This window comes from Lytechinus pictus, chromosome 3 (genome assembly GCF_037042905.1).
Source record: "Lytechinus pictus isolate F3 Inbred chromosome 3, Lp3.0, whole genome shotgun sequence".
Classification (NCBI taxonomy): domain Eukaryota; kingdom Metazoa; phylum Echinodermata; class Echinoidea; order Temnopleuroida; family Toxopneustidae; genus Lytechinus; species Lytechinus pictus.
Genome location: NC_087247.1, coordinates 42,934,266 through 42,996,383, shown reverse-complemented (window position 1 = coordinate 42,996,383; position 62,118 = coordinate 42,934,266). Strand labels below are relative to the sequence as shown.

At 34.5% G+C, this 62,118-nt stretch overlaps 1 protein-coding gene across 1 annotated transcript; it reads left to right on the top strand.

Annotated features, from left to right (window-relative positions):
- The first annotated feature begins 1,530 nt into the window (after positions 1-1,530).
- On the top strand, positions 1,531-34,461 carry LOC129257190 (crossover junction endonuclease MUS81-like). The gene is made up of 18 exons (XM_054895466.2): positions 1,531-1,746; positions 6,814-6,943; positions 7,270-7,406; positions 7,879-7,971; positions 9,169-9,249; positions 9,764-9,852; positions 10,873-11,082; positions 12,084-12,181; positions 12,560-12,727; positions 13,293-13,419; positions 17,069-17,221; positions 17,887-18,127; positions 18,749-18,865; positions 19,364-19,459; positions 21,066-21,191; positions 22,113-22,216; positions 31,821-31,904; positions 32,838-34,461. Exons 1-18 carry the CDS (start codon positions 1,612-1,614, stop codon positions 32,902-32,904), a joined length of 2,256 nt encoding a protein of 751 aa, XP_054751441.2. The 5' UTR covers positions 1,531-1,611; the 3' UTR covers positions 32,905-34,461.
- The last annotated feature ends 27,657 nt before the right edge of the window (positions 34,462-62,118 follow it).

The following is a 62,118-nucleotide window of genomic DNA, read 5'->3' as shown; positions in this document are numbered from 1 at the left end:
GATATATATCTAAATGTATATAAGTATGAAATTAAAATATATAAAATGGTACTCGAGAATGGTGGTCAATTTTTCCTGGATCTTTGACTGGTGTAGGCTTATTTTAGTGTGTCGTCTGTTTATTAGAAAGTGTCTTGTGTGATACATTGTTGTATTAAGCGGGGCTGAATAAATTTGTGGTTTAAGCAACATCCGTGCTGCCTTGTATATATATATATGTATACAAGATTGGCAACTTGTGATAGTAGAATGCCATAATTTTAATTTCCATGATTTTCTGGGCATTTTACTATTACCAATTGTTATATCAAATTAACTACATTTGTATGCATGCTGTTATAATTTCATGAGTTAATTCAAAGCAATATAATGACACATTATGCAATTTATTTACACAAGACTACGAGATAGCCCGCGAAATAGTTTCAATATAGCGTACGACTTTGAGAATGAACTGAACTTGAAGTACTACATGAGTTAAAAATATTCTCCATTCTTCATTCATATATAATGTATATATATATATATATATATATATAGAGAGAGAGAGAGAGAGAGAGAGAGAGAGGGGGAGATATATATATATATATATATATATATATATATATATATATATATATATATATTATACAATATTCGCAACTGGTAATAGTAGAATGCCATAATTTTGATTTCCATGATTTTCTGGGCATTTTACTAGTACCAATTGTAATATCAAATTAAGATTTGGATTTTTATTCACTCTAATAGATCCCATCTCTGAGTATGAGAGTACAACATATTAATAAATATAAATAGCATACAAAAGATAGGCCTATAAAACAAAATGTATAACTACATTTGTATGCATACTGTTATAATTTCATGAGTTAATTCATAGCAATATAATGACACATTATGCAATTTATTTACACAAGAATACGAGATAGCCCGCGAAATAGTTTCACTAGCGTACGACTTTGAGATGAACTGAACTTGAAGTACTACATGAGTTAAAAAATATTCTTCATTCTTTGGTTTGTGACAATTTTCAAACATAATCAATTGAGCATGCTTAGCTCCGATAAATTTATTTAGATCATTCGAATACTCTTTGTCCATTTTAATTTTTTTTTATTAGTTTTTATCAATGAAACTACTATGAAATATCCAATAGGCTCCTATGTAACTTTCGCTCATATGTACTATATTGACGCCATCAAATCACAACTGAAAGTTACTCAACGGTGTCCTCGGCGGATAACACTACACACAAAACTGTAAATTGTAAAAACTGTAAAATATAAATATGAATGAACGCCTAATACCAAAACACCAACAACAACCTTTCAACCTACTTTGAGGTTTTATCATACTGAAATAGTCATGTTGAGTTATCTTAAAGAAAAAAAATCGAATGTTTCAACAGTACAGTAGGATATCGCAGACAAGATTAAGTCAACTTTTTTCAACTTTGCCATAATAATTAACACTTTGATTGTTGGCATCAACGGAAAGACAAGACAAGAGAAATGCATATGCGCTATGCGCATTTGCCGAATTTTTCCTTTTTAATTTGTTCCTCTAGTTTCTCTGATTTGCGCGCGCCGCGAAAAAACAAAAACAACCAACATGAACTCACCACCAAAATTGAAGAGAAAGAAGAAGGTGAAAGTTTGCCCCAATCCTCTTTTTGTACAGTGGCTGACTGATTGGCGAGACGCAGCAGCAGAAAAGGGAATAAAAACTCAATATGCTTATGGAAAGGTAAGATTAACAAATACGTGTCGGCAGGTCGCGGGCACAGTCCCACACACTGATGACAGTGTTTGGTTTAGTCTAGACCAAAAGCTTCGGTCTCTGTTAATGTTGTTATGTTGGTTGTTCAGCAGGGGCCGATTGCACGAAAGGGTCTTTCCAAGGACCGTCTTTCGTGTCGCCCATCTTTTATGATGCGCTATAAGCGGGGTGTTTCTGAAATTTATGATAAACAAATAAAATTCGTAAGCTTGCTTTTAAATCAAATTTTATACAATTTCATGAGATATCACATCATTTTATAAACAAATATTTTGTTTATTTTAATGGAAAAATAAAATATATTTCCAGATAATTTATTTGAAATGCGTTTCTCATGGCGTATCATAAAAGATGGGCGACACGAAAGACGGTCCTTGGAAAGACCCTTTCGTGCAATCGGCCCCTGAACTCCGTTGGCTTCACTCACCAAATACAGAGACCGAAGTTCTAGCGCGATCTGTACAGGGGACTCAATGGCCATATGTTTATGTACTTAAGATTGGATAAAACAGGGAAGTGAATTTACGCGACAGCTGAGGTAAGTCACTGTTTTTGTTCCTTTTAACTTGATTTTTCTCCGTTTTTTGGCAATTAATGCCAAGAGGGAATATTAATTTGCATTTTGGTCGCGTTAATTTTCAAAAACTTTATTCATTAAAGACAAGAATTGAAGAGCCCAGACGGGGGGATTTTGCATTGCAAGTCCCCTAATGGTGGCTGCACGCTAGCGAGCCGTCTGTGTATGAGGAGAAATTAAAAAAAAAAATGTTAAAAAACTCCTCGAAACAGACGGCTGCCAGCTGTCTAGGTTTAGTCAAGCCAGGATGCGCGCAGCCAGGATAAAAAAAAAGGACTCGTCTCGGCTTAACTTAAGTTACCCAGCCCAGCCCAGGGAACTCCGGCCTAGCCTTGAGGACTCCATGCCATGTCTGATATTTGTTAATATTTTGACATATACTTCTTCAGACATGGAGCCTTGAACCGCCTGCCATAAATTAAGAGACACATCTAAACAAAGATGGAATTCCCTAGCCCCGACTCCCGAGGGCCTAACGTCCACGCCACTCCTAGTACCAATGAGGTCCAACATTACATGTATGGACCTCATAGGCGACATCAGTAGTATTTTTGGTTAGAAATCTCTGAGAACAGGATATTTATACATTATATCACAAGTACAAGCTATATTCCTTTCTCTTATTTAAATTATAATTTTATAGTGTAAATGCATCGTTAGCAACAACAAAAAATGAAAGAAATGAAGGGGAACTTACATTTTCACGGCTTTTTCCTGATTTTCTGGGCAGCTGCTCTTCTCTTCTGACTCGCGATCGAAGCTGATATGAAGATCACGTGATTCGCGTTCTCGTCAGCTGATCGGTTGGTTATTCTTTTCGTCAGACGTTAATAATATATATTTTATAATGCTAGCATTCATCGCTAATTTAGGTGAAAGAGATTGAAGTTAAACAGCGCCAGGTCGGAATCATAATTATTTTGGAAGAGTGTATTTATACACTCGATCTCATACCTGACGTAGACGGCGCTATTCAACAAATGCACAATCTTCAATATAAAAAATAAAACAGAAAGAACGCCTTGAACACAGGCCAAAATGCCTAACGATTTCTCCGCGGCATTAACAACTATCGTAAAGGGCGCTCCATTTATCAATAAAGATGGATGCTAAGCTGTCTATGGCGACAAAATTTGCCGCAAATATTTACGAAGAATTGTGAGAAATGGTCTGAAAATGCAACAAAAGAACCGGTGAGTACCGATTAAACATTATTAAAGTTGTAAATAGATTATACATACCTTGTAGATTTAGTTTTTAAGGTGATATTAGTGCTTAGTTCTAAGCTAGGGAGGCCCAAACGCGCGTGAGTGGAGTCCCAGTTTATTTGCACGGGTAAGTATTGGGGTGTCGCCTAGAGTGGTCCACGCGTCCATGCGCGGTGAGTCGCAACCTACTGACCTAGTCCTAGCAGCTTAAAAATTCATTTCTTACTAAAACTTTTACTAACAAGTAACATACTCACCAAAGTTTGTATCCCACATGAAAATAGTCACATGCGCCTGGGAATCCAGCGAGGTTATAATATGACTTCTGATAACTGACTTAAACTAAGACTTTTAAGAGATGGAAAATTACGTCACTACTGACACACTTCCGGGATGCCGGATGGCGACTCAACAGCGCACCTTAACCTTTGTTGAGTCACCACCCCAGATATTTTGGGGCGTCCCGGGTTGCTGCCCGGCGACCCCTCACCTCTAACTTTCACCAAAACATACCCACCTTTAATCACGCAGTCAGACCGCAGGTCCCTATGCTAATGAGCAAAAAGGCCAGATTCATCCAAATCATCTCGTGGCTGAATCCTCCTCCTTGCAAAATCTCGTGATTCGTGAGATTTTCTTTCTCTAAGAATTTACCTGTTTTAACCTCAAGTTAAATGAAATATTATTGCACCATCAGATAGAGTAAAAGTTACTCTTTCATATTGGTCATTTATTTTGTATACAATATTTTGTTAAATAAGTAAATTTCTGGCCTGAAAATGTGCCTCAAAACTGAATTTATTTTCCTCTGTTTTCTTTTGCAAATTGTGCAAAACTGTTTATTTTGAGCCTCAATGATATCTATATCACCATAAAGCTGAACTTCTGTACTTTCTCACAATGCCACTCTTGATATGCGGCACCTTTTAATCGGGTCAAGATCACACTTTTCCCACCAAGGTACAAGACGAGATTTCTGAAATTTTGTACTTGCATGAAATCTAGAGTTCTGATTGGCTGGATAAGTTTCACAGAACAACAGGCGCGAGGTATTTGAGGAGATTACCACATGGGAAGTGTGACCTTCCCACGAACCCAGGCACTGGAACCGTTGGAATTTGCCATTGTGTGGTCTTTTTGACCAATCAGAGTGCAGTATTCTTGTTTTCAAGCTGCTTTATGTACTTGGCAAATGAAAAGTGTGATCTTGACCTGATTAAACCAATTCTTATTTTGAAACCTATATCATTTCAAAGCATACATATTCAGCTTTATCATGATATAACAATCATTTGGGCTCAAACAAAAATAAAGTGTGAAAATAGCAGCTTTTGTCAGGTGAAAATATTTATTTTGTAGCATATTTTAGATCAAAATTTTAACCTATATTACAAAATCTTTGAATAAATCCAAACACATGACCTGAAAGAATGATTCATCTTCTTTACAATGGTACCAAATTCATGAAATTCGATGCACAATTAGAGCAGCAATGACCGAATGAAAAGAGGTGTTTTGGTCCGCATCAAGCTCATTAAATATGCAAAACATCTCAAGTCATGAATATCACTTGGATGAAACAAGCCACTTTCTTGGGACCTGCAGTCTGACTGCACGCGCCAGTTCACCGTTGAGTCGCCACTTTTGGGAGCTAGGTTCTACAGTGAGTCGCCGACCCCTTCTAATTTTTTAAATCGTACACCCCCATCTTTACAAACGTTACCAGATTGATCAGCACATTCTCAACATCAATTATATAATAAGATTACCAACTTATGTCGTCAGAAAGGGTAAAAATGCAAGAGAAGAGGGGAGAGGTCCCGTTTGTCGCCCGAGCTCCAAGCACAGCCAGCGACGAGGTACGTACTTTGCACGTTCACTCTATCGCCCCTAACTCTTGTTTACGTGCCGAGTTTGAGTTGATCTTGGCAACGGCGGAAGAATATATTTTTACCGATTCACTGTTACCATAATAAAGCCACAGCGGCACTGATATCTTTGCGAGATACAAATCAAAGCTGCGAGAGAGAGGTGATCGGCGACTCACTGCGCATGGACGTTAGGCCTAGGAAATCCATCTTTTGACTTTTAAGATAAAATCACGTATTATATTTATTTTATTTATTTTTACACCTTTATACGCCTAATGCGTATGAAGGTTTCCAAAATTGGTTAATGAAAAAGCGAAAAATTGAAGGTTCCTTACCAGACCGATCTCGTGTAGATCCCTCGATCTGTTTGTCAACAAAGCAAATAGTATACAATAGGTCTGACCCTTGAATCGCTTCGTTATGACGTAGCGATGTTACAAAATGCCGTTTTGAAGAACAATTTTTAGATAAAAATTATTATTCAACAAATACTAAAATTTAATACGTGATTATGAATAATTATAATCACGTATTAAATTTTAGTATTTGTTAAATAATTTTTTTTCTTCTATCCACTGTTTCTATAATAGTCCACATGGTGTACCGTAAACCACATCAGCGAATGTACATGCCACCATGCAAACCTTCAAACAACATAGAATTTTGTTCATCAGTCAAATTCAAGTTTTCTCAAAGAATTAATTGAAAGGATATTATTAAGTTCTCTATCATTTTGTAAGTTATGACAATGAATGTCTAATATAATTATTGTACATGTACGCTATCAAGCTTATTTCCACTCATTCAATGAACAAGGTTATGATATAACCTTGTTCTCTGTTATATCTCCATGTGTGGCAAAATAAGGGTGGCAATATTTGGTTTATTTTCTCTTTTTCTTTGGGACAAATGCTTGATTTTTTTACACTGACAGTTTCCATTACATCTATTCATCATACAACTTGGCTCTTAAGTAAATTTGATTCTTTAAATTATTTTTTTCTTAATTAAAAATAGTGATTGAAAAATGAAAATTTTCTTGCCATATTACTTTCCACCAATAGAGGGCGTACACAAAAAATATGCCCAAAATTCAAGTTTTTGAGCGCTCTGGTGAATACAAAAATTATTCCCAAGTTACTAATGAAAAATAAATTGCAACTGTATGGAAATTAATAATTTTTGTCACAAAAGTGATACTAGTATATTAATGATTTTTAACGTGTGTGCTCTGTACAGCATTGGCATACCATAGTCCTACCTGTAGATTTCCCACTGGCAGGGTGGTTGCAGTGAACAAGTGCTTATTTCATTATTTGATCTTGATAGCAAGGATAAGCCATAGGATAATAATAATTTTGATAATTGAATGTTACAGGCATTGGTTGCACTGAAGAAGTACCCTCTTCCATTTGAATCTGGCAAAGCTGCAAAGATCCTGGACAACTTTGGAGACAAAATATGTGGCATGCTAGATAAGAAGTTAGAAGAGCACTATGCTAAACAAGGTATTCATATGATTTGTTGTGAAATTATACTTAAAAAGGGTAGGCCCTTTTCATATTAAATGTTGTTTAGACCACATTTCTAGATAAACTTTTCATGTCATGAAACGGACTAAAGTCATCTTTCTATTAATTAATTTTATGTTTGGGTACAGAGATTTAATTTTTATGCCTCTTTTCACCTTATGTACTTGAGGCCAATCAGCAAGGCATTCATGGCACAAAGCTCTGCTATCATGTTCCTGTTTTTTCCCATATATTTATGTAGATCTTAAATTGATAATAAGTAGGTAGTATTTGGTTTTTTATGTGCATTTTCCCTTATCTAGCTGAAAGTCCCCCAGCAGTAGTTGATATAGACAATGATGACAGTGATGAAATCGTAGATATACAGTCCAGTTCTGCAGCTGAGTATACTAACATCTTACAAGATAAAGCTGTAAATGAAGGAACGAGAAAAAAGAAGGTTTGTTAGTTACACTCAGAAGTAATTTTTGAATGAATCTTAAACAAGAATGAACCCTAAATTTGTATACTATAAATCAAATGCAGATTAATTTTAGATGTATTTTATTACAAGCTTGACCATAACATACAAGAAAGCAGAAATAATATTATTTGATACCCCAAATTGCTAAATGTTAGGAGATCAGAAATTTCAATTAGTTTTTCAACTAGTCATTCTTCAAATGTTTCAAAAATTAATTTTTATTGTTTAGGTGCTGTTGTCACAAGAACTTTTATGGTCACTATTTTTTTTTCTCTGTTGGAAAGCGTAAAATGAAGATTTTCTTTTATCAAAACCTGTTTATGTAGTGCTCAATATAGCATTGTGCTAATATTTTTTTAAACTAGTATTTACAGCTTCATAATTTTTTACTTGATATGTTCTACATTATGATATTGAAATTCAAGTACACTTTTGTTATGTTATACAGTCATCTCCTAGAAGTGCTACAAAGCGAGAATACATTCCTCTTCATAGATCTGGTCCTTACAGCTTGATTCTCACTCTCTATAGGAACCATACAGTAAGAACCATCATCAATTTATAATGTTTGACCCTTTCATACTAAAAATTGTTATGATCCCTCTAAAAAGGCTTTGGGAATAACAGCATTCAATAGTCAATGGATAATATTGTCAATTGATATAGCCCAGCCTAACTAACGATTAGAACAATTGATTGTATCATTACTGTTTACACAAAGTGTCCCAAGATTTACTTTGATGAAAATTTACACCAAACTACATTTTTATATAAACTGGACCATCGAATGTCACCAAAAAAATCAGTCTCTCTCAATTACTTAAGTCATTGTTATGGCATTGAAATTATTTGATCACATAGGTTTTAGCCCTCTAACATTATCCTCCGCCTTTATGTCTTTCCTCCAAAATCTTCTTCAAACATTTTGTGAAACAGTGACAATATATGACATTATGATTGTGGCGTAACTGCTACTAAGTGCTAAAGTATTCTCATAAATACTGTTGGGAAGGGATATGGATTGGTTTCATAACCAGGGTGATCATTGAATAATGCATGATTTTGCAAAAGACTGGGATCAGAAGTTCTAATATAGCCAGATCAAATATTATTCATTTCAAATAAGTTTTTTAATTTTAATTATCTTACAGAGTGGCTTTATATTCTATAGGTCAATACCAAGGGAGAAAAAGCACAAAACTTGATATAATATAAAGCCCTTCCATACCTTAGTTAACATATCTTGCATCATTTTAGAAGGACCTTTATTAGTAAGTACTCTTTATTAAGAAAGAAATTTGCATCAGAAAATAAATTCCACATCATTGTCAGAAATAAAATAAAATTATTTACTGTAATTCCAAACATGCCTTATTGGGAGATTTTCTCCACATTTTGACCACCTTGTTCAAAATGTTGCTGTTTATATATTAAGTTTAGTCTTTTGTAAATATTTACAAACATTACTAATTTTAGTTGTAATAATTACATTAAATAGTTAACAAAAAAAAATTCAACATTGAATACTTTCAATTTGGTGTGCTTTTTATGTCTTTGTAAGTAATAATATCTTAATGACAATGAAACCATCGTGATATTGCAAATTACTTCTAATGTTAGTTTTGTTTGAATGGAAAGCACAAATTTTAAGAAATATTCTGAATAATAGTATATGAAAGGATTATATAAAACTACAGTCATATAGATGTTACTATTTTACTTCTTTAATTAATTACAGAGACCAGGAAGTAAGGGATACATGCACAAAACTGAATTACAAGATGCTGCTCAACCATTGTGTGACAAGGCTATGAAGATAGTGAGTTCAAACACTTTGTCAATGGAAAGAAGGAAAGGAAAAAAATAAGAATTCTAAAGAATTGTTGGGAATGATTTATTAAAGATGTATTTCTTGAGTTTTATTAGGGAGTCGATCACAATTTGCTAACCTAGGAATCATGAGAGGAAAACAAAGAATAAAAAGGTAGAAGCTTAATCAGCGGAGACAGTGAAAGCACTGTTTCAAGAAAAGACATTCTTCATCTCAGCCTTGGGTAGTTCTGGCCATGGTGAGTAGGATTATGATCTGCCAAGTTGTAATTGAAAGTTTGTATCTCTTGACATGTACAGTATGTTACACCCACCAGAAACAAGACAGAGTTGTTCTCTTTATACCTCAAAAGGTAACAAGAGTTTATAAACTCCTCTCAACACATTACTTATTTTGCTCTGTATACCCTCTCATGATCTATCCATCAAGTTATTTTACAATTATATCTCAATATTTGAACTTCTTGTCATTTTATACAATTTATGTTGTTTATATCTTCTAGCCTGATCCTGGTTCCCATTATACTGCATGGTCATCTATGAGTACTCTAATCAATAAGGGATATGTCTACAAGGAAGGTAGTCCAGCAAGGTTAGTTCAGCTTTCAATTATTTAACTTCTAGTAGTTATAGGTTTAAGATAAATTCCAGTTGTAACAAATTTAAATTTAACAATTTTGTTTAGATACCACCAAGTCTTTGTAATTAAATGTTAACATTATGCATCAAATAGTTTTGTGAAATAGATAAGTAAAATGAGCTTGGCAGTTGGATATCAGACAGGTGTTTTCCGAGGCTATTGAAAATGTACATGCCCATATGTGCTTGAAGCTGAGACACAAATCCATCATTTCAGCAAATATAGAACAAACTCTGATAAAAAATGGGAAATTAATGAATTGAATTGAATTTATTTGGCTACTTTAAAAATCAACATCAAAATCTTTAACAATCACAAAGATGTACAAATAATGAACCAGGACCTCTAAAAGTAACTTATGCTTGTGAAGGTCCAATAGCAACACATTAACATTAATAATTTATAACCATATAAAGGAAAACATTCACAAAGAACATTTATTCTCAGGGATATATTGCTCGCTCAGCTCAACAATGAAATGTAACTTACTGCATATTCAAATTTCAAAAATCAATCAAACCACAGAGAATAGAAGGATCAACTTGATATGTAAGAGTCTAATTCATGAAAATAATCAGTATGAGATTAGTGATGGAGAATTTAGGAGATAATGAAGTAGTGTTGATTACATAATTGGAATTTTAAACAAGATATTTAGATGCAAGAATGTATTATATGAATGAATGCATCTGAAAAGGAAAGGAATGACAAGAAAAACTAGTTGAAAATTAAAGGGAAATTGACGACAACATGAGCATCAAGAATGTAAGCAGCCCTAAACGAAATACATAGCTGAAACTGAATAATTAAGCTTAATACCTGAACTATAAATCAAACCCAATGTCACATTAACAGCCTTAGAATATGAAGGGAGAAAGAATCCTCTGAATGCTCATTTGCCCAACCCAACCATAAAGAGAAAAGAGAAATTTGCATTCTGTTTACCATTGGCATTTCTTTTCTTACCACAAGGTACATAATTACAGAGTCTGGATGTGACCTTGCACATAAGATAGAAGCAGTTGATATTCAGCAACCTACCACAGTATCACCATCAGTCCCGGGAAGGTTGCCTTCAACAGCACAGCAACCTGCAACAGATCATCTACCAAGGATACCACCCTTAGATAACACCACAGCAGTAGATCATGAAGATCATATATCAATATTAGCATCAAGGAGGTATATGAAAGATATCCTATTAGTTTTTTGTGCTTGTGACTTGTACTTCAGGTTAAGCATTTAATTTCCATGATAGTATGAGAAATACCATTAACAACTGATATTTAGATTAGATATAGGTGAAAGACTTTCCATACATCCCCTCCACTAATAATAACATTTCCATAAACAAAAACCCACTCTTTAGGTCTCTTTGTCTTCTACTTAATTTTGATGTAAGTCTAGTCTGTTTCCTAACTCACTGAGCTAGCAGGATTTGCTGAAAGCAAATAGTTTCACAGTGATTATAAATCGATATTATGACTAGTCTAGTCCTCAAGGCTATAGACTTTAGTGGATTTTTTTATTTTTCTGACTAATAACCGAATTATACACACTCAATAATTTGACTTAATAAAGCCATATTTTGGTATTTATCCTACTTTTTCCTAAATCTCTTAGAATAGATGTATGTCAGATATGACTTTATAAACTTTTTCCATGTATTTTTTTTTCAATTTTAGTAGAGGGGACATATGGAAGTCTTGATATCACAAGTTGGTAGATTTACCTATATGACATTTTTCCTAGAGATATCAGAGGACCATTTTATGAATGTTGTCAGCACTGACACATAATCTTTTTCTAATAGTTATCATAATAACAGTCTAATGCCTTAGCTTCTCAGCCATTTGTTTGATGAGATAATTTCTCAGATGACAAATATTGATGAAATACCCCTCCCCCCTCCCCTGGAGGACTAGGCTTTCAAGATTGTCAGCTTGTATTCATGTGATTTAAAGCTGCAATGTGCTATTTTGATGAACCATTTACTTCATAATCTATTTATGGTATCACCCATGATTTGGATGGGATTTTAGTTTATAAGTTTTTTTCATTTTACTGTTACAGAATTAACAAGTACAATCTTTGATATCATTTCTGATTTGAAATACTAGACTAAATGTTGATGTCTTGCAATCAACCACTAATCTCGGTGATTAATTTTTTTTTTAATGTAGTATTTGCAGGTCAGTACTTAATGTTCCGAACTACTGCTACGTCGATGACCAAGGGAGAGAAGTTACATTGAAGGACGAAGCAGCTGTCACCGTTAATGGTATTGTAAAAAATGTCTTACAAAATAATTGAGATGTTATTGTATATTGCAATCATATTTTGTATATTGTTATTCTGGATACCATTGATTCAGACCTTAGGCTGCAATTTTCTGTTTTTGATAAACCATTTAATCCATAATATATTGTATCTATCATGATTTGGGTAGGATTTTATTTTATTTTTTTTTCATTTTGCCTTTATAAAGTAATTTTTAATTACATTAAGTAATTTTTTTTTTAATTAAGCATTACATATTTTCTGCTGTGAAAAAAAGAGAGTTTAGTTTTTGTTTTGTGTTTTAGTCCAGAAAATTGCTATTAAAGCTGCAGACTAGTATGAATACTCTAGTTTCCTTTAATATTGTTCTACTTTTTAGATGATGGAGTTGGTTTCTTGATAAAATGCTCAGAAACATCATTGCAATCCAGCTCACTACGCTACAGTATTGACAGGGAGAGGACTGCAGTGCATGGTTTATGTTATGCGTTTCTTCACAATGATGATGCCTCTGAAGTTTGTCCAGCCTCTAAGAGCTCACTTTCTGGTGAGAAATGTAGAAAATACATGTAGTAATATTACATCCATGAATAATATGATTCATCCAGTAATCTTAAAAAATTACTCAGTTATGAATCTTATATGGGAAATGGTAAAAATTGCAAAGAAGAAACTTACAACCCTACGTGTTCGCGATGTTTCACCAACTGCTGTTGACTTCATCAGGCAAATGAACTCCAGACATGTTGTTCCAAACATCTCACCATCATCCCTTGGTTCCCCAAGGGCGTGTAGTAATGATATATAATGTATGAAGTTGGTTTAGAATTAAAAAAAAGAAAATTACCCTCTTATATAATGTTAGCTTGTCTATTAATATTGATTGATTTTGTGTAACAGTACCCAAAGAAACAGTTAATTTCATCTCAATCTTATATTTTCTAACAGTCGTGCCTAGATCCTCATGTTTGAATAATTTACATAATATTGCATAGAATGTATAATATTCAGTCCCTGCAACCACCACCTTCTAGCAAAAGTAAACAAAGATCTCTTGCAATGGTTCTTTCCGAAGCTTTTATCTCCTTTTAATTTGTTCTTCACCATCTTAGTAAATGAAGAACTTGACAGAGTTGCTGAAATATCTAAGAAGGCATCCCTCAGTCATTCAGAATCAGGATCATCTTATGCTCCTTCTTCTTACCCATCCTCATTCAGGACACATCAAAGCAGCTTCAGGTAAGCTACCTTTCTTATCATCCCAATAATCCATAAGCAAAGATGCCTGTTTGCATTCAACGGCCTTATCTGAGATCAACTGAGCTGCCACAGGTATACTGTACCACCAAAAAACTTAAAGCCAACGTTAAGTGCCGAGGCCTCATAACTGAACTGTCCCTACAAATCGCAAACGTGTGACAAGGGGTAAACCAATCTCTTCACTATAATTGATGAAAACTAAATATCTCTACTAAAAAAAATCATCTTTCTAATTCTCCAATGGTCGATGTGAATAAACCTTGTACATAAAAACTGTGCAAAGGTGCCAAAATTTCAAAATTTTTCCGTAGTTCTGATCACTATTGTTATCTAAACCTATTATAACTTGTACCAGATGAATGCAGGTAAATTACTTTGCATTTACCCACTACCGAGCACTGATCTCTACTCCAAATGCAGAAAACAGTGCTCCCTGTGTCCCATGTAGGGGTGAAAACCTCCAAACCACATTAATGGAGAAAAAATGGAAGGACAGCCCCTAACTGCCAAGTGTAGCTTTGAAAACGGCAATAGCATGTCTAAGACAAAAACAGTCCAATAGAATATAATATCACCAACATTGACCAACACTCCTCCAAAATTCTAAAACATTGATTTGACCAATATTTCCCATTTTGGGGACAGCCACCGACAAAGCTGTGTAACTAGGGTGAAGGGGTGGTGGTGACTTTTACATCATCTTCTTGCAAATCCACAATCACTTATGATTCTCAGTTCCCATGCATAGCGCTCATTAAGCACAGAATTGTGATTGACAAGCTTCCAGAAAAAATACATTTCGAGTTCCCTTTGAAGCTGCTTGCCTTAATCGTCCTCATGAATGATGGGATGACATATTTTGCTTGTTTTTGCAAATAGAGGTCTTGGATGTTGAAGCCATGATTGCCATGAAGGTGTTCCCTTCAAACTTCTCTACAATATTTGACATCTTGACCAGTTTCTGATCTGATGTGTTGCCTCCTGATGGCATGATGCATATGAAATAATTTCACATGGTTCCACCCTCATTTTATAACATATAACATTTTACAATCATTTTTCATTACATTGTTGAGATATAAATGGACAAAAATATGAATAATAACAATAGTCAGAAGATCAAATACATTCTTTTGATAAATTGTAGACATTATTTGTTCGCTTTTTCAGAATAATCAAAGATAATCAGGTATTCTTAACAAAAAATAAGGAGAGACCAATATCTAATTTAAAAGTTTGAAATTGAGATCACAATAAATCCCTCCCACTGGCCACAATATGAGTAGCTTGTTCCATTTTTGTCTCACCTGCATAGCAGTGTGAGACTATAGGCGCCGCTTTTCCGACGGCGACGGCGTCAACATCAAATATTAACCCAAGGTTAAGTTTTTGAAATGACAGCACAACTTGGAAATTATATGGACCTAGTTCATGAAACTTGGACATAAGGTTAATCAAGTATCACTGAACATCCTGCATGAGTTTCACGTCACATGACCAAGGTCAAAGGTCATTTAGGGTCAATGAACTTTGGCCGAATTGGGGGTATCTGTTGAATTACCATCATAACTTTGAAAGTTTATGGATCTGATTCATGAAACTTGGACATAATAGTAATCAAGTATTACTGAACATCCTGCCTGAGATTCCTGTCACATGACCAAGGTCAAAGGTCATTTAGGGTCAATGAATTAGACCATGTTGGGGGAATCAACATCAAAATCTTAACCCAAGGTTAAGTTTTTGAAATGTCATCATAACTTAGAAAATGTATGGACCTAGTTCATGAAACTTGGACATAAGGTTAATCAAGTATCACTGAACATCCTGCATGAGTTTCACGTCACATGACCAAGGTCAAAGGTCATTTAGGGTCAATGAACTTTGGCCGAATTGGGGGGTATCTGTTGAATTACCATCATAACTTTGAAAGTTTATGGATCTGATTCATGAAACTTGGACATAATAGTAATCAAGTATCACTGAACATCCTGTGCAAGTTTCAGGTCACATGATTAAGGTCAAAGGTCATTTAGGGTCAATGAACTTTGGCCAAATTGGGGGTGTTTGTTGAATTACCATCATAACTTTGAAAGTATATTGGTCTAATTCATTAAACTTGGAAATAAGAGTAATCAAGTATCACTGAACATCCTGTGCGCATTTCAGGTCACATGACCAAGGTCAAAGGTCAATGAACTTTGGCCGAATGGGGGTATCTGTTGAATTACCATCATAACTTTGAAAGTTTATGGATCTGATTCATGAAACTTGGACCCCTTGGACATAAGAGTAATCAAGTATCACTGCAAATCCTGTGCGAGTTTCAGGTCACATGATCAAGGTCAAAGGTCATATAAGGTCAATGAACTTTGGCCAAATTGGGGGTATTTGTTGAATTACCATCATATCTCTGTAAGTGTATTGGTCTAGTTCATAAAACGTGGACATACGAGTAACCAAGTATCACTGAGCATCTTGTGCGAGTTATAGTAGGTTTCAAAGTCAGCACTGCTGCTATATTGAATCGCATGATGCAGGTGAGACCGCCAGAGGCATTCCACTTGTTATTTTATTCCAACAAGATATTTCAGTATTGACTGTGATTTTTACTGGCTGCACACTTGAGAATGAGAGCTTGCTAGTGTTGGCCTGTCATTTTTCTGTGCAGTATATGATCCAGCAAACAACTTCCTGGAATTGTTTGAAGCAACTTGGATAGTATCAGAGTATCCTCTTGTGATGGTAAATGCATGAACGCTTCAAGTCCTTTTGATAAGGAAAGGAATCCAAGTTGAGATTAATTGTGAAACCATGCTTTGGCTAACACCAAACCGGAATGCAAGGTCCTCTTCTTAAAGATTGCTGCTCAACTTTATCAAAGTCATTAAGAGGCCATCTTCAAGTGACTGATAATTTCCTTAAAGACTTTTAATTTTTCCCAGTTAGTATGATTCTTATGTCATCATTGCCGTAGTGAAAGGTGGTTGTGTGAAAGCAATCCTGTTCTATGAGCCATTATAAATTGTTGATTTAATGAGATCCTAGTGTAAAACTTGATCAATTCATCGGATTAAGGAGTGTCCGTTGTTCCCTACTGCTTTAATAGAAACAGTTACCAGCTTTTATAACGATTATTAACTGTTTGTTTTACCATCATGCATATGGATAATGTCCTTCAGCTGTATCTTGATACTTTCAATCTTGGATTGGACTTAATACTTCAAATGGGGAATACTGCTGCCAGTGTAGTTGTGTTCTCCGCTGGCTGTATGTTCGCAATGTAACTTGGAATGACCTGAACTCCCAACAGATATTGGTTCTTGTATGGCTGGAGTGGTAAACTTTCCTGATTGTGTTGAAAGGTTAAGTTGACAATGTGAGGTGGTAATGACATTATTAAGTTCACATCATAGAGTCATATCATACAAAAACAACAAACACAAAAGGATACCAAAGAAAATACACATAGACTGCAGAAGTCTTGGAATATCCATGTGTGGGCATGTTTCAACTTAATACAATGTCCCAAAGATTAATTATTTTGCCCCAGTGAAAAAGTAGTAGCTGTACTTATAAAGTTATAGTTAATCTTATATCACCTGTTAATTATCTTAAACTGTTATAGGGTGGATTCTGATGGCGCTACAAACAAAGAACATAGATCAGAGAAGACTAGTAGTGATCACATCATGCCTGCTCCGGTATTCACTCTCAGACCTGGCCAGTTTGATGTTATCCTGTGTGTTGATAACTGTGAAACAACAGGTATTGGTGGAAGGTAACCATATTTACATATTTTTGAACTTCATGCCACCCTATCCTATGAAAATAAATGCAAAGCATGGGTTGATAACAGAATGGAAATCAAATAAAAATTTATCAAGGAAGAAGAACAGATTATTATGCATATTCCCACTGTTAAGAAATCAACTTACTCAGTCCTGATCAAGGTTTTCATTTTTTGCCTGGTCAGTCTAGTTTCCTTAAGGCTAATCTGATTAATTCTAATCTGATTAGATATCAACTAAGATTGACATAGCTCTGGTTTCTTCCATAAGTATTGGAAATATAGTTTGATTGACCCTGTAAAAAATGCTTGATTAGGCCTCATTGAGTTGATCGGTTAGACAGTGGCAACTTAAAATAAAGAATCACCTTGCTAGAACAATTGAATATTACTCATTCATAAAGCAGTACTATTATCTATCCTGACAAATGTTTCAAGAGGTGTTTAAGGAAAGTCATACTTAAGTGCCAACACACACAATACCTACCACATACTTTCATTGATGAATTCATAGGTATGTGGAGCTTGCATTCCCTGAGCATGATCTTACCTAAAAAGTTATGCATTGTATACCACCTGTAACTCTGAATTTTATTGCAATTTTTTTGTCACTCTGGAAGGTTTGTGAAATATTCCCTTGTTTTGTTTGTCTGCAGAGAGGGCAAGGGCAGGAAGCACGTCCTCCTGAAAGAGCTTCAGAAGAATGGGGTGAACCTTGATGTGAGAAAGCTCCAGGTTGGTGACTTCTTGTGGGTTGCCAGAGAGAAGGGTAGTGCTGTTCCAGGGATGCTCCAGATGCCTCAAAGAAGAGAGGCAGTACTTGACTATGTGGTAGAGCGTAAGAGGATGGATGATCTGTGTTCCAGCATCCAGGATGGACGATTTAAAGAACAAAAGGTATTGATAAACCAAACGACAATATAAAACAAAGTGATGTTAAGAGTATCAAAGTTATATTAACAAGTGCATAGATACCTGACTTCATGTTATTTAATTATGGTAATGGTCTATTATGTCATCGCCCCCCCCCCCTTTTAATATCACATATCCAGAGTTGCCAACCCTTACGGAATATCAATGAGATGTGTTCTAATGTAAATTCAGTGTTTACTTCCCGATTGAATTACTGAGCGAAAAAAAATTTGTTAATATGTTTTGTGTCATAAGAAAACATTTGGTTCAGCCGTTTGGTTATTCACATTGTAATTTCTGATCTGAATAATATTCCGTAACAATTGGCATCTCTGCATATCACATATATGTGATCTTGCTTCTGAGAAACATGTTTACATGAGACCTACAGTGTAATGAGCCAGTTTCTCATTCTTAGCAACTTCAATATGCTATTTCTCAATTGTATCTTTTACTGACATATTTTTTCTTCTCTTTCTCTACTTATTGATGACTTGGGACATGTGAGTTGAGTGGATTATACATACAATCTGCTAATATAACTTCTCCATACAGTCAAGTATGTGCATCTTGACCTTACAGTATTGTTCCTTTGCTTCATATCAGTTTCGTCTAAAGCAATGTGGTCTTGGTCACCCTATCTATCTAGTAGAAGACTTTGGTTCAACGGATCACATGTCCATTCCAGCTGCTACTCTGCTTCAGTCTGCTGTCAATACACAGGTATTTTAAGAGCTATGAATAATTGTGCATTAGAATAAACTTAAAGGGAATAATCAAGATTCTTTATTTTTATTGGGACAAATATATATCAAAACAGACAAATAAGTTTCTGTACAGAACTATTTTCTTCTGTTTTTTTTTTCACCCTGTAGCCATTTTTGAAGCTCTTTTGCAATGTACAAGCCACAGGAATGTTTCTTTGAAATTTAGGGTGCAAATCACATTTTTGCCCCATATTTTGTTTTCCTTCTGCAGGCTGTTCACATCCCACAGAAATCATATTATTCATCAGCTGTTGCCTTTAATCAGAATCAATTATCAACTTTAATTGTGATGTTTTCTGAAAATCAGTATATTATAGGAATTAATTCAATTAAAATAAAAAGAAAATAACAAGAAAGTGTTTTGTTTCGTAATTTCTTTAAGATGTATATATGGTATGACTGTGATGATGCTGTGACATGTTTTTTTTCACAAATTTAATTATGTTTATGATAGGTGATTGATGGCTTCTTTGTGAAGAATACACATGACAGCAAAGAATCAGCTGCCTACCTTACTATCATGACCAGATACCTTAACAGCCTCTACTCGGTAAGTATTCTTATGCAATCTCTTGCATTATAGCTTGAACATTATAAATAAAAAATGGGACATACTATGACATATACTCCACAATTTATGACAGGATGCAGCATGATCATCAGGCAGTAGCATAGCTCTGCTTTACATGACAACGAGAATTCTTCATAATTTTCTAAATATGGGTTTAAAAGAAGTCTCAAAAACCATCTCAGAGGTCTACAAATCTGGTGGGGACTCATTCTACTTCCTGATGATAATGGGTGCATCCAGTCAAAACATTGACGAATATATATTTCAGAGCAAGTTTATATATTGATTTGTAAATCTTCACTTCTATTAAACTCAGACAAAACAAATAATCTTCAAGACTTAATCACTTCCTTTTATGAGCAATGGGCCAAATATCCTCATTGTTAGCTTGTATGCATGATTGTGGAATACAAAACTTTGACACAGAAGTTTGCAATAATTAATGCAATTTTATTTTCAAAATAACAAATGTAATGTATTTTTGCCGTTATGTATTGACTGTTGACTAATCTTTATATATTTTTGTTTTTTTCTTGTAGTTAATATTTTGAGGACTCATTGGTCATTCAATTAATCTATGAATTTTGTCTCAAAATTTATTCATGGTAGTTAATGCAAACGTATGACTGTACTAGCTGTTATTTTTGCAGGGTTTTATTTTCACGGATTTTGTGAATTGCCGACAGACCGCGAACAACTTATGGAAATATCGACACATTTAGTAATCAGTGCCAGACTGCTAATGTCCCCAACAGAAAAGCTTTGCTATTGCAAACATCCTGTGTGGTAAAAACTATGAGATATGCACCTATATATGTACAAAAAAATATGGTTGACAAAGTGCACTTAGTAATTTAAAAAGTTGGCTAGAATTTCACTTTTTTTATTTCTCAAACAAACTCAGAGCCTAAATTATTTCCTAATATATTTTTTTCAATATTGATTCACTCACTGTAATATCACAATGTATTTTCCTTGAAATAATTTGATTTGATTGTCATCTGATTGAGTCTATGCACAGGGATATTGGCAGCTATTTGCATACTCATTAATATTCATTAGACACATGACCAAAGGTTTTAAGGTGTAAGATTCTGTTCATAAAATTCAACATTTTTGCACTTAAACCAACTTTTATAAAAATGTATCAAACAAAACACAACCTTCAAAGATTGCTTTTACAGATCAAACTGTGACATGATGAATTTTCAGATCTAGAGGTATTAAAAAAAATGAAATTTAAGCCACTTTTTTCACAAATTCTAGCTGTTTTTTACAGGGACATATTTATGCACAAATTGCAACCCCCGCAATTCACAGAAATTCTGTACGCAAAAATAACAGCTTCTACAGTAATAGTCAGAATCAAATGCTTCTCCTTTTTGTATGTACATATATTCATATTTGTATGTCCAAGCCAAATTTTCTTTCATCATTTTCCTTCCCCAAAAAATTATACTCATATGCTAATTATATACTATGAAGTAATATTTCAAATTGTTGCATGTTGTAGTAGTCTTCATAAAAGAATGATAGCATAAACCAAATGAACAATTATCAATGCACTTGTATTCTATGAATACAGGGAAAGACAATAAAAGCATACCAAAGAGAGGATTTGGACAACATATCACATTTGACTGATATGAACTCTCATCAACAACACTGCCTTACATTTAGAGAGTTCAATGAATCATCTGTTAAAAACAAGGTAATGAAATTACCCCTACCGGTTATTAGTCTACCTTATTGTTGATGAAGCTGAGCATCTTTCAGTACATATCCTTATTGGATAATTTCATTGAAAGACTGATAGAAAGTTCATTAAATCTCAATGAGTACACAATAATAATAATAATATAGGTATATTTACCCAGGGAAGCCACTTCAGTTCTAAAAACTATTCTCCCAGTGGGCCCTGCTATTAGTATTACCCCGGCTTTAGCTGGGCTGCCTAGGCGCTCAAAGCATTCAAGGAATTTCTTCCTACCGGGTACCCATTCACCTAACCTGGGTTGAGTGCAGCACAGTGTGGATAGATTTCTTGCTGAAGGAAATACGCCATGGTTGGGATTTGAACCCACGACCCTCTGTTTCAAAGTCAGAAGACTAATCCACTGGGCCACAACGCTCCTGATAATGATATGAAACTGAATGATAAGAACCTATTATACTGATTGAGTCATGATAAAGTATACCAGTAATACTGCATAGTGACTTCCACAAAGGCAATGATAAAAAAGAATTGTTGCATTTTGTGACATTTTAGGGCATGAAGAAGCAGAGCTTGTGGATATAAAAGCTAAACATAGTCAACACAGTGGCAAGTGAAACTTGTGGCAAATATCATCAACTTAAAAATATAATGATTAATGTGTGCAGAAGGTCAGGATTAATTTTGTGAATGTTTTCTTTTTTTCTTGGATGTTCCTATGAATACTTCCTATTTTTTATTTGTCTTTTATTGTTATTTCAAGGGATACCAGGCTTTAATAAGAAGTAATTGGCATTTATAAATCCTTGTAATGGATTGAGAAGAATGAATTATTGAAACAGTGAACAACTTGTCCAGATATCCATGAAGTGTATGTGGCATACCATAACATCTCTCTACTCCTCTCTCCAATTAAAGGAAACTACGGTAACAGAAACATTTGCAAAACATCTCTTGCAGTTCAATGGCATGACAGCAGAGAAGGCATTGGCTCTAACACAGCTTTACCAAACACCCTCAGAGTAAGGAAATACTTCTTATATTGGTTTCTCTGAATATTTGACATCATGATGAAGACATTTTTTCTATCCTTCATCTACTTTAGGCCCTATTGACAGGATTGTGTTTTCTGATGGAGCTGTCCTTTGTCTTACTAGAAAATTGTAAAGCGTTTACAATCACAAAAATTTACTAATTTTCCTCTTGTAGTTTTTCAAATAGTAGTTGTGTTTGTAGTTTTTAGCTCATCCGGCCCAAAGGGCTAGGTGAGCTTATGCCGTGACGTGGCCCCCGTCGTGTATCGTCCGTCCACAATTTCAAAATGCTTCTTCTTCGCCATTTCAATTCTGTTTGCTTTATATGATAGCACTAGGTGGGGGATTCAAAACTTCTACACAGAATTTGAAACTCATTAAATATGCTAATTTATGCACATTATTCAAAATTCACAAAAAATGCTTCTACTTCCTTATTTGTTGACCGATTTTGAATTTTTTGCTTCCATCTGGTAGAGCTTTATGAGGTTTACCAAACTTCTACACAGAATTTTGACTAGAACAATTTTATGCTTATCTATGCGCATTTTTCAAAATTCACAAAAAATGCTTTTTTTTCTTTATTTGTTGACCGATTTTGATTTTTTTGCTTCCATCTGGTAGAGCTTCATGAGCTTCACCAAACTTCTACACAGAATTTTGAAATTTGGACTAGAACAAATTTTATGCTAATTTATGCAAAATTAATTTATGCATATTTTTATAAATTCACATAAAATGCTTCTTCTTTATTTGTGGACCGATTTTGATTTTTTTTCTTCCATCTGGAAGAGCTTCATGAGGTTCACCAAATATCTACACAGAATTTTGAAATTTGGAGTAGAAAATTATTTATGCTAATTTATGCGAAATTCATAAATCACAGAAAATGCCTCTTCTTTATTTGACTGAATTTCAAAATGCTGCTTCTTCGTCATTTCAAGTCTGATTTCAATTCTGTTTGCTTTATATGATAGCATTAGGTGGAGGATTCAAACCTTCGACACAGAATTTATTTTTTTTTCTTCCTTGTGGTAGAACTTCATAAGGTTCACCAAACTTCTACACAAAATTTTGAAATTTTGTCTAGAAAATTATTTAAATGCAAAATTTATTCATAAATCACAAAAAGTGCTTCTACTTCCTTATTTGTTGACCGATTTTGAATTTTTTGCTTCCATCTGGTAGAGCTTTATGAGGTTTACCAAACTTCTACACAGAATTTTGACTAGAACAATTTTATGCTTATCTATGCGCATTTTTCAAAATTCACAAAAAATGCTTTTTTTTCTTTATTTGTTGACCGATTTTGATTTTTTTGCTTCCATCTGGTAGAGCTTCATGAGCTTCACCAAACTTCTACACAGAATTTTGAAATTTGGACTAGAACAATTTTTATGCTAATTTATGCGTATTTTTTAAAACTCACATAAAATGCTTCTTTTTCTTTAATTGTTGACCAATTTTGATTTTTTTTTCTTCCTTGTGGTAGAACTTCATAAGGTTCACCAAACTTCTACACAAAATTTTGAAATTTTGTCTAGAAAATTATTTAAATGCAAAATTTATTCATAAATCACAAAAAATGCTTCTACTTCCTTATTTGTTGACCGATTTTGAATTTTTTGCTTCCATCTGGTAGAGCTTTATGAGGTTTACCAAACTTCTACACAGAATTTTGACTAGAACAATTTTATGCTTATCTATGCGCATTTTTCAAAATTCACAAAAAATGCTTTTTTTTCTTTATTTGTTGACCGATTTTGATTTTTTTGCTTCCATCTGGTAGAGCTTCATGAGCTTCACCAAACTTCTACACAGAATTTTGAAATTTGGACTAGAACAAATTTTATGCTAATTTATGCAAAATTAATTTATGCATATTTTTATAAATTCACATAAAATGCTTCTTCTTTATTTGTGGACCGATTTTGATTTTTTTTCTTCCATCTGGAAGAGCTTCATGAGGTTCACCAAATATCTACACAGAATTTTGAAATTTGGAGTAGAAAATTATTTATGCTAATTTATGCGAAATTCATAAATCACAGAAAATGCCTCTTCTTTATTTGACTGAATTTCAAAATGCTGCTTCTTCGTCATTTCAAGTCTGATTTCAATTCTGTTTGCTTTATATGATAGCATTAGGTGGAGGATTCAAACCTTCGACACAGAATTTTGAAACTCATTAAATATGCTAATTTATGTGCATTTTTCAAAATTCACAAAAAATGCTTCTCCGTTATTTGTTTACCAATTTTGATATTTTGGCTTCCTTCTGGTAGCACTTCATGAGGTTCACCAAATTTCTACACAGAATTTTGAAATTTGGACTAGAACAATTTTTATGCTAATTTATGCGTATTTTTTAAAACTCACATAAAATGCTTCTTTTTCTTTAATTGTTGACCAATTTTGATTTTTTTTTCTTCCTTGTGGTAGAACTTCATAAGGTTCACCAAACTTCTACACAAAATTTTGAAATTTTGTCTAGAAAATTATTTAAATGCAAAATTTATTCATAAATCACAAAAAGTGTTTTTTCTCCATCATTTGTTGATCAATTTCAATTTTGTTTGCTTTATATGATAGCTCTAGGTGGTGATACAAAATTTCAACACAGAATTTCGAAACTCATTAAATATGCTTATTTATTTATATATTTTAAAAACTCACAAAAATACTTATTTATTTGTTGATTATTTTTGTTCCATCTGAGAGCTACATGAGGTTCACCAAGGTTCTACACAGAGTTTAGAAATTTTGACTAGAAAATAATTTATATGAAATTTATTCATACATGTAGATAACAAAAATGCTTCTATGTCATTTCTTCATCAATTACAATTCTATAACCTCAATTTATGTCACCAATATAATTCACTACAGTGTCAACTGGGCTGAAATTAAAATTGTGTTTAATTTCGTTGTGAGATGTGCTAGTTCATTTTTTTTCTACAATCTATCTAGTTTTTAACCAAGACCCCATAACTCAAAACCCAGCAATTGATCGAGGGATTGATATTCTTTATTGATTGCAAAGGTCAATTTGTGCTATCAATCATAAAAAACAATTTATGATTGATCACTCTTAGATTTGTGACAGCAGAGAAGGCATTAGCTCTCACAGATCTGTAATACAAGTCACTGTCAGAGTAAGGTTGTATATATTTTTTCATCCGTGATGTATCTATTCTTAACCCTTATTAAACTGGGGGGTGTCAATTTGAAGCCCCCGCTTGACCAATTTCATTGTTACGTTGCCGCGCAAAATTTTATGACCGCGCCTCTCGTTGACTTTTTACTTTCAAGTGTTGCACATCTTTTGAGACGCCCGGGTACGTGGTTCCGAAATCATGCAATATTTTGTAAGGGCATGTCAGTCCCAAAATTGCTCAAAAACGTGATTCCATGTACAAAGTCAACGCAAATTGTGTTTTTCAATTAAAAATCATAAATGTATGATTATTTTTACTTCTGTTGTTTTAGATGGATTGATTTTAGGTTATTTATGATTGCAAAAGGGTCCCCGACAAAGTTCATCCAAAGAAACGATAAAAACCAAAGGTTTGAAAAAACAAGGAAATACATAAGAATTTTCAAAAATACATAGGAAATTAAGTATTTGGGGGCAATTTTTTGTACTTTTTTGTTAAAAATGTAAAAATTTATATCCTCACCAAGAATTAGCATACTTCTAGCTACATAAAGTGGGTTAAAGGCAAAAACATACACAGAAAAACAAATTTAGGGCAAATTTTGTACGCTTATTTTCATAATTAATTAATTAAAAAATATAAGCGATCAATTTTTTGCAAAATTTTGCTACCGGTATACAGTCTTGGAGTTTACATACGGCTCTACATGCGTGCAAATTTTTTTGCAGCGATCGTGCAATCAACAGCCGAGATCTGAGAGGGGGGGTCAAATTGACACCCCCCAGTATATGTTGGTCCGAAATAGCCCAGTTAAGATGGGGTTAAGTGTTAAGTTGGTATGCAGGGCTCGACACTAGCGCCGGTCCGACGGTCCCAGACCGGTAAAAATCACTGTCGGGCCAGTAGATTTTCAGAAATAGCAAGATTTACTGGTCCGACATGACCAGTAAAAAATATCATTGTCGGGCCAGTAATTTTTCCAAAAATAGCAAGATTTATGGATCCGACATAAACCAAGGCTCGACATTAGCGGTGGCCCGGTGGCCCGGGGCCACCAAAAATTCACCTCGGGCAACCATTATTGATAAAATGTTAAGTTTTGGTGGCCCGAATCGGGCAACCAATAATTTTCAAAGTAGCGCAATTTTTCTCCCGATTTTGCACACAACTTTCTACAGTTAAAATTGCAACCCAGTTCGTCATGCGCCCTTTTTGTTGATCTACACACAAATACACACACACAAAGTTTGCATATTAGGCCCACAGCTATAGCATACAGTAGCTATTATCCAGCCAGCCGCGTTGGCCGGCCGGTGTACCGGCGGATCCTGCGCCTGGCAGATACTGTTCTAGGCACCAAATCCGCCGGCGGATATGGTTCTCCTCCGGCGGATTCAGTACCAAAAAAGGCCACTCCCTTCGGAAGATTCGGAAGATATCGTTCTTGCGCTATCGCGATATCCTTCATTCATCACGTTCACATGTCATGCATGCACGCGCACCGCGCGTGAATAACGTTGCGAAATGAAGTTCGAAGAAGAGGTGGGTTAGCCTTAGTCTAATTGAGAGCCAGCTACCTTTCGGATTCTAGTTACATTAGGCCTTGATGAGGAAAGCCTCAACATTTTGCCTTTATTCTGATGATTAGGGACAGAGTCAGACTCAGACTGACGTTAATCAGAGATTAAGTTTGCACAAAGAAGAATCTAACTTTGAGCTATTTTTTGGCATTATATTCAGTAAATAAAATCATATTCTACACTTTTCCTTTGCTTTTCTTTCCTCCTTTCTTTTTGTTCTTGTTTGTAGAACTTTTTGGGACCATAGCCCAACCCTTCCATACGCAGTGCTGTGCGGTTGGGGTCCGGAATTTCTTGATATCAAAGCCATTTAAACCTCGCAGATTGCCGCTATTTTAATCAAATCGCGGGCATGTACAGGATATAACTTTTACACAACACATTTATTCAACCCAGTTGCGTAATGAACCAAATATTTTGAGGGGCAAAACATAGTAATGTGGGAAAAATCTGTAAAAAGTCGCAAAGCGATCGAGCTGGAAAAAAATGCCTTTTGAAATTAAATTCTAATTATGTAATTGATTTTTCCATTAGATTCAGCAACTAACAAATTTCATTGTTTCCATTCATTTCATTATACCTTGTCTCCTTTAATTTATTTTATTTCTCTTGGGTGTGGAACCAAGACCCCCCCCCCCCCCCCCCCCCCCGGCGCATGTGCAGTAATTGAACGTGATTGTGAACGGGAAGCGTTATAGAGCAATTTGAGGTTCAGTATAAATGAAGAGCCCCTACTGTGTGGGGTCTGGGGCAAAGCCCCGGTAGCTTATTTACATAAAATTTGGCTAGCTTATAGCACAATGTTGTATGCAGTCCATCTTTCTTCCCGCTCTTTAATTTCAATCATCGGAAGCCCGGTCGTGTTATTTTTTTTTCTTGTCCCTTTTCTTTGTTTTCCAAAAATTAGCTTTTGACTAATTGCATTTTACCTTCGTTTCGCGCTATTGTTTGCCATTTTGTCATCTTTTAATTTATTTCCCACCGTGCTATTGCATTACATATGCCTGTTTTGGAATGATTTGTTCTTTCTCAAATGTTCATTTTCCCGATTTTCCTTCCTTTTCTATTAAAAAGGGTTTTTTTTCTTCGTTTTCTTTTCACTTTTTCCTTTCCTTTTCCCCTCATTTCCCTTACTTTCTCCCTCCTTTTTTTTCCTTTCCCGTTTTTCTTTTATTCCTGGTTAAATCCGACAGGGGGCAACTCCCCCCCCCCCGCCTGTTACGTCATGAATATCCATTAGGTGGACTGATGATGCCACTTGTTCTTTTGTAATTTATTATATGAAATTAGGTTTATTCAAATTTTTTCCTCCAAGAACTAGAAAATTTGGATTGACAACTGATTTAGTGCATTAGATATTTATTGCTGCAACTTATTTCATTATAAGGGAGACATATTATTCACACAAGTATGAAATAAATGAAAAAAATATGGTTTTGTGTGATAACATAAGAAAACGGAAAATGGGGATGTGACATCATCAGCCCAACTAATGAATATTCATGATGACTGTTTTCACAAAATATTGCTTAACTTTAAACTTCAATTACTTTATTATTTGTTATCCGATTTTGATGAAATTTTCTTCATTTTGCTCAGTGAATTCTACTCTATGTATTAAGATATAAATATTTTCAGCCCGGACCATCCCTTTAATTCAGATTCCTTAACAAAAATATTGAAAAAAAAGGAATAAAAAAAAAACAAATTAAAAATAGGCCTACAATAAACTACATAAGATATTAATCATGTTTTGAAATTCTTTTCTTAAATGTTTTCACAAAAAATTAGCACTCTACAAGCAATAATATGAGTTAACAGCAATATATATTCATAAACTAATTTGCCTCATTTATTTTGAAATTATGAAGTTTTAACTCATTGAAAATCTGTAGTTTTATAAAAACTATAGGCCTATATGGGGGTACAAATTTTCGCAAGTCTGGCAAACTTACACTAATCATGGTGTGAAAAAGCACAGTTAAAGATTTCGATGCATACTGCGGACTTAAAGTAGTATAAATTTTCACGTAGGGCCTACAAAACAAAATGATGAAAATTTCATCAAAATCTGATAATAATAAATAGCAAAGTTTTGGCGCATGTGCCAGGTCTATGTATACATGATATATCGAGTCATTGTTTCTCCTATTCCCTCACCCCCATCGAGCCCTTCGTCAAAAGCTGTATGGATCCGCCCCTGAATAAAAATTCACTAAAAGTCTAAAGGCGGACGAAAATCCCCTCCCCCCATTGGTAACGACATTGCCAGAGCCGCGCATGCGCGCGCTGCCGAGGTTGGACGTCTGTCCAAATAAATATTACACGTATCGTCAATAGAACCAAATCCGCCGAGGAACCAAATCTGCAAACATCAAGCCGCGTCAAACCCGGCGGATATGGTTCCGATTAAAAACGATATCGGCCATTAAGAACGATATCTGCCGGCGGATACGGTATCCGCCGGTGGAACCGAATCCGCCGCTACACCGGCTGGCGTGAGCTTTGCATGAAGCCACTGCATACAGCTGTGCTCTAGATGGAGCTGCGATAAAAAATGCTGCTAAGAAATCTTCCACAGAACTTTGAAAATCTGAGTCAAAGTCACATTTTACACCAATGAATTGACATTCTACAGTCTGTATTAAGAAAAGTTGGTGTACCCTGATTATTTGCAAGCATTAAGAAGAGGAATTATGACCTCTCTTTTGACTACAAAAGACCGATTTCCAAATGAATTAATACACATAAAAACACATAGGCAAGTACATCACAGTCCCACGTGTGCATTTGTATGTATGTTGATACTTGGTTTCTTTCGAAGCTGTGTCTTTTCTAGCCAAAAATAAACAGACAGTTTCTTTCTTTCTTGTTTATAAATGACTTCTTAAACCACTCTTGAGAAAGTAAATCCTTTGGGAAGGCATTTCATTGATATGAAATGTGACTTTTCTCACACTTTTTTTTTCAGATATAACTTTTTTTAGTGGTTAAACCATTCATACCCCTTCCCATTGAATATGCCTGATTAAAAAATATGTTTCTACTGAAAAAAATAAAATAAACTAAAGGATATAAAAATAGAAAAGTGCCATTCCCAGAAGGTAAGTGACTTTGCTTTGCTTTTAATTATATTCCAGTCAGAATAGACTGTTGTCACAGCTGTTAAAAAATATTCGTAATGGCTTTTTAATTTTCCCCTTTTCCCCATGTTTATATTAATTTTGTTTTATTCATTTTTCTTTCACTTTCTTTTCTTTTTTTCTCTCTAAATTGTTTCTTTTCTTTTTTTCCCTGTTCTTTGTTTTTTCTTTCTTCATTTTCTTTCTTTTGTTTTATTTCACTTATTTCTTTTATTTTTGTTTTCTTTTTGTAATATACTTTTTGAAAATTATTTGTTTCCCCCTTTTATGCATTGTTCTAATTTTGCAGCATATTTTTCTGTGATTTTCTCCTGCTATAATATGCTGCAAAAGAGAAAACAGAAATAAACTGGATTTGGGGCCTGCATAATCTAGGTTTTAGGATTCAAAGAGGAAGAAATGAAAAACCATTGTTTTGTACATCTATCTGAGTTTGCTATGCACTATTTATTTACTTTACCAATATGAGTGTGTATCTATACGGAGATTTAAAAAAAAGCCCACACAACCTGCAAACAATAAAATTCATTTATTCTCTTTCAATCATTTCATTTTTACAACGATAGAAACAACTCATATTTTACCACAAGCCAATTAGCAAAGTAAAATAACAGCAAACAAGGTTTACATACAAGATGATAAAAGTAACTTAGTGGCTGCAGAATTAATATTTCAGAAGTTTGTTTTATTTATTTTTAATGTGTTTCTTTATATTTTTCGGGCCACCAAACTTTAATATCGGGCCACCAAAAAAAATTATTTGATGGTTTTGGTGGCCCGAACGGGCCACCACCAAAAGAAGTTAATGTGGAGCCTTGCATAAACAGTAATAAAAATGTTTTCTTTACCTTTTTCTTCCTTCGTTTCTTTTATTCTTTCTTTCTTTCTTTTTTCCTTCTTTCGATCTCTCCTTTTACCCTTTCTTTCTTGTTTTATTGCTTCTTTCCTTCTTTCTTTCCTTTTTTCATTACTTTCTGTCATTTGTTTTTTCTTTCTTTATTGCTTGCTTCATTTCTTTCCTTTTTTTCTTTTTTTCTTTTTTTCTTTCTTTCCTTCTTTTTTCTTTTGTTCTATCTTATTTTTGTTCTTTCTTTCCTTCCTTTCCTTCTTTCTTTATAGTTCTTTCTTTTTTTCCTTCCTTCACATCTATCCTTTCTTTACCTTTGCTTTTTTCTTCCTTCCTTCCTTTCTTTTATTCTTTCTTCCTTTCTTTCTTTTTGTCTTTCATTCATTCCTTCATTTTTTTTTTGGGGGGGGGGGGTAACAAGAAAGGACAGCAAAATAAACTCACGCCTTTTTTTTCATGTTTTCTTTATTTTTTGGGACCAGTAGATTTTAGGTTTGGACCAGTAAAAAATTGAAAAACTGGGTATCTACTGGTCCGACATGAATAGGTTGGACCAGTAGAAAAAAAGGGTTAGTGTGGAGCCTGTCATTCTCTTACACTGTCTGTTTAATAGTTTTTCAAATATTTATGGCTACTGGTAAGAATAATCTCATTAATCTCATTAATTGGGCCCCGTATCACATATTTTTGCAACTGATCATAGAATGATCTTTTGTGATTGATTACAGTAATTACAATGTTCAATTCATCTGAAAAAAAAGGAATTGCTAAATCTTTGTGTTACAGGACCTTTGCTATTCAATCTTCCTAATTAATTGTTTTTGCAAGTCCATACTATGAATTCAATTATGTTTCCAATTTCAGTCTGATGAGAGCCTATGAATCCTGCAGTCTTCCTTCAGATCAAGAGAAAATGCTTGCCAAAATCAAGTATGGTCACTCACAAAGGTAGGCTGGTAGTATCATCATAATTATCTGTTATATTCAGTAAATTAAAAAAAAACTTAGGTATATTACTAGTACTTTGGAAATATCAACATTTTTTCTGTGCATTCATATTGTTTTATGTTATATTGTTTTCAATTACTAGTATGTAATTAACATTTTTTTTTAATTGCAATCAGTTGTGTATTATGTGTTGTGTGTGTGTGTTCTGCTAGACAAGGAAAGGAATTTGTGTAATCCCATGAAGTAAAATTACATTGTTATGTATCTTTCCATTGATTATGATTCTGTCATATTATGAATAAATTTACATGTAATTGTTTGTAAAAAATGAACTAGTAACAAATAAAAATGAAGGAAACTCATCCACATGTGTAAAATCAACTGTCGATACACAGTACCTGTGTGATGTAATAGTGGTCACTGAACGTATTCATGTTAGGAAGCTCTGTAAACCCATGAAGCTGGCCTACCCTGTATGATTTATTTGTAATTCTATTTCTGGAATGTGGCAGATACTGCTTTTTCATCTGTTTTTCATCTATTTACATACTTGGGGTTGTTTCCCGAAGAATTAAGTGTGAGTGACTTAGTGTCATGCTTAAATGCTGATGTGTACATGATATGTAACGTACAAACTTGATTTATATGCAGTAGCACTCGTTCTGTTGCATGATTTGGCCAATGCAGTGATGCCTGTTATACCGTTCATAACTGGAAATTTAGCGTGACTCTAAGTCACACTTAAATCTTGTGAAACACCCCCTATTTTCAAATTGATTCATAATCCATTCATATAAAATTTTACTTAAAAAATCTGCCCACCATAAGTTGGTGACTAAGGCATAACACCTTTTTGAATGATTATGTATTTGTTGACTTCGTCTTTTTTCACCTTTTTTTTTATTGCCCCCATCTCTCTCTCTCTCTCTCCAGAAACATGGGGCCTGCATTGAGTAAACTGGTCTATCAGCTATATTGTTCATCAAATGCCCTAACATGAATCTTGTGATATTAGAGCTGTCACCGACTGTTTAGAATGGTTGATTTATGCAACGAACTGTTTTGAATTTACAAAGCGAGTGAAGAACATCATAATGAAGAACCAAGAAAAGCAACAACTTAGGATGTCTGAAATGATTCTAATATAGGGAACAATTAGTTTTTTTGTGGATTCTAATGTGTAATTTGTACACTGATTATATGAAATGCAATGTAAGAAATGATTCATTTTGTTCATCCAACATTTCTTTGTGGAAAAGCTCTTCTGCAGCAGATAATTGCTTGACCATATTTATTCAGATGCAATAAAAGAACTAATCAAGGAGCACCGTTTTCTTTTAAATCAAAGTAAGCTCAATATGCGTATCTGATTAAGTATGTGTTGGGATTTCACCCCCAAATCACTGTAAATGCAAACTTAGGCCCTCTGTGCAAGCCTTGCGTGTGACTTGCTGGTAACTATTTTTGCTTCCCACAGGTTGCATGCATCTCACACACAATTGCCACCAGAAGTGCATGCAAGTCTGATTTTCATGCAGAAAAGTCTTGAACATGCTCAAAAAATTTTGGCTGGTGAGTTGCGGGCAATCACCCGCAACTCACCTGCAAGGTTCGCACAGAACGATGTGACAAGGACTTTAACCTTAGTCACTCGTGTGACATTTTAATACTCATGAATGAAGTATAGGTTGAATCTGTTTGCAGCACAAAAATCAATGAAGGTGGTGCAAGGTATGGTTTGCATAATCTGACCAAAAAACTCATTTGACATTTGAGATTATTTATTTCTTTGAATGACTAATGGTAGATGTTTTTTTATATACTTTTTGTTTGTTCTTAAAGGACAAGTCCACCCCAACAAAAAGTTAATTTGAATAAATAGAGAAAAATCAAACCAGCATACACGCTGAAAATTTCATCAAATTCGGATGTAAAATAAGAAAGTTATGGCATTTTAAAGTTTCGCTTATTTTTCACAAAACAGTTATATGCACATCCTGGTCGGTATGCAAATGAAGAGACTGATGACGTCATCCACTCACTATTTCTTTTGTATTTATTATATGAAATATTCTAATTTTCTCATTATCAAGTGAAACAACGATTAATTCCTTCCTGAACATGTGGAATTAGCATTGTTTAATACTATATGGTTCAAGCAACTTGGTCCTTTTTGTCAAATCTGTAAAAAAATTGTTTATTGTATAATTCAAATAATAAAAAAAAATAAAATAATGAGTGATGGACATCATCGACTGACTCATTCGCAGGACACTGAGTTGTGCATATCACTGTTTTGTGAAAAATAAGCGAAACTTTAAAATGCCATAACTTTCTTATTTTACTTCCGATTTTGATGAAATTTCCAGCGTTATGCTGGTTTGATTTTTCTCTATTTATTCAAATTAACATTTTTCTGGGATGGACTTGACCTTTAATAAGGGAATATGCCAGAATAGGAAGTAAATTGTGTCATTTCTACCTTATGTATGAAAATAAATATTTATGTTTGGACATTTACATGTGACAATGGTGCTGAATAAAGTATAAAACTTGATATTTTTATAGTGTTTGTGTATAATTGATTGAATCTTGTGACAGATTTTTTGCATTTCTTTGCCGTCTTTTAGAGTTTGCCTCACTGGTTCCTATATATAAATCATCATGTTTCACTTGACATTATCTCATTTTGTTTTATTAGAACTTGAGAATCATTTCAACTGGGTACTCCAGCCAGTCCAGGCTGAAAATAATGTGATTTGAACAGATAGAATAACATCAGACAAGCAATACATTTAAAATTTCATCAAAATTAGATGAAGAGTAGTTATGAAAATTCATTTTTCATTACATTATTGCAGTGCAACAGTTCTAGCATGTCCCATGAATATGCAACAAGTGAGCTGATGATGTCATCATCCCACTTATTCTTTGTATTTTATTATATGAATAATGTTTATTCAAATTGTGTCCTCCAAGGCGCCAATAATGTATGATTAGGATTGACTGCTAATTTACTTTGTAAGATAATGATTACTGCAACTTATTTTGTTATAAGGGAGACATGTTACACACACATAAAATATGACACAATTATGATTTCATATAATAAAATTAAAAAAAAGGGAAGAGGCTATGGTATGGTATGGTATATTTCTTTTTATAATGAAGAGAAGGCATTTTTGTCTCGCCTGCATAGCAGAGTGAGACTATAGGCGCTGCTTTTCCGACGGCGATGGCGTCAACACCAAATCTTAACCAAAGGTTAAGTTTTTTAAATGACAGCATAACATAAAAATATATGGACCCAGATCATGAAACTTGGACATAAGGATAATCAAGTATTACAGAACAGCTGCTTGAGTTTCAAGTCACATGACCAAGGTCAAAGGTCATTTAGGGTCAATGAACTTTGGCCAAATTGGGGGTATCTGTTGAACTACCATCATAACTTTGATAGTTTATGGATCTGATTCATAAAACGTGGACATAAGAGTAACCAAGTGTCACTGAACATCTTGTGTGAGTTTCAGGTCACATGACCAAGGTCAATGGACTTTGGCCATGTTGGGGATATTTGTTGAATTACCATCATAAATCTGTAAGTATATTGGTCTAAAACTTGAACATAAGAGTCATCATGTATCACTGAACATCTCATGCGAGTTTTAGGTCACATGACCAAAGTCAAAGGTCATTGAACTTTGGCCATTTTAGAGGTAATTATTTGATTGCTGTCATAACTTTCAAAGTTTATAGATAAAAGTGTATAAAATGTGGATATAGGGCTAATCAATTATCACTGACAAGTTTTAGGTCACATGATCAAGGTCAAATGTCAATGAACGTAGTATTGTATCATATGAATGGTGTTTTTTGTGAATAATTATTTTATAGTAGTTTTCAAAGTCAGCACTGCTGCTATATTGAACCGCGTGATGCAGGTGAGACTGCCAGAGGCGTTCCACTTGTTTGATAGTATACCCTGATTGTAAAACAATCCTCTTCCTTAGCTGATACTTTTTCTCATATATTTTTCTTTCTAAATTTTCTTTTATATTTTATCATCTTCTTTCTTTAATTCTTATTTGTTGTTAACACTTTGTTGTTTTCATAATATATGATCCATTCTTTCATTATTGTATTTCATCTTCTTGTTCTTCTACTCCTTCCCTTTACTCTTACTCTTCTTCCCTTTACTCTTTCTCTTCTTCTTCCTCCTGCTCTGTCTCTTCTTTCTCTCGTTCCTCCTCTTGTTCCTCGTTTTCTCATGTTCCTCTCCCTCCTGCTCTTCTTCCTCCTATTCTTCTTCCCCCTCCTCTTCTACTACCTGTTCTTCTTCCTCCTCTTCTACCTTCTCTTCCTCCTCTTCTACCTTCTCTTCCTCCTTTTTCTCTTCACTTCCTCTTCTTCTACCTGCTCTTCCTCCTCTTATACCTCCTCTTCTTCTACCTCTTCTTCCCCTCCTCCCCCTTCTACCTCCTCTTCCCCTCCTCTTCTACCTCCTCTTCTTCCTCCTCCTCTTCCTCCTCCTCTTCTACCTCCCCTTCCTCTTCTACCCCTTCCTCTTCTACCTCCTCTTCTACATCCCCTTCCTCCTCTTCTTCTCTTCCTCTTTTACCCCTTCCTCTTCTACCTCCTCTTCTACCTCCCCTTCCTCCTCCTCTTCTCTTCCTCTTCTACCTCCTCCCCCTTCTACCTCTTCCTCTTCTTCTACCTCCTCTTCTTCCTCCTCTTCTACCTCCTCTTCTTATACCTCCTCTATATCTTCATCTTCCTCGTCTTCCTTCTCTTCTTCCTCATCTTTCTTCCTCACTTCCTAAATTTGTTTTTAAACCATGGCCTCAGGATGGGCTTATGCCATCACATCGGGTCGGGCAATTGTGTAACCCGACCTTTCGAGAAAAGGACCCCCTAAATTCCCGAAACGTCTGGTTCAAGTTTACCTGACCATTCGAGAAAAGGGCACCCTAAATTCCTGAAAGGTCGGGTCCAGTTTACCCAATGTTTTATGAAAATTATAGCATAATTATCATATGGTCTGGTAAACTGGACCCCACCTTTCAGGAATTCAGGGGGTCCTTTTCTCGAATGGTCGGGTATGCACAATTGCCCGACCTGACGCAATAATCCGATGTGATGGCACAATAATAGCAGGGCCCGCTGGGAGAACAGTTTTCGGGACTGAAGTGGCTACCCTGGATAAATATACCGTTATTATTATTAAGCCCCTCAGGTTGTAGGACGCTGAAGCATATATATATATCACATTTCTTACTAATCAGCAAATTTCCTTTTAATCTTTCATTATCTTTTCCATTATTTTCGAATTATGCTGTCAAAATCCATTTACAAATCTATTCATTTATTTGAATTGTTTTGCTGGTGTTTTTTAAACATGGTATCTTTTAGCATCGTATGTTTTTTATAAGTAAAAACGTAAAAATTGTCAACCCAAGTAAGGGGATTCGGATTATTAATTGGAGAGCTTGTAATTTAATCAAATCCCTTCACTGTGTGATGCATGCTGCATATATATATATATATATGTGTGTGTGTGTGTGTATACAGTGCATATAAAAAAGGGACAGTTTCGAAAAGTCTATCAAAATTTTGCGCCAAATGGCAGAAAATTAGAAAATATTGATCCTCACACTTCTTGCTAATCAGCAAATTTCCTTTTAATCTTTTCATTATCTTTTCCATTATTTTTGAATTATGCTGTCAAAATCCAATTACAAATCTATTCATATATTTGAATTGTTTTGCTGGTGTTTTTTAAATATGGTGTCTTTTAGCATCGTATGTTTTTCATAAGTAAAAACGTAAAAATTGTCAACCCAAGTAAGGGGATTCGGATTATTAATTGGAGAGCTTGCAATTTAATCAAATCCCTTCACTGTGTGCTGCAAAGGTTTTGGTGACTTTGAAAGATCCTTCTGTTTCCTGTCAAGCACACGATTCAACTACAAGGAATCAATGTTCCTCTGACCATGTTGACAAGGATTCATGTCTTTCAAAGGCACCATAACCTATGTTGCACATTAAAAAAAGGATAATGACTAAAGTACAATTAATAATAGAAATTTCCTTGCTTAAGTTGACAAAAAAAGTGTTTTTTCTTACTTATGAAAGAATATTCAATGCTAAAAGATAACATATTTAAGTGAAACAAGGTGGTTTGCGAACCCTAAGTCTTGCCTGATTTCATGACTGAGTTAAAATATACAATATAATCTGTTGACCCCCATTTGACCTCTGACCCAATCATCCTTATGGATACACATGTAGTATTACCGAAGGATCATAATGTACTAAGTATGAACATGATTGATGCAGAAATAAAGAAATCAGAGCAAGTTGAACAAAATATTACCACATATTATTTGACCTTTTGACCCCTAGATAACCTTCGACCTCATCATCCTCATGGACACACATGTGGTTTTACCCAAGGATCATATTTACAAAGAATTAACATAACTGATGTTGAAATAAAGAAATTAGATCAAGTTGGATAAAAACTAGCAAGAAGTCTGATAATATTTTCTAATTTTCTGCCATTTGGCGCAAGCGTTTTTTTTAACCCTTGACAAAAACGTCGTGTTCGCTCAAGCATCACGAATCTCATTTTTCTTAATGGCATTTGAAAGATAAGACATCAGAGCATTTATTAACATTGAAATATAGACATCATAATTTGAAACAAAATTTTGATAGACTTTTCCAAACTGTCCCGTTGTTATTTTTTTTTTTATATACCGGTACGCACTGTATAGTTCATAATTCGTCGCCGCGGATCGCACGATCATTTTGGCCCTTTTGTCGAATTTGAACAGCGCCATCTCAAGAATCATGAACAGAGCCCTGGGAAAAGTGTTATGTAAGTCCTTGTTTACTTTTTAAACTTTTAGTTTTGCATGCTTTGACAGTGCAGATAAATTCATGAATGAATTGAAAAAAGAGAAACAAATACAATAAAGAATTTTATTGGGTGTAAGCTTACAATCGTTGAGGTTTTTTCGTGTTGTCAATAACATTCAGCCACTAACATTCATGCGCATGCCGATCTTTGGTTATTTATCAAATTAGTACAGGCCCACCTATCAAGATTGGTGTCGCATTACTAGTGTGAGTGCGTCTAGTCTCGAGACAAGAGTTAACCCGGCCCCACTCACACTAATACGAGGTTAGTGTATATATACTAACCTCGTACAAGGGACAGTGTTTGACACTGGATTTCGAAGTAGTCGGCAAACATCGCTTCATTGCTGAAGTAATATTTGCCGAAACTCCTCGCTACGTAGCCAGGCGGCTTCTTGAGAGTAAAAATCATTTACTAACGTAGGCTTACTCTAAACGAAGCCAGGGAGTCCTCCCTATTCATCTGCGTGTTAAGAGACTTGCCCGATGTTTACGCCGCCATCTTGTTTCTTATTGTACTTCCCCAACGTTACGCGACGCTCGTGAAGCACGGAGGCTAAAACGTTTTATAAATACTGAGAACAGAAGTGATATGAAATGCCTACATTGGTCACATCAGATTTGATATAAATGTCGTCAACTCAAGTTAACTCAGTCGCAAAAGACAGTAGAAGACGGCTATATATTATGCACGGAAAAATGATTTATTCCCGCAAAGCGCGAAGATTTTGATATCTCATCAAATTCAAATAAAAAGAAGACGACGTTTTCTGCGTCTCTAGTAGTAGTACCCTTATTAACTTGAATTCAATTGACTCGCTGTAATTAGAAGAAAACTGTTTTCGAAAGAAATAAGTAGCTCCCCCAAAATGGGAAAAGATTGAGGAATTTAAATAATTTCTCTTACAGAAGCTAAAACGATTTAGTCAACTCAAGTTAACTCAAGTCACAAAACAGAGTAGAAGATGGATGCATGCAGGAAGGAAATAGGCCCTGCTCCTTTCTGCGAATGGCGTTGAAGCTCTGAATTTTAGAAATTTCTTTGAAACTTAAACCTGTTATAATTTTGATATTTCTTAGACTATTACTAGATTAAGAAGAAAAATGAGCTCAAAATGTGAACAGGATGTGCAAGCTAGAAGAGGGACTTAATTTTCCTTTTCCATGCTCGTGAAGCACGGAAACTTTTGTGATTTATTTTGGAAGAAAAAAATTAAAGTAATTTCGCTCATAATTTTAAAGTGCTTTCTTTTGTTTAAGAAACTTCAGTGATATTAAAAATTTCAAATCAATGGCACAAAACAAGACAGGAGATGGATGTGCAGCGATAATGGAATAAAGTTTCATATCGTACGCACTTTTGCATATGGCATGGCACAAATTAATTTTAGTGCCTCCCCTTTTAGCAGATACACTTTGCCAAAATTACTTGCTGAAAAGCGAAAGAAATATCATATGGGGAGTCGGGAAGTGGTGGTAATATTTACCCGCTCCGAACAGAAGAGCCAACATTTTGTGTCAATGTGATTTGAAAAAAAAAAAACTTTTCATATTCTTTGCACGCATGTATAATTTATAATTTCTGGCGAGAATATACGATTCCCACAGTCGGGAAGGGGAAAAACAGAGTAGAAAAAAGGTGTGGAAAACAAAAGGGAAAGGCGATTATTTATATTTATCCTGCGCGGAAGCTAAATTTTGTATAAAGAGAGAAGATCAACCTTTCGTTTAGGTTTTTTATTCTTTTGACAAAAAAAGGATAAAACAACAAAGCTATACTTTTCTTCCCTTTCTCCTTTCGCTTTCGCTTTTTCTTTTTCTCCTTTTCCTCTTTTTTTTTTTTGGGGGGGTGACTGCCCCCACCGCCCCCCCCCCCCCCTTGGCTACGCGCCTGAGAGAGAGAGAATTCATAAAAGTCGGAAAAGGAAGTTACAGCAATATGAAGTGCATTTGCATGGCCTGGAGAAATGGAAGATAATAACATTAAAGATATAACAGGTCAGATAGAGAGAGACAGTGGTGCCGTGCGTACCATGGATATCAATATAGTTAATGACATTGTAAGAATATCTTTTCCTTGCATTTGTCAGATGCAATATCTTCCAGACAATTCAACCATAATGCTCCCTAAACCTTTAATTGAATCAATTTCAGAGAGTTCTGAAAAGCTAAGTAGATTAGTGTGTTTCATAAGGATGGGAAACACTCATGCCTTTTAACATGTTCTCTTCCACTTGAATGCTTGCATAGTGGAGAATGACTCTATACACATGCATGATGTAGCTTTTATGTACAAGTGGCCTGTTTTACTTACATTTTGGTTTGAATTGTTCATTTTTGTGCTCAGTTAAGGTGTTGCTCCATACTTCTCATGATTAAACTGGTTATTGTTTTCTCTCCTTCATTTGCTAGAAAATGGATAGAGGTAAAAGGAATGATTTTCTCTTCAATTTCATTGAAATATTGTCCATAATATGTTTACTATTCCTTTGTTTCTAGTAACATTGAGTAGTCTATTCTCAATCACATAAAGTTTGATTTTATGGCACTCAAGTTTGACCAAAATTAACATATTTGAAAAAACATGAATAACTCTAAGAGTATTTTATTTGACATACGAGTCAGGTGTGTAGCTAGAGTTGAATTCTTTGACTGTGAAATAATGTAAGATATCCAATGCATGGGGAGGGACAGGAGGAATTAAAAATAGATTAGATCAAAAGATAGAAAGTGCAATTATAACATTTTATCTTGCTGTATAAACTATATTACAAGACTGATATGATCATTTGAAATTAGAATGAAAGGGGTTTAAGAGGGTTGGAAAATTAAAGAGAAAGAGAGAGACAGACAGGAGAGAGAGGATGGCATTAATAGACAGAGTGTGTATGAGAAAGAAATAGACAGTGATGGGGGGGGGGGGGCAATGAGAAATAGTTTATAAGTATATTATGGTAGATTGTTCTCATTCAGTTTTTCTTCCCTTTCTCTCTCTCCCACTTTCTCTTTCTCACCATCTTTGTAAATCAGTGGAGGAAGGAGAAAGAGAGAGAAAGCAAAAACGATGGTGGGGTAGAAAAGGGGTTATATGGAAAAGGAGAGGGAAAGAGAGATGCAAACCTTGGATTGAAGTTAGGGATGAAGTTGAAATCTTATTAGAGCTCAAGAAGAATACATTTATATTACAAGATAATAATTTTCTGGTCATAAATTTTTCCAAACTCTGTCTAAATTCATCATAATCAAGCAAACATAAGAAAAGGGGTCTGTCAAACATTTGCAGAAAATGCTTACACAATGGGAGACTTTCATTTCAGGATACTATTTTGTTGACCCAACTCACAGCTTGCCTTTCTTTTTCTCTCACTGCACGATGTATATTCACAGTCAAATTTGATATTCAACGAACATCTTTTGGTATAACTGAATCATCACAAGGATGAAGGAATATGCAATCCAATTTTTTCTAGCCCTAGTTGATGTCTTTCACTACCAGGTTGACACAAGTTGTGTTGTCAATAGTTTGATTTATTTGTGATTATTTCAGAGACATTGATTTTAATGATAAAAAAGTTAACTCTTTTTTACCTACATGTATGTACATTGTAGACTCTATATTTTTGTGTCGGTGTAAGAACGCCCTTAATACCATAAAAACGCCCTTAGCAGCACGCATTTAAGTGCATTGCACAAGGAGTTTTTTTGCACCGATGCAGTGCACAAAAATGTTTTGGTAGGGGTGTTCTTGCAATGACATGACAATTTATTACAAATCTTCAAACAATTTATTTCATGAAAAATTATTTTGATTGATTTTATTCCAAGATTGTTAAGGAGTACAGTCTTCAAAATTCATGAGGATTCAATATTTATGGTCTATGGTGTTTGTCAGTTTTATGTGGAAAATAATGTCAGTGCAAGAACACTACATTTCTACCTAGATGTATACTACGTGGTATGTGTATACATCCTCTAAATCAGCAATTCTTGTTCATCATAAAACCTAGCCTCTTGTCGAGGCCCTGGCGGCTGCTTCCCGAGCAAAGCGAGGGATTTCCTAATTCGCGAAGCGAATTAGGCCTGGCGCAAGCCAGGGCCTCTTGACATCTGAGCTGAATTATATATTCATGAGGAACGTCTTCCTTATGAATATACGTGAGTCATGATATTACCGGTCACCTCGTAAACCAATGAATTGAATGAAATGTCAAAGCTGTTTCGTCCGGGGTTCGGAATACTATAGTAGTCCACTATTCTGCAGGGGATTCATTTAATTGCGGGACACTAAAGGGGATATAACCAGCAAAATGCTTCAAGTAGTGGTACTATAAGTACTGGCCGTAACAGACCCATCACCGCCCCGAAACTTCCCGGGAGATACTGGTCAGCCGCTGGTCAGACTAGAGTCAAGGGGAATTAAGCAACTCCACTCAGCTCACACTGCACAGCGGAGATCGATAATCGACGCATAGTGGAATCGCATGAAATACTACATTTTTTCCATATCCTGTGGGTAGATTTACAAAAACATCTCGTCCTTTCAGTGCAGATTTAATTTCATCGACTTGCAAATCCTTAAATCGGTCAATATTCAGCATTTTAGAGGCATATTCAATGCTCTTTGATATTTCGTCGTCACTCTTTGCCAAGAATCCACGGGTAGCCATTCAAGATGAGCTCATGAATATTCAATATGACGTCATAGTAGCCCGCGCTCTCATTGGATGATTTTCACCGACCAGTTTTTGGTCGGTGAATTGGTAAAAACAATAAAAAACAAAAGAAAGTCGGTGAAATTCGGTTCAGATATCAAGAGGCCCTGTCTCGCGGCGCTCTGCTTAGCTCTCTCCGAGCTTGCTTCGCCACGTTTGCTCGGAAAGCAGCCGACAGGGCTTCGACAAGAGGCTACATAAAACCTGACCCCTCAATGTCCCAATAAAGGTAACAGAGGGCCTTTCATGACAGCACGGCTGTAGAGTATGTTTATTCATACAAGTTTATGAATGTTAGTATAAGTACAAATAGGGTTTATGTGCAGTCATCTGTAAGTCCCTCCTTAGGATATGTTAATCTGTTTGAAGCTGTATTAGGCTGATGGTAGCTGTTCAAACCAGTCAGAAAAGAATCATCGTATTTGCTATGATGGAAAAAGGATGGTGCACTTTCAAAGTGTAATGAATGTTAATCTGCATTCTAAACCATCTTGTCTTCCAAACCTCTCAGAACTCGATTTGAAAAACTATTTAATTTGGAATTTATAGAATTAGAAAATGCCATATTTATAGAAAACAGTTTTATTTTGTTATGCAAGCAACTTGTAATTTATTACCTATTTCTTTATGCTTTAAAAAATTTACAAATTATTCTGAAAAAGTTTCCTCATTTTAAATACATTCATTTAATCTTGGTTCCACAAGAGTTGTTGACCCTCTTGGGCCATCCCTGTAAAACAACATTTTCTTTATATTTGTATGAAAATATTTAGATTAGGATGTTGAGAGAGGGGATTAGAGAGGCCCTCTTTCATTGTTGTAATTGCAGGAAGTGAGCAGGGAGGAATTCTGACTATAAACCATGCTAATGGAGTAGATTAGGGTAATGCAGCCTGGGCAGCTCCAGGATTTAATTGAAAAAGGAGTTGACTCATAAATCGCTGAAATTATGTAATAAAAATGTTTTAAAAAATCACAAAGGTGACTTAATTTCTTCAGAATTTCCCAAGGAAAGGGGGGGGGGGGTGATAATTAAATCTTCTTGGGTTGTAATTACCAGCCATATCACTATATTCAAAGCCTCAAAATTATGGTTGGGATAGGTTTGTGAAAACATACCCAATCTCCTGTATCAATAACATCTAGGAATGGGTAAATAAACCCATGAAATTCTTGGGGTGGTATAGCAGTGACGAAAACTGTCTGTGGTTGAAGAGTCTTACTGTTGAGATCTAAGATGACAGATATGCATAGATGGAGGGTAAAATGAAAACCAATGTGGTCACCCTTCATCAGTTTTGGTCATGATGTGGTTATCCTGGTCTATGGCAATGTGCTGTATGCTGTATTGATAACTTTTTGTAGTAAAACAATCCTGTTGAATACTTCATATGCATACTTATTTGATAAAATATATTTATTGACTGAATTCTTAGTTATTATTACAAACGAGCCTAATATGCAGAATTTTGATGTCCAAATGTTCTCCCTTTCATCTTACTGAATCTGAAGGTATTTTATGTTAGTTTTAATTCATATTAAATGTTTTACAGTTAAATTCATATTGCATGGCTTCAAAAGCATATGTAACAAATGCATTGTTACTGTTCTAAAGTATATAATTGAAAAAATCTGTACACTTATTCATGTACTTAGACATTTGACATAGTAAACTTCTCATACATGTAATGAGCTTGTTTTTATTGAATTTGTACATTCTCAACAGGGAACAGTTAATTGATATATGTGTACATGTACAAGAGCACAGCCAGGGTATTTTAATGGACGGTTGGGAGTACCTAACTCTAACATATCTTTTTTTTTATTGAAAAATAAGGGTATTTATGAATAGTTCTATGACCAATCCTCTTTTTGAATACTCTGCATTAATTTCTCTCTTAATTTTTCCACTTTTTTATCATCTTGAAACTTAAAGGTCAAGTCCACCCCGGGAAAATGCTGACTTGAATAAATAAATAAAAATCAACTAGCATAGTGCTGAAAATTTCATCAAAATCGGATGTAAAATAAGAAAGTTATGACATTTTAAAGTTTTGCTTATTTTTCACAAAACAGTGATATGCACAACTAGGTTAGTCAGTCAATGATGTCCATCACTCACTATTTATTTTGTTTTTTATTGTTTGAATAATACAATATTTCATTTTTTATAGATTTGACAATAAGGACCAACTTGACTGAACCATATAGTATTAAACAATGCTAATTCCACATGTTCAGGGAGGAATTAATCGTTGTATCACTTGACGATGAGGAGAAAACTAGAATATTTCATATTTCATACAATAAAATACAAAAAAAATAGTGAGTGGATGACGTCATAGTCTCCTCATTTGCATACCAGCCAGGATGTGCATATAACTGTTTTGTGAAATTAAGCGGAACTTTAAAATGTCATAACTTTCTAATTTTACATCCAATTTTGATAAAATTTTCAGTGTTATGCTTGTTTGATTTTTCTCTTTTTATTCAAATCAACTTTTTGTTGGGGTGGACTTGTCCTTTAATATTGGAGGGGGATCAACCAACATCCCTGCTTCCTGTGGTACTGCCCCTGCTAATACTTAATGTGAAGAAGAGAATTAGAAGAATGGCACATGTCCAAATGGAAAGATGCTTATCACTGAAAAAAAACTAGGTCTTTTTCTACCCTCAACATGACATTACTTGCTGCCCAAAGATAAATAAAGGAAACTTAAGTACCTTTAAAATGCATGCAACTTCATTTCATATTTATCTATACAGATATCGATCTTAAAATTAGGAACACGGGTATTGGTGTGTAATTAAAATTATAAGTTTGAAATGTGTGATCCATCAAATGTGCTGTTAATTCTCTGACGTAGCTACCAGGTTCCCATAATTTTAACTCTTCTAGCTGATGTTTCATAAATCTGTTAAAAAGTTATTCATAACCTTACGTGGGAGTAGTGACCTGCTCTCGGATGTTATACCCCTTTCATAAACCCATCCTCCAATTAGCCGCCTAAGAGCAATGCGGATAATTCAATAAAAATTGCGTTCACAAACTCCGAAAATAATCCGCACTATTTTTACGAGCGCCCGTCCTGAAAAAGGCGGATAATCGTCATGACAACTGCACACGCCCCCTCCGATGCGGTTGTGTTGGAAAAGGGTGACCTTGTGACCGCACCATGGCAATTATCCGCATTATTTGAAAATGCGTTCATAAAGTCAAAATCTGGTCCCGATGCCGCTATTATGCGGATAATTGCAGCATCAAAATAATGCGGATAACTCTGGTCCTCCTCCGATTTTACGACCAAATTATGCTGCTATTAGCCGCATAATTGGGTTTATGAAAGGGGTATTAGATCACATTCTCAAACATTTGCATATGTTCAAGTCCAATATTTATACATTAAAATTTTTGTTAACAGTCATCTGAAGCTTATTTGTCAAAACTTGATCAGGATTATAAGAAATCCATCTCCACCTTGTTTAAACAGGAAATAGTGGTAAACAGTCATTATGTGTAGAATTGTGTGTAACTTAAACTTTGATACAAACATCTATTAAAACAGCATCCTGACCTTAAGAACTCATGGACCAAGAAACTTACTTTCAATTTCACATCAAGGTAAGTCTCAGAATCAAGGGTAAATCCTTTGATTTTAAAAACACAAATTTATAGTTGATTTATAATTGAACGTAAGTTTCTTGCAGCGCCTATTCTTTTGATCTATTGAAATTAAATAGTACATGTGTTGTGTACAGGTATATTTTTAATGTTGATTAATTTGTAAATAAAAAAATTTAAGTACATCTTTATTTCAGAGGAAAAGTAAGGAGACCTTGATTATTCCACATTGTTGCCAATTTGGGACTCAATGATGATAGTTTATTAATTTATTAATTTGTTCTTGCAAATTGGAATTTCATTGAATTATATCTGTGACTCCATTTCACTCTGAGCTATAGAATTACTCAATTATCAGGAATGAATTTCTCATTATTGTATTTTTTTTTTATAATAGTAGTATTAGTAGTCATGGTTATTTTTGTTTCCCTTCTGTTTTTATATTAATCATTGTTGTAATAATGATAATTACATGTATGGTGATGGTGATGATCACCATATACATAGAAGTGAATCAAGTTACAATCATTGTATCTGCCTGTGCATGTCTTTGTTTTACTGGGTAAAAACTTACTTTTCACTCTTTCCCTTGGGTAGTGATCTTAGCTGTTGATCTCTATAATTTATTAGGCCTATGGTCTGATACTCACTTTATAAAATGAAAACAAGATCAGTCCGTGTGTCGTGTTAACCCCAGGGTACTATATCATTCAGTATTCAGAATAGCAAGCTGTATTTCCTGCTTATATATACAGGAGCATTCACAATACTTACTAATACCTTTTAAAGGCAATTCAGGAGTGGACAAATTATTCAACGATCTTTATTTTTCCTTTAAATGAATTAACGTGATCCACTTATAGTTTTAAAGTAGGTCCTTTATGAGTATCTTTATGCAAGTGTGTAATTTCAAGCATACTTTTATTAACATTATGTTCTTTCTTTATGAAAAATATATGATTTTTATTTATTTTTCTTTTCATATTTTTTTGCAAAGTACCATAATGAGATTATGATGTGAACAGTTATAAATAATAAAACCAAAACAGCAATGAAACCTCACCTTCCCTTTTATAGTTTTGTATATAAAACATGGGAGGAATTTGTAGTAATTGACATAACTTGACATGATGTGCTGAATTGCACAATGAAATTCAATTTATATTGCTCATAGTGTCAGAAGTTTCAGGTGATTTGATTTACTGCATTGTGAACTTAATAATCTATTGCATGCTCCCTGTTTTGGTTGCTTGATTTAAGATTTCATTCTCAATAGTGAGAATAGTGTTTAGGCATGCTGGACAATCTATATGGTTTGGGAATTACCTTTATGGTGCATTTCTTTTCTTTGTCTTGTTTATTAAGTGCCTTGAGTGATATTGATATCATAAAGTGTACACAATTCTTTTTATTCATCATTTCTTCTTCTATTTCTTCTTCTTCCTTCTTCTCTTCCTCTTTTTTCTTCTTCTCCTTCCTTTCTCTTCTTCTCCTTCTCCTCCTTCTTCTTCTTCTCCTTCTCCTCCTCCTTCTTCTTCTTCTTCTTTTTCTTCTTCCTTTCTTTTCTTCTCCTTCTCCTCCTTCTTCTCCTCCTTCTTCTTCTTCCTTTTTCTTCTTCTCCTTCTCCATATTCTTCCTCTTCCTTTTTCTCCTTCTTCTTCTTCTTCGTCTTCCCTTTTTCTTCTCCTTCTTCCGTCCCTCCTCTTCTTTTTCTTTTTTCTCTACTTCTTTTTCCTTGTCTTCTTAATCTTCTTCTACTTCCTCTTCTTCCTCTTTTTGTCATTACTATTATCATTGTTATTATTACATTTGGAAGAAAATGTGTCATACAAACACATTTATTCAAGCTGGGTATTACATCTACAAGGGAAAAGGCTGTTACATGTATTAGGATTATACAGCATTTACTTTACTTTGCATTAATTGAATTATTTTGCAATATTAGGTGAGAGGTTTCAAGTATACAAATCTATGTTCAATTTGAGTAAAGATGACTTCAAAATTGTTTATGTGTCTCTTTTAATAGCTCTGCAGTTTATATCTATCAGATTAAAAAGTAGATTACTTATGAACAAGAACTTCATTATTTTGATATGCAAGGTTAAATCTCCTTGGTTAAATGAATTATGGACAGCTAGCCTGTACATGTACTTGTTGAAATCCAAGTAGAATGCAGGATGTATAGCGAAGAAAGCTATTGATTTGTTAGTGCATAATGTACCTTGGCTTGTTTTGTTAGCCCCACACAGAATTTAGCACAGTGTTGATTTAACAAACGTTTGTTGAGACATGCCAGATATCAATTGAATTAATTTGTCAGGATATACTGAAAATGTATCAAATATTTATCTTTGTGCAAAAATCAAACAATTATTGATTGCAAACAAGCCACATATGCAGCTGATTTTCTTAGTTATCCTTGAATATGTCCTACTTTCATTTAGTAATTAAGTTCATGAAATGTTCATGTTCGTTCTTCATATGTCTATAAAATTGCTTAACGCCAAGAGGAATACAAAGATTGTCAATTTTTATGATAAAATGCTAAACTTGAGTTTGGTGCTAGGTAAAGTATTTATAGTGATTCTGCCTTTAAACTGTTCTTATTTCAATTCTTATAATTATCATTATACCATAATCATTATTATATTTCTTGTCACAATTATCTTTATTATGATCCTCAACATAATTTTTTTATATTACCACCACCACCACCACTACTACTGCTACTACCACCACCACCACCACCACCACCACCACCACCACCACCACCACCACCACCACCACCACTATCACTACTATCACTACTACTACTAATACTACAACTACTACAACTACTACTACTACTACTACTACTACTACTACTACTACTACTACTACTACTACTACTACTACTACTACTACTACTACTGCTACTACTACTACTACTACTAGTAGCAGTAGTAGTAGTACTACTACTACTGCTACTACTACTACTAGTAGCAGTAGTAGTAGTAGTAGTAGTAGTACTACTACTACTACTACTACTACTGCTGCTACTACTACTACTACTACTACTACTACTACTACTACTACTACTACTACTACTGCTACTGCTACTACTACTACTACTGCTACTACTATAAATACTAATACTACTGCTGCTGCTACTACTACTACCTCCTCTACTACTACTACTACTACTACTACTACTACTACTACTACTACTACTACTACTACTACTACTGCCTCCACTACTACTACTTCTACTACTACTTCTACTACTACTACTACTACCACTACTACTACTGCTGCTACTACTACTATTACTACTACTACTACTACTACTACTACTACTACTACTACTACTACTACTACTACTACTACTACTACTACTGCTACTACTACTACTACTACTACTACTACTGCTACTACTACTACTACTACTACTACTACTACTACTACTACTACTACTGCTACTACTACTACTACTACTACTACTACTGCTACTACTACTACTACTACTACTACTACTACTACTACTACTACTGCTGCTACTACTACTACCTCCACTACTACTACTTCTACTACTACTTCTACTACTACTACTACTACCACCACTACTACTACTGCTGCTACTACTACTACTACTACTACTACTACTACTACTACTACCTCCACTACTACTACTTCTACTACTACTACTACCACTACTACTACTACTACTACTTCTACTACTACTACTACCTCTACTACTATACTACTACTACTCCCCCCTATATCCCTTCCTCTTCCCCCTTTCTTTCTCCTTCTTCTGCTGCTTCTGTGGTACAGTTATGAAAGCTGTATGTATGTAGAAATGTTATGTCTGATATGAGAGATTAATATGTACATCAAAGAACACCCATTTTTTTCTGTCTGAACCCTGGTATTTAATTCCTTGGACATACTGAAGCATCTGCCTCCAGCTCAGATTAAGATTGATTTCACAACATCATAATGAATGTCATGTTTTCTAGACAGAGTAAATTATAACATTTTGTTTTAGTTTTGTAGTGTTCAGAAGAGATAAATATCATGTTTATGATTCAATTTTCTGAAGAGATTTTTAAGAGTTCTTGAGATGAAGAGTTTGTGAGTTTTATAGAGAGACACAGCGAGAGGGAAAGAGCGAGAAAGAAGAAAAGAGGGAAGGGGATGGAGGACAGGAGAGGGAAGGGGGTAGAAACTAATAGAAACAAGGGATGAGAAAGTATGGGTATTTTATTATCTGAGAAATAATCAGTGACATATTATTTTTCCAACCTTTTCCCCGATTTACATGTATGTAATTCTTGTAAAAAATCTTCTACAAAAGAAAGACAATATGAATTGTAACTATGGTTTACCATATCTTTATTATCAATTAGATACAACACATTAAGTGATATGTGCGCATGAAAAGCAGGATGTCGGTTATAAGGTTGTGTAGATAAAAGATGTTGGAATACAGGGTATCTAACTAAGATGTGAACGTAGTAGTGTTCATACAATATTAAACATTTTCTTTTTCCTTAATGGATTACATGATATAAGAGTAATATGAAAGTCATCTAAAATGCAGGATGTTATGTCAACACATGTATAGCTCTTGTTGACATCATGTTGCTGCTCATGTCATAATGTTACTGCTCTTGTCATAATGTTGTTGCTCTTCTGGTTGTATACATTATTGATAATATATATATTTGCTGTTGTCACATAATTTATTACTCTTGTCATATTATTGCTTTTTGACACACACATATCATTGCCTTTCTTGTCACATGTGTTGTGGCTCTTGTTGACACATGATATTGCTCATTGTTTATGGTTGCTATCCCCATCCCCTTCATAGTGGTTGGTAGATTTCTCATCCTCTGGTTCTTTGATTTATACAGGATATTAGAGTAGAGGTTATTAACTCCCTCTCAGTAGAAATAACTTTAATACAAATGTATTGTTAGTTTTTCTTTAAGAATAATGCAAAGTCATTAAAAAAAGGGATAAAGCTTTGAACTTTTTTTTTAAATGGCTGGATTGTGATTGTGAACAAGCATTGGCTCTTTGTCAGTTCATATGACCAACATCCCAAGGGCAAATCCATGTAAGGTCTATGGAAAGTTTGCAAATAAAGATAATCTTTCTCAACATGTTTTTTAGTTAATTGGCATTAAAAAATGTAGGTTTCTGCAAAACTTGTACAACTTCTTCAACTTACACCTGATGTTTAAAATAAAAAGAATAAAAATGAAATACATAATGTTAATATAGAGCTCTGTCAAAAGTGAGTGTTCTCCTTAAAAAATGAATTAAAAAAGAATCCAACAAAATGGCCTATCAAGTGCAACAATAATTTGGCATACATATATATATGTATGCCAAATTATTGTTGCAGAAAAGAGGTGTTGCTCTGTGATTAAAAGTATGGTATTCTGTTAATGATGGGAATTCTTCTTAACAATGATAATGTATGTGCCCACATCCACAGTATATTCTTATCCAAGTTGGAGATTTTCAGCCTATATTCTGTTTTCAGCCAGGTTTTCTTTTTACAATGTTTTGTCTACTGAAACTATGTATGTCAGAACTATCTGAAGATATGGTAAAAAAAAATTAAGAAGTAATAGTGATTTTAAAGTTCTTTATTATTACTTGCTGGAACTGCTTAGTTGTTGCTTTAAGTTACCACCCCAATAATCATCAGGTATGCAGGTGTCTCTTGATATAAAACATCACCTATGATGATGTAACAGTGTCATGGTGTCGCTATCATCAGCTGTCTAGCTGTTGCTACATCGCTGTCGCTGCGTTATCTAATAAAGCCTACAAGCTCATTCACACTGAATATGGGCCGGGACCTGTTCTGTTTCAGTGGTGTGTACAAACAATGGAAATAACAGGAATGTTCTCACCAATTATTCATTATGTCCATGTTAGCAGAATGGTAAGATTTAACAATTTTCATAATAACTCTGCAAGAGACTTGATCCAGTTTCTGTTTGTGGAATTATTTTTCTCATACTAATCATACGAATACCATCGTTGGATTTCCCGTAAAATTGGCATATTTTAAGAATAGTTCAGGATTATTGGGAATACTTTTTAACAGAAACTCTAGAATGTTTCTTATCATATACTGTGCTGAATGTACTGAATGATCAGGTAAAATCAGTCAATCTAAATTAAAATTTGCATTCTACCATTGATATCAATGTTACAAGCTTACTGGCAGGTTATGTGAGTTCAGAGTAGTAACATTTAACAGTTAACTAATTTCTTCATTAGTGTACATGTACATTCAAAGTTTTGTGATATTGATTGAATATGTATGTATAGATCACACTGTATTAAAAAAGGTGTATTAATACCATTATGACCAGGGAATAAATGCACTTTTTTTCTACTTGGAGGCGTAGTCAGGAGCAGTTCTAGGGGGGGGGGAGTTTTGGGGACTGAAGCCCCCCAAATATTTTCAACCACATCGAAAAAAAATTATTTACAGGCTAAATGTGCTATGGATGCTCCATATGCGTCTGTATGTATTGATTAATGCAGTATTTTATTCATGTCATCAAGTTCTCTAAAACAAATGCTTTTACTATTCAAATTAAAACATTTTCTCACTCAGTTGCTACACGGCCGCTCCCTCGCAAAATAACATCTAAATGTAGAATACATCAACCCTTGGTTAAAGTCAATGATCCCTTGCAATGCAATAGAATGCTTAGCTATTTTTTTTTTCTTCAAATTTACCTCCTTACTTCACCCATCTCTAAGGCGCTACTTTAGTTTGTTTTACATGAGGTAGACTTTTACTCACAAATATATGGGTAGGTATATTGAATCTGTTGATATTTAAAAAAATTAATGCATTAAATTAAAAGGGAGAAATAGCCAGGTGGAATAAACAAAAAGAATAGCTATCATTTGTTGAAGTTATTACAAGAAGTCTTCAAGATGTTAATACACAATTTCATAACACCACTCAATGAGGAGTAAGGATCTATCCCAGAAGAAAAGCTTGTTCTACATCAAACAATGCTATTCCATCTGTAGGTGCATGCATGTGTCTCTCAAATTGGCACAAATCCGAAGATACTAAAGGGATCATCATAATTACCATCACAAATGTATTGATGTTTGTATCAGTTTCTATTCCAGTATCCCCAAAAGACTCGCATTTCATATCAAAACGTTTGATGCATGCGTGATTAAAATGCAGATGAGAACAGTGCACTTGGATAGGTCATGGTGAGTGTTTAGGAGCTATAGCCTGGATGTCTTGGTAGAGTATTTGAGCTGTGGTTGAGAGTACCCAGGGGGGCTCAGAGTATATCGTGGCTAATTAGAAAGCAAGATCATTGGCCCTTGGGTAGTCAGTATTAATAGCAGGTTTCAGGTGTGTATCTTTGTAACATAGAGTGGGGGACTGTTCACACTGGCTGGGAATTTAGAGAGTTGTGGATACACACAGAGCTCTGTCTGAATCCATGCAAGCAAGCAGCGAGCCGAATCATATGCCATAAAAATGAGATGGTAAATTGCTTTGTTCATGGAGGTGAACTTCTTTAGATTTACCTTATCCTTTCCATATTTTATGTCTAGTGCAGATCTCATCAATCTCATCTGCAGATGCGTGTATAGTGCTTCTATTCAGTGCATATTCTATTTTGTAAATGCCAAGTTATGGCCAGAATTGAGAATAATGAATCCATTAAAGCCAATAAAGGGTTAAGCTTCTGCTGCACATCCATTATCCATAGAAATGAAATTTTGTATGAATCCCTGGTTATTGGCAGATGAGCATTAATATGTCTGATATAGATTGATCGATGTATTTCATTATTGATGTCCTTAACGGAACATTAATGATTTCTTTCCCTGCCAAAGTCAATACTAGATGGTGTAAACATGAGGGAAGGAGAAGTCTGGTTTCTAATTACATTCTGCACAGTCCTATTCTAGATCGATAATAAGGCTGATGTTGAGCTTGATCTCTAAAGTCGATATGAGACACATAGACGATGAGCGCAGTTGCCATCGACTCAATTTGAATTACATGATAGGGACACTATCATGTCAACACCCTGCCCGATTCCATTCCAAACGCAGCAATGTGTGGTACATTACATAGCATTTGATGAAGAAAAGTGTAATTTTGGAAACATGGAACTGTTTTTAGTTTCGTAGTGTGAAGGTATTCCCTATGGCATTGATTGTTCATTTAGCTGGAGTATGATGTATGTTTCCTAAGAGTCTCCTTAGGGAAGTGGAAAATGGAGAAACCACTTGTGATAGAGTGTCTATCCAGTCAATATATATGTATAGCAACCAACGCTAATTCTCTCGAACCTTAAAGGGAAATCTCTTTGTCAAGATTTATGAAACAAAATATGAGCTCTACCTGACGGTATAGTGGTGGAAAACAGTCAGTCTGCAAGCCCCTGTGTTAATGAGCAAATGAGCAAGATTTATCCAAGTCCTCTCGTGGCTGAATTCATGTCCCTGCAAAATCTCGTGAATTGTGAGACTTTCTTTCTCAAAGAATTTAACCACTTTTTTCTTGAGTAATATTGATTATTTTTGTACCATGGGCAAGAGTAAATGTTACCCTTTTATATTGGTCATTTCTTTTGAATGAAATATTTTGATAAATAAGTGAATTTTTTACCTGAAAAGATGCATCAAACATAATTTTCTTCCTCTGTTTCCACTTGCAAATTGTGCAACATTTTGTGTTTTAGGCACCAACATTATTTATATCATCAGAAAGCTCAAACTCTATACTTTCTTACAATGTCACTCTTGATATGTGGCATCTTTTAGATGGGTCAGCAGCCAGTTATTTCCATCAAGATGCAAGACGAGATTTCTGAAATTTCTGAGTAACATAAAATCCAGAGTTCTGATTGGCTGAATACTGTTTTCAAAACAAACAGGCGCGGGTAATTTGAAGAGATTACCACATGGTGAGTGTGCCCTTGCAGAGGCCCAGTGTGGGGAACATTGGAATTTGCGTGAGTGTGTGGAGTCTATAACCAATCAGAGCGCAGTATTCTTGTTTTTGAGCTGCGAAATGTACTTGGCCTATGAAAAGCTGGCTGCTGACCCATCTAAAATACATCTTCTTATAAAAATTATATCATATTAAAGCTTAGATCTTCAGCTTTATCATGATTTAAAAATCATTTGTGCCCAAACAGAAATTAAGTGTGAAAACAACAACCTTTTGTTGCATGAAAAAAAATATTTTGTTTCATGTTTTAGATCAAAAGTTTTTCCTATATTACAGCATTCTTTTAAAAATCCAAACACATGACCTAAAAGAATGATTCTTCTTCTTTACAAAGATACCAAAAACATGAAATTTTGTCAATATTTATAGCAGCAATGGCCGAATAAAAAGAGGTGTTTTGGTTCGCACCAAGCTCATTAACTATGCAAAAACCCTCTTGTTATGAATATCACTTGGATAAAAGAAGCTACTTTTTCAGGGCTTGCGGACTGACTGAAAATAGTATTCTTTGGCTTTGGTATACATGGGGAAAATTGAGTTTGATTTCTTTGTTATCAACCACAAAAACTGTTATTTCAATTGATGATTGAATCATATTACCCCCATTGTTTCTATTGCATCATGTACACAAGAATAGTAAATGGACAACACATACAAATTATTTTGTTGTTAGTTTAGATTGATAGCATTAGTGTAAGTGTTAATGCATTTAAAATGGTCTTCATTCAAATGAGTACTTTTTTTTCTTTGAAGACTCTTCTGTTGTAACTAGATTCAGTTCTAAGAAATAATACTGAATAACCTGTAAAAATCATTTACTCTTTAAATGGGGCAGGAGAAATCAAAACATGAAGAAGAATTTAGTTCATGTAAGTGTTTCCTAGCATATCTTGCTCTCAGATTGCTCTCACCTGAAGCAGATTTGATCAAAGCCCCTGTCACATTGAAACATTCTAAAAGCTTTGTTTTTCCATTATTGCCTCACTTACAGTACTTGTGCAGATAATATGCAAGAAATGGCATTTTAAAAAAAAGTTGTACATTATTTTCTTGTCCTCTGGTTTGTATTTTACAAAAGTATCAGCAAATTTATTTAAGTATATACTGTATTGAGTATCAGCATTCCAGACATACCTATTTATAACTACCGGTACTGACAATCTGCATGATAGTAATGTGACCTGTGGAGACACACACATCTGACATGTAGCATTTCTTGTAATCAAGAAATTAGATAAATGTAAAACTTCATATCCTTTTAAAATGAAATCTTTGGACCCCTCTCTGGCTATACATGTACAATGTGCTGCAATTCAAAAATTGATAGATGCTTAATCGGACCCTACCAAGAATTAGACTAGACGATCTATTCATCGCATATCTCACATTTGTTATAGAAAAAATGGGGAATGCATGAAAGCTGCTTAGAAGGATACATAGTGCCTTGATGATTAGAGTGTGATCCAAAGGTGCTATTCCACATTCATTTGTCTATTAAAAAGATGAGAAGATGTGCTATTCATGCACGCAAGAAGCAACTCAGACCTTTGGTAATGAGCCTTAAATCAATCAGGATCTTCCCCCAAAGGAAGATGGATATTTTTGTCATGTCCCCATATGGGGTTGTGCATATATATTTTTAAAATTTGTTTGTGTGTTTGATTAAGAAATTCAAATGAAATTACATATTACAGATGATCAGATTGAATACTAAAGAATTAAAATGCAAGATTACAAAATATACAAAATGATGGGAAAAAACACCCAGCAAGGTGAAGTAGGGGTACTTAAAATAAGGCCCAGCACTGACCCCAAAACACCAACCCCCCTAAAAATAAATAAATAAAAAACATGCATTTATAAAAAGCATTAATTGATTAAAACAAGAATTGCACGAATAAAGACAGATCAATAGGATATATGATATGCATCAAGGGTTGAGGAAATAAACTAACAAAAAGTGATAATAAATTAATGTGTGGGTGGGTCTATGTCTGTGAGAAAGAGAGATATTGAACTACTAGTACCTGATGCATATCACACAATCCATATGAACACTGAAATAGATCAAGTATTTTTAGGTCTGTCCTGAGTACAGATTAGAAAAGAGAGGAAACAGGGAAAATCATAATGTTGCGGGTTATTTTTTTTTCTTTTATCAATGATGAGTATTTGATTTCTCTGTTGGCTTGTTCATGTTTTTCATTATTTTTTGCATTAGATCCAGGTAGGGTTTCATTTTTTACTCATTCTAATCAAGTTGGTGATACAGAATATTAAGAAGCTATATAGTTATTTATTTCCTGTAAAGTCAACCATGAATATTACTTCTCACACACATAATCTTTTTTCAATCAATACTTATACTGTAAATCATACTTTTGTGATTTCTGCTAAATTCTATCTTTTATCAATTCACTGGTCATCCAACATGACTTTAAGATTCCCACTGTCCTGAAAGGTTAAAAGAATCAATTTTATAGATTATATTAATTGTAATTTTTGGTTAACCATGTACCAAAGACAAGGAATTGATTGTAAAATTGAATGTATTTCTTTATGATTCAGGGCAATTACAGTTGGACACATTTAAAGGAATTGAATATTTGACGGTTTCATTCCTGCTGTTCTAAAAAAAAAAACTCTTGTGAAACCCAATTGGATGCAATCAAATAAAAGCATTCTTTGGGGGTCATCAAGGCTGCTTGCATCTGTGTAAATAGAAGAACAAAGAAGCATTCATTTGCCATGTTAACAAAAAGAGAAAATAGACGAGAGAGGGAGTGTAGATCAGAGAAGATGCAAGTTTATATGAAGAGATGGAGAGAGGGAGAGAGAGAAAGAGAGAGGCAGAAGGAGGAGGGGCATTAAATGGAAGATGGAGAAAGGGAGATGTGAGTAAATGGAGAGAGAACCTGAGGTAAAGACAGATAGTTGATGAATGGAGTGAAAGGGAAATTTATAATTATATTCGCATATCACTTGACTCTTAATGATCTTTACATTGATCTTTCAGCATATATTGAATAAAAGCTTTTAATAGCCTGTCTGTTGCATTACAAGAAACATGTTATGAAAATAATTTAGAAGTTTATTGTCCTCCAGTGGCTCCCGTTTAAAAACGTTTTCCAAACCTGCTACCCCAGTCAATTAAGGAAGCTGCATTGTATCAATATTTCAATACAAAATATTAGAGCATTAGCGCAGTGATCCGTGATGCCAGGCTAGTGGATGGGTATAATTGACACAATGAGCAAGGGACAGAGTGGCGACAAGCTGATGTTATTGTGTTATGGATGAGGAGAAATAGATACACTGGGAAGTGGTAGAAGATAGAGGACCTTAGACTTCGAAGAGGAAAGGGAAAAAGTTAGGGAAAGAAAGAGAAGGAGATTGAGCAAGGTGGAGATCTGTAAGATGAATCGTCTGTAAATAAAAAGGGAAGGAAGGAAAAAATGTAGAATGAGAATGGAGATGAGGATATATGAACTAGCTGGTAAAGAGAGAGAGAAAGAGATATGAAAAGAGGTATTGTGGGAGAGGGTGTGGATGGGTTTGGAAAGATTGGTTGAAGAGATTGACTGAGGTGTCAATAGGAAGAAAGAAAAATTGAGATGCAGAGTGATGGCAAAAAATGAAAATATGAAGTGGAAAGGAATAGAATGATTTGATTAAGGATTTAAGAGAAAGAGGGAGGGAGGTGGGGAGAGGGAACAGGAGAAGAAAAGATGGGATGGAGCGACAGATGTAGATGGACTGATCATGTAGAGGAGAGAAAATTGAGAATTGAAAGTTAAAGATGAGATGCAGAATGAGTTGAATGAATATATCGACTGGATGGTAGTAGAGAGAAAATACTGAAGTGGTCGTGAAAGACAGAGAATGTTAGTGGAAAAGAGAATTGATTTTTAAAGCTGAAAGTCATCGATTTTTCCTATTATTCACATACAAATTGATATTCACCCTGCTTTCAAGGCTGAAAATTATAAAGATTTGTAAATAGAAGGGATACTTGGATTTTAAAAAAAGCCAGAGTAACTTTGCTCATATTTCAAAAAGGGAAAAAACTCACAAAATCAATAGAATATGTTGAAAAAGGGAAATAATCCAAAGATGTGTGGACTTTGATTTTTTCAATAAATGTAGAGAAAAGGGTATATGCAGCACTTGAAATGCACTAGATACAAAGTGAAATTGGACAGGTCCTGACAGATATGTACAGAATAATGTAGGTCGGGTTTCATTTTACTAGGCTAGCATGTAATTGGTTGTGCAAGTTGCCTAACACTGCTGACATCAGCAGCTCTTTATTCACTCTTGAGTTGGGCTGTATTACGATAAGACGGTAAGTGCAAACCTCTCTTTCTCTACCTCTCTTCTATACTGGATATGGTCTACTGTGTAACGTATTGAATGTAATGTGGGCATGAATCATGCTCTGTTCTGCATTTAACAAGATTTGCAATACAAGTTTAAACTTCTTGTAATTGGTGGAGTTACAAGATATATTGCAATGTGTCAAATGCTGTGATCTTGGGAGTGCAATCTATTTCTTATTGATTGGATGCGTTTAAGCAAACATATCACTTTAGTATTTCATTTCTGCCAGTTGTGGAAGTACATGTAGTAATAGTTGTTTGTTCAGAAATTGGTGTCTACTGAAGGAGTGAGTATTATGTTTTGTATAGTTATATATTTAATTTATGTGTTATTATGCTTGGATTATAATTTAAAACTGTAGTGGCTATTAAAACTCTGATTTTAGTACAATGTCTTTATATAAATTCTGTGACCATAAGAAATTATTTTAAATGATAGGCAATGAAATCATTTATCTTAAAAGTATAAACAATTTACATGCATATTTCTAAATATGTGGCATTTGCTTGCGTTGCTTTTTGAAGAATGAAAATTCTCAATCAAATTCTCAAAACACCTGTGCAAGTATGTAGTCAACAAAATTTCAATCTAATTATCTCATGAAGATGTTGACCTATTTTCGTAACAATCTTGAATTCTGACTATGAATTAAATGAAATGTAAAGAGATATCAAAGAGTTTTTATCTCTATGTTGGTATTTATTAGATTATATACATAAGTGAAATGTCACTGTACCTCATGTAAATGAGGATATTGATCATTTTTGTTTGAATGGCCATTCAAATTCTGATTCGGAATGCTTGTGCTGGGATATAAAATTATATTAATTGATAATGTATTTTGAAAACTAGTCACTTATGCTCATCCTTATTTTGATCATGACATCTAATGAAGATGTGGATATGTTTCAGAGGCTTCGCATATATTTTAGATTATCAACGACCAGTGAATTTCTATATCAGACATTAAACAAATTTTAACCTTAGATGCATTGAGAAGAAAAGACAGGTATGAATTAAGTACCCATCACTAAAGCATTCATGAATAGGTGGATTTTTATGATAAATTAAATCTGATTCAGACATTTCACCCTGATAGCTATAATTCTTCAGGTCACTATCATTATCAATGGTGCAAAAACGAAAATAAAATTCAAAGAAAAATATAAAAGAACAATGGTCATTATTATCACTTCAGATTTGAATTAGCATGCAAAGACTTAAAGACTTGTGCTTGGATGGAAAGTTATATTGTAAAAACAACACTCTTATTATCTAATGAAGATGTGGATGCATTCCTTCAACAACCTGTTTAGTTTTTTGTCTGAATCAGAGAAGTGGAATATGATTTCGACCTTTATCTAATGAAGATATAGATAGAACTAAACAGATTCCGATTCAAAAATCAAAGTCCGAGTGCTTGGATAGTAAAAAATAATCACAGGTTGAAATATTCACTTTTATTTTAAGAGGTTGGTAGATGACATGTATATGCATTCAGTATTGAAAACTAGTGATAATTTTATTCAGAAATAATGTATTTGTGCAAGGAAAGAGAAA

Coding starts and splice junctions, on each gene's coding strand:
- LOC129257190 (XM_054895466.2), top strand. CDS start 1,612: ATGAACTCACCACCAAAATTGAAGAGAAAGAAGAAGGTGAAAGTTTGC. Junction 1,747..6,813: donor CTCAATATGCTTATGGAAAG/GTAAGATTAACA, acceptor TGAATGTTACAG/GCATTGGTTGCACTGAAGAA. Junction 9,250..9,763: donor GTGACAAGGCTATGAAGATA/GTGAGTTCAAAC, acceptor TATATCTTCTAG/CCTGATCCTGGTTCCCATTA.